This window comes from Misgurnus anguillicaudatus, chromosome 18 (genome assembly GCF_027580225.2).
Source record: "Misgurnus anguillicaudatus chromosome 18, ASM2758022v2, whole genome shotgun sequence".
NCBI lineage: Eukaryota > Metazoa > Chordata > Actinopteri > Cypriniformes > Cobitidae > Misgurnus > Misgurnus anguillicaudatus.
Window position 1 is genome coordinate 10,141,949 of NC_073354.2, and position 72,089 is coordinate 10,214,037.

A 72,089-nucleotide genomic window follows, 5' to 3' on the forward strand; every position below is an offset into this window, starting at 1 on the left:
AATTTTTTATTTGGTTAATTAATTTGAAACACTTAACAACACGCAGTTAACGGTAATTTACCTCACACGTTAGGACTGTTGTGACTAAACAGATAGGGAGAGAGCTTTGTGGTGAAAACTCTTTTTAAGACTCAACAAAACTTTCGGTGCAAGTTATCATATTTATTTCTTTTCCTTTTTAGAACATTTCACCATCTGCAAAGGTAAGTAATCTTCTTGTGATTTCTTACCATATTTAATATTTTTGGTTTAGTTCATTATTTGAAACACTTTTTTTAAACACTTAACAACACGCAGTTGACGGTAATTTACCTCACTGTTGTGAACAAGATAGTTAGAGAGCTTTGAGTTAGAAACTCGTTTAAGACTGAACAAAACGCAACTTTCTGTGCAAATAATCATATTTAATTATTTTCTTCCCCTTTTTAGAACATTTCACCATTGAAATATTAACATAAACGGTTCTCTTTTTCGTGTTTGACTGCGTTTGGTACAGGTGAGTCTGAAATGCTAGGCGACAAACTGAGCTTTTGTGTTTAACGCTATTTTGAAGTCAGTCTCTCAGTTTCTCTCTAACATGCACATCTAACAAGGAATAATTGACGATGGGTCGTTGAATTAAATTGATATAACTGCCAGTAACAAAAAGTGTGTGTGTGTGTGTGCGTGCGTGTGCGTGCGTGTGTGTGCGTGTGCGTGCGTGTGCAGGTCACAACAACGACGACAGATGTAGAGACCACGCTTTCCCTTGCTTCCACTCCACGGCTGATCATGCTTGGTAAGATTCTTTAACACATACTTTGGGAACATTAAAAAGATTAAAGGGATAGTTGGGCCAAAAAATGATATTAATCCCATGATTTACTTACCCCCAAGCTGTCCGAGATGCATATGTCCATCGTTTTTCAGACAAACACATTTTCAGATATTTAAGAAAATGTTTTAGATCTTTCAGTTAATTAAATGTGAAGTTACAGGGTCCACGTCCTTCAAGTCCAAAAAAAGTGCGTATGACTTTTTTTTTGGCCAAACTATCCCTTTAATGATTTGTTAATGTTAAGCATTATGCTTAAATTTTAGCATTCTTCTTGAGTTTTGAATATCAAGAGTAATGAAATGATGATTGGCCTTTTTAGGTAGGCCCCCACCCCAAAATTGTGTTCTGTACTCATTTCCTTATTCTTGTGTTGTTCTTAACCTGCATGAGTTAAATTTCTTGAGCGAAGATAATATTTTGATAAATGATGGTAATCTAATAGTTGACAATACCTCCACAGTATTTGTTTTTCTTACTATGGAAGTCAGTGGGTACACTCTAAAAACAAACGGTGCTATATAGCACCAAAAGTGGTTCTTTGCTCGTAATCATAGAAGAAACGTTTTTAGTGCCATATAGCACCGGTGAAGCACCTGTGAAGCACCTGTGTAGAACCATATAGTGCTATGTAGAACCAAATGTGGTGCTATAGTGGTTCTATATGGCCCCTATATGGTTCTACACAGGTGCTTCACAGGTGCTTCACCGGTGCTATATGGCACTAAAAACAGTTCTTCTATGGTTACGATTCAAATCAACAGTTTTGGTTCTATATAGCACCGTTTGTTTTTTTAGAGTGTACCATCAACTGTGCTTACCATCAATTATTAACATGTCTTCTTTTGTGTACTAATAAATACAACAGAATCAACTCATACAGGCTTAGAACAATACAAGGGTAAGTAAATAATGACAGAATTTTGGGGACATGAACTATCACTTTAAAATGATAGATTTCAAATTATTGAGAAAAGCTCTAACATCTAAATGTTGTTACTTACACCAAAATCAAATAACAAACGCTATTATTAATTAATTATTTTCAGAGGATCCAGATCTACAAAACAAAAAATGGATGCTGCCGATTGAAGGCTAAGTCCGATTTCCTGCGATTGACCTACCATTTCTTCAGCATTTGCTGTTCACTTTGGTTGCTACTACGTGCTCAACATCGAGTACCATGTGCAAGCAGCCACTACTTTGGAGTTTATTCAGAGGTAAGTACATCTTTCGGTATGCTATAACATTTGGTAAATATTGAAGAAAGACTCATCATTTACTTACTTTTATGTCCTTCCTCCCAACCTTTATGCTCTTTCTTCAGAGGAACACAAAAGAAGATATTTTGAAAAATGTTGTTTACCAGACATGTTTAGTTCCTTGACTTTCATTGGTTTGTTGACTCCCATCAACAAAGCTGTTTGGTAACAAACATTCTTCAAAATATCTTCTTTTGTTTTCCACTAAAGAAAGTGCATACAGGTTAGGAAGGACATAAGGGCTTTTATATATGATTTTAGATTTCAGGAAGTGGCAAAGTCTTGTCATCTATTAGCAACTGCTGGTCCTTTGTGGTAATTACAGTGGGCCTGAGCAATATGAGGATATTATCGTATAGCAACATTTAGGAATGGCACTATTTAAAAAAAAAAGTGGAGTGTCCCTCTCTTACACATCAAATTATCTAATTAATTCTTTTTTTTATGTAAAGATTTATTGTGAGGATCAGCCCCGACAACAGCAAGTGCTCCTCTAACTTCCAGGTGAGCAAAAGAAGTGGGAAGATGGTGCAAAGGAAGAACTCTGGCCTGAACCATCATGTATATATCCACCTTTATTAAGGACTTTATGAATTAAGCAAAACTATTATGCAACTAAAGCAAATACATTCTACTCAACTCACCAGAGGTTTGTGAAGTTCTTTTTTTTCTTAAAGGTTTCTTTTAGTTAATTTGTCCATGCACTGATTTATAATATTGTAATATGAAACTCCAGTGTATACATGTTACTACTGTTTCTTCTAAAATCAAAATAATTCTATGCAGGATAGGTTTTTTTACGTTTTTTTGTTTTTTTTTTAATTATTCTTATAGACGGTTTCATCGGACGCACATGACACACACGTCTGGATCCGATCCTTACTTCCGGTTTCGCTTTTTTAATGGTCTGACTAGTTGCTAAACTGATCTCTTGAACAAAAGCCTCGTTGAAAATAACAAATGTTTTGGTTTCCGAGCTAAACTATGTGTTGTTTTTTTGCTTGTTATATAAATAAAATGCGTTTAAAGAACTTTGTTGTTTTTTATTCTTAGTGGAGTTTATCGGAAGTTCATGCGGACCGCGACAGCCGCTTGTTTATGATGTTACTGCTGAAACCATCTATAGTTATAACTGAATTTGTACTAGTATTATTTGATAATACTGTGAAATGAAACAGTGAGTAAATGTTACATTGGCTTTGAAAAAGCTGTTGCTGCAAGAAATTACAATTTACTCAGAATAATATTTTGAATGTATAAGTTTTTGACATTGCTTATGACTGCATTTGAATGTATTGTTCATGAATTGATGCTGTGATATGTGTGTGTAAATGTTTTGTATTTTACTCAGGAAAGTATTTTGTATTTGAACATTGTTATTATGACTGAGTTAGTTCATGACTTGATTTAAAATTCTGTAATATGATATCTATGAGTAAATGTTATTGCAGGTTTAAGAAAAACAGTTTGTGATGCAAGCTGAAAGTTCAGTGTGCAAAAAATATGAAAATCTGATTTCATGTATTTGAAAAACTAAAAGAAATTTTAAAAACATGTTGTCATTGCTTATTTTTGTTATTTACTTAGAGCTGTTTTAACACCTCCATTTAAATTTTGTGCAGTTTTGTAGTAAATAGAAATGGGAAAATGAATCACAGGAAATTTTACGGTAAAATACACATTGTAATATATACATTGTAGTATAAAATTGTTGTATATTTTACAGTAGAAAATATAAAATACTGTAAATACAGATACAGCATGTTAAACAATACTGTAAAATGTATACAGTATTTTAAATAGTACTGTAAATTTGTATACAGTATTTTAAATAGTACTGTAAAACAATATACAGTATTTTAAATAGTACTGTAAAAATGCATACAGTACTTTAAATAGTACTGTAAAATTGTATACAGTATTTTTACTGTATGTTAATTTACAGTAAGTTGCTGGCAACCAGCTGCCAGTAAGTTACTGTAAATTCTACAGGAAATTTTTTACAGTGTAGGCTGCGGAAATATAGTGGGTTCACTTCAATCCACACCACAGACGTTCTTGGTTTGCTTCTTATTTATTAAATCGAGGCAATTGTTTGATCAAACATTGATTAATATTAAGATACAATTTATACAAAACGAAATTCACTTTAAAGAAAGTCTTTCTACAAAACAAACCTCGCAAAATCGCTTGCCCGACGTCCATTACGGGCTATGGCGAATTCCTGTCGGGCTAAAAAAAAATTATGCGCCTTGGCCGTCGGGCGGAGGAAAAAATATTGTAATGTGTTTGCATTCTCTCAGATTTAGTTAGGTAATTATGTTGTATGTAATTCGGCGTCATCTCGTTAGCCATTACTATCCTCACTAACAAGTGAAACTGTCAGGAAATGAAGTGAAAGCATTAAATCCATTATTCCTTTCGTTCACGTCTGATATGCGCGCTCCTCGGCTCCGCTCTTCACGAGTAGGCTTTCTCTTGTGCTCATCAAAAAGTATATTAAATGTTTATTTATTTGTCATTTCGTTTAACCCCAGAGTCTAACATTATTCTAGCAATTCCCTTTTTCTTTCTTTATTTAGTAAGTTAACTTAAATATGTGAGAACGAAAATATATTTTTAGTGATTTGCATGAAGAGAATATGATGTTAGAAGCTTCATTTTAAGCATTTAGTAGCCGTATTTATTTAAACACTTTAATAGGTTTTTTAAAAAAGTATAAGGTTTTTTTGGGTTCATTTATATTTCCTGTCACTGTGTGCAGGTTCTTTTTTGTAGGCAATGAGAGCCCAATATTTTTTTTACCAAAAAGGCTTAATAAATGTCACGTTGCATTACAGTTTAAAGTATCAATAATGTCAAAAATGTGACGTGCAGTTCGGGTGTGTGTGTATGCTGTTTAAATAAGTGTTCTGAAGTTTTGACGAATTTTATAGACTTGTTATAGTTTCTTATTCAAAAGTGACACCCATAGATTCAGGCCCACACGGACTTAATCCATGCCCACCCATATGTCACGTTCTGCATCCGCCACTGCTGTTAAACACAGTTATTCACTTATATCCTTCATGGAAACTTTCAGTAAGCCTGCACTGCTGTATCTTTTAAGTGTGTGCTGTAATATGATTCCATGTTTACATGCTTATTTACAAACGAGTACGCGTGACCTCCCATAATGGCGGATATCTGTTACATGTTGTACAGTGTTAAGACACAGTTATTCACTTTCGTATCTGTCATGGCAACTTTGAGTAAATGCTGCACTGCGGGATTTGCTGTAAAATGATTCCATATTGTTTACATGCAAGGTAATTCCATACATTGCGCTTTACACGCGACACCATTTTTATGAGCGCTGCGTTACATGGCGACGCAAGCTTGTGCACATGCGATGTGTTTTAAAAGTTCATACGCGCTTACAGAAACACGTTTAAAACAGAAGCTAGACGATAAGGGGATGGGCATCTAAAAACAGTCATCTGAAAACAGCTTTTTATATTAATTGCTGCAGATGTTTATCTGAGATTAGGTTTATGTACAAGATAGTATATGAATGTTACTTATATAACTGATGGGTAAATATCACTGATACTAAGTAAGGGTATTTCTGTGGACAATTTATGCTAACAGCTGTTTATAACTCTCTTAGAGGTCTGCATCTCTCTCATCAGTACAAAACTATGAAGTGGAAAAACCCTTTTTGGACATAAAGTTATATGGTAACATGAGCCACATGAAGTTTACAGCTCTGTTGTGTATCAGTTTCTTAGTTTATACATAGTTTTTGAATGGGGTTTGTTTCCAAATAAACTTAAAATGTCCTACTGACCATCTATTTTGATTATATTGTTAACTTAATAAACCTCAAACAAACATGTATACATTTGTCCTCACATTCTTTACTGTAGTTCATTCTCACATTCCTGCCTCATTATGCAGCTCATTATGCGAGCCTTTGTTTGCTTGCTGTCAATCAATCCTTCTCGCATATGGCCCCTCTAAACAAAAAGTGTCTTACAATTTCTAAATCAATACATTGTTTTATGTGAATAAGTAGGCATGTGATTGTCACATCATTGTAAAGAAAAAACTCTAGACTACTAGATTCTGTTTAGGAAAGTCTTGTTAAAACATGTTTAGTATGGGTTTTGTGGACTTATATCAGTGACTTAAAAATTTTGCTTTTTTAAAAACCACGCATAAACATTTTTCTCTCAAAAATACAAACATGTACATACATGTAGCTCATATAATTTTTTAGCCCAGTTTGTGCTGAACGCGGTGGTATGAGACACTTGCCATTATTATGTTTTAAAGCAACTGAAAAAAGACCAAATGTAAGAGCATGTCAGAACCTCTGAGAGTGTCCCAAAATGGTCGGACCCCAGAGGGTTAAACGTGCAGACTGGGACAATGCAAAGATCAAAGAGGCTTGTGTTTGTAGTGCTCACTTTATTTGAGGTAAGTCATCATTTTTCAGCCCTGTTAGATTAAACTAGAAAGCCTAAATTGTATGAAGAGTTTGACCCCATGCTGCGCGTGCACCCAATAGTCATTCAATGTTTACAAACCTTGAAGGGGTCTATAAAACTGCAAGAAACAAAATAAGCCCCTTAGGCTTGCTGCATGTTTGTGTGTTCATGGCTTTAAATAAGTACCAAATGGCACAAATCTGCTTAACAAAAACAAGCAGGTTTTAATTTACGTATGTGTCTGCTTCATAAAAAATTGGCATCAAATCAGAGTAAAACCAAACGACTCTAGTGGATATTCTATCAAAAGATGCAGCAATATGTACCTGAAACATCATATTTTAGGTTATGAAGAAATGTAGGCAGTGGGTCATTTGGTGAGTGAGGCTGGATTGGAATTTCTTCCGATGAACGCCCTCTATTCAGTTCCACTGGCCTCTATCTGTTTTTAGCTCAAGAATGTGTCTTGTGGGCTCTTAAAATATCTGTGCCCAGGCCATCTCAATGCCATAATCTATCATAATCTATCACAATCTATCACTGGTAAAAAAAAAAACAGGTTAAAAATGGCAACCAACAGACAACTGTTTTGTGGGTGTTGTTGACTAGCTTTCAAAGTTGTTCTCTTATAATAATTATTCTGATGTTTATTTTGCAGCTGTCATTTCCCTTCTAGATTCTATAGCAAACTAAAAAAAAGACACATTAAATACGTAAAATTACTGTAATGTAACATTCAACGTTATAGCTACATATTGTCACAGCTACACCAGGCTCTCACACCATTCAACGTTCCCAGTCACCGGACTTCTAATCACACACCTGATTTCCATTATGTGTACCTCATTATGCTGAGCACAATAGCACTCATTTCACACCGTCACAGCCTGGTCTCCCTTATGGATACAGAGTCGACTAAATCTCCTCAATCTCCATTATTCCATTATACCTACAATTCACCAGCTCTTGAAATCACCTTTATATTCTCCTCTCACGAACTCTCTCCAAGGAACCTGGTAAAAGAAAACTGATATAATTTCTCTCCACTATGTCATTAAGGACCTTTAAAGGGGCCATGGCATGAAAATCTGACTTTTTCCATGTTTAAGTGCTATGATTGGGTCCCCAGTGCTTCTATCAACCTAGAAAATGTGAAAAAGATCAACCCAGTAACTTAGTTTTGGTAAACCATTCTCTAGAAGCAAATGAAAAAATAGGTCGTGAAATTTGGCTCTCCTTATGATGTCATAAGGAGCTCTTATTATAATAATAACACCCCTTAACCCTGTAAGACCCAAATATAGAAATAAACTTTGAATGTAGGACAGGTGGACAAGTTTTGGTTTTGGAGCTGGACCATAAAACAATAAAAAACACATTCTGTGTCTATTTTTGAGAGACGTGTTGTCTCTCTCCACAGGGGTCACGGATACACAGGAACTGATCTGTATTTCACCCCCTCTCTCTTCTCCTTTAAGGTTTTGGTTACTGGAAATATACTAAACACATGTAACATTGGATATATCATATGTTGTGATGCTACAAAGGTTTCATCTTCATGTTTGGTGTTGTTTTGAAGGTCATGGTGCGATGGTTAAAAAGGTCTAATTTCTATAATGCTAAGAGAAAGTATATCAAAGTTTAAAACTTAAGACATAATCTGTACTCCTGTGATGGGTGTCAACTCATGAGGAGATCTAGATTACAGATGGTTAACAGTCCCATTTGGTGCTCCTTCAGGTCACGAGAACCGACCAACCAAATCCTGTTTTGAGATTTTATTATTCTTTGTCTCATTCTGTGTATATAAGGTGGCTTGGCAAGAGACTCTGGGAAGTATTCTTTAGCAAGAATCTTCCCCACACTTTGGGTGTGTGTATTCAGACATTATGGAAGTATTCTTTAGCAAGAATCTTCCCCACACTTTGGGTGTGTGTATTCAGACATTATGAAAGTATTCTTTAGCAAGAATCTTCCCCACACTTTGGGTGTGTGTATTCAGACATTATGGAAGCATTCTTTAGCAAGAATCTTTCTGAACCATTTTGGGTATATTATATTCATGATGGAAGTACTCTGTAGCCAGAGTGTCTATTGCCAGGTATGACTTTGTAACTTTTGCAACTGTTGATCATTTTAATTAATTGGACTTGAATCAAATTCTGTATGATATTGTTTAATTTATGTTTGAAGCTGAAACCTGCCTGGTATAATAAATTGTTACATTTGATTCATCTGAATTATTCAGAAATTGTATTGATTTATTTGAATTCTTTCAGAAATTGTTATGATCAGTAGATTAGAAGGAGTCTGGTATTACCACAAGATTATCGTGTCAGGATATTATCACACTGAGGTTTTGATGTTCGAATGGAGCATGGGGCACATTCATTAAAACTCTCAGATTTATGTTTATCACCTGCCTTAGCAAGTTGCATGAGTGCTAAACTAAAGTAACTATTTTTATGATCGGAGCAAGCATGGAGCGGCCAGACATAAAAATATTAGTTTACCCGGTAACCTCTGACTAAGATCAGACTGACAATTTTGTGTCCGTGAGATGTACGCAAACGGCCGGCGTATGCTCTGTGCGATACCGGGTCCCTAATGAACGAATAACTAAGACTATGGGAATTAATAAATAATCAAACATCTAAATTATGATCAACAGATAATTGGAATAATGCACTAAATTCTTAGTATATTAAATTGGAGTCAGATTATAATTTAAACACAGAGATCAAAGAAATGAGTTTAATCATGATTATGGAATTATTCTTCTAGAAGCGCTGAGGAAGGAACGAACACGAGTCCCCTTCACCCACTCCACTTGTATCTGTCGTTGGGCTTGTGGGTGGTACCTTACATTGAAAAAAATATTTAATCTTTTATATGTTGTTGTAGGAGTCCTCTAATACAAAAATTATTGGGTGTTTACATTTTTGACATTTTGGTAAGTTTTTATGGAAATGTTGTAATATTACAGCATTGGGCCTTTGGTGTAGTCATGGCTGGGAGAATTCTGAAATAAAAAAAACACTGATTATTTCAATGCTTATAAATCTTGATGCAAATCATTTCTACATTTCAAAGGATTCAAACATTCTACAGCAGGGGTCTTCAACGTTTTTTGGGGCAAGGACCCCTTAAGTGATAAAGACACAGAGCGGGGACCCCCGACATAAAATTAGCGAAACAGAGATGAATATTAAACATTACAGATAATAGAAGCAAACCGTATAATGACAGTACACTAGCACTATAAGCATATTTTTATTGTTCTGCACATGCATATTTTTTTATATCAGCTGCATTATATTGTTATGTAGAGTTGTGCATTAAAACAAGATGTTATAAACAATTTTGAAACCTTGAACATTGAAACCATTTGATTAATTATTTTAATGGATTTGCAGACTAACATTGCCTATTAAATGTTACTGTTAGATGTAGCCTACAATAAACATTCAACTGAAGTTTGTTAAGACTTCTTTAATGAGATGACTGACCCTGGTGAACGGCACAAAGTCTGTCTATTCTTGGTGAGATGGAGGTTAGGCAGAGCATCATATCAGACTCGGGCTGCAGTTTTGAACGGTATTTACTTTTCAGATAGGAAAGGGAGGAAAATGCACTTTCGCAAAGATATGTTGTTGCAAAAGGCAAAAGGCTCATCATGGCTTTTTTTGCCAACTGGGGAAAAGTTTTCTGACAAAAGATCCAGAACTGCGTGAGAGGTCTTGTTTCGTACATGTGTTTGTGTGTACTGTCCGTGCTTAAATCGATCAGCTGATCCTCCTCGGTCACTGTCAAGTTCGATCCATTCGATGCATTATCCTTAAATGGAAACTGTATCCATGTCTTGTCTCGCCGCCAGGATTCAGCTTCAGAAAAGTACTTTCCAAATTGCCTCTCGAGCGCCTCTAAATGTCCAATAATTAAACGCGTCACTTGAGGCGAAAGGTCCGCAGAATCACCCAGTTCGTCCACTGATGGAAACATGGAAAAAGTTCCCTCTCTGACTCGGTCTCTCCATCTTTTTATTTTTTTCTGTAAACTATCCATCTTGTCATAAAGCTGAATGGCGTGGGTATTGCAGCCCTGCATAGATTTGTTAAGTCTGTTCAGCTCAGAGAAAACATCTGCAAGATATGCCAATTGAGTGAGCCATGTTTTGTCATTGAATTTTGCAGCCAGATCTGTGCAATGCTGACGTAAAAACTCGTGAATACTTGCGCGTAACTCAAATACGCGCGACAATACTGATCCACGAGAAAGCCAGCGGACATCGGAATGATAAAGTAGCGTTGTGTGTTCTTCCCCCGCTGCCTCACATAAAGCAGCAAATAGCCGCGTTTGCAAAGCACTTCTTTTAATAAAATTAACTGCCTTCACAACAGATTCCATAACGTCGGCAAATTCAACACTCAGTTCTTTTGCAACCAGAGACTCTCTGTGCAGCATGCAATGAGTCCAAAGCACATCTGGAACAACTTGTCTGACAAGCGCTATTAGTCCAGATTTTAATCCGGCCATGGATCTTGCACCATCAGTACACAGCGCTATACATTTTGCCCAGGGAATGTCATTTTCTCTGAAAAACTCATCAATTGCTTTAAAAATTTCAGAACTTGTGGTGCGTTCAGGCAACGGTTTACAAAACAAAAATTCTTCCTGCATTTCATTTTGGTCTGCAAAACGAACAAATGCCAAAAGCTGTGCATCCTTTGAAATGTCTGTAGTCTCATCCAGCTGTAATGCAAAGGCCTCTGCCATCTTCAGCTTCTCCATTAGTTGCGCTCTCACATCAGATGCCATTTCATCAACGCGCCGAGCGATGGTTGTATCCGACAACGGAATGGTTTTCAGTTTATTTCCACAGTCGTCGTTGCCGAAAATTGTGTTGCACATATCAATGGCTGCAGGCAATATCAGATCTTCTGCGACTGTATATGGTTTTTTACTCTGAGCAATCCTAAGAGCAACTTTATAAGAGGCTTTCAACGCAAGCTCACCAATTTTAGCTGATTTTTTCATTATTGTCTGCTGGCCTCTTAAAGTTCTGAGGCTAGCCTGAAAGTATTCCAGTGGTTTGTCGCGCAGGTGCCCGTGGTTTGTCTCCAAACGCCGCTGCAGCTTTGATGGCTTCATACATTCGTTTGACAGTACATCTGAGCAAATAACACACATCGGCAACTCAATTCCATCTGTGTCCTTATAAGTAAATCCAAACTTTAAATATGTGTCTGAATACTTCCGTAACTTATCTCGTTTACGTTTGGCTGGAGCTGCGTCTGCAGTTGATTTATTGCCTTGCACATCTGGATTTGCACCAGTAGTTTTTGAAGAGGTGGATGAGCCGTGTGGTCGATCTTTATATACTACAAAACGATCCATTTTTTATTTTAATTGAATTATTAGACAGTAGTACATTGTTTGCAACGGCGCTCATATTATGCTGTAACGATCACACAATTTCAGACAACCACGTGACTGCACGCGATAACGTGTGGATGCATGGGATTAAAGCTGTTAATTTAATAATTACTTTAAATATTACATATTTTTAATTTAAATTTTTTTTTTGATTTTGTGATGTTTTTAGTAGATCTGTCTTAAATTAATATTTTATGATTAGCCACGTATTAATTGGCGGACCCCCTGCAGTTCCGCCACGGACCCCCTGGGGGCCGCGGACCCCCGGTTGAAGACCCATGTTCTACAGAATTCACCAATACTGTCTAGGAAGCTTTTTGTCCTCTATTTATAATGCTAATATCACCTATACCCCCCACCCCACATTCCAAAACATTATCACCTGACCGTCATGCAGAAAACAGATATTTGAGCAAACAAAGCTCAGACAAGATAACAGGACCAGCTAAGAATATTTTATAAACAATAAGATACAAATAGTTTCAAATATTGGCGCATAAATACTTTCAAATTCTCAAATAAATTATCGATTTCCTATAAACTTATTTAATAATCTTAAAACGTTGATTAAAACTCAAAATAGACATTTAACATCAATATTATATTTTGTTGCTACAAAAAATGATTAAAAAAGTAAATTTTTAACAGTTTAGAAGAACAGCAAATTCATGTAATGTGCAAGGTGCACAGGTACCTTTTGTTACCTTCAGACCCAACGTTGTAAAACAACATTGACATAACAAGCTTAAAATCGTATATAATCAAAACATTCAGCTGTATCTTAAAATCTGCATGATCTAAACATAACTAATAACAGAAAAAAACATTTCAGGCATTTTACTTATGTGATTGTTGATTTATTTAGTCCAGTAAAAAAGGTTATGTTCCTCAAGGCAGTTTTGCAGGTTTTGTAAGTTCACAGCCAGGAAAGCAAACCTATTAACAAAGTCTACCATTCAAAATTATTGCACGGTCAAACATTAGGACTTTTTAAGTTGTGTAAATGTGGTTCTAAAGAGAAAAAGACATGTACATGTATACTTTATTAGATTTTAAACTGATGTTGTAATATTGCAACCGAGGGTTTTACAGGGTTAATCTGCACTATCCAACCACAGCACTGCCATTTAGGGGTTGTGCACACCAAAACGCCAAATGCCAGTTGTTTTTCAGCTGAGTTCCAGCTTTTTTCAGCTAAGCGCTTTGGTAGCTCTGATACGTCAGCTGTGAGACGGTTGGTTGCTGTGATACTTGTCCCGCCCCTCCTCCACTGTGATTGGACGGCTGCGTGACGAGCGGAGCTTTTCATCCAAAGTTGAAAATTTTTCAACTCTCGGCGCTCAGCGCTGAGCATGGAAAAACCACCGGGCGCGAGTTTTAGCACGGAAGAAAACCGCTAGCTGCTGGCTTATTTGAAAAACGCAGAGCTTTCATTGGAAACAATTGAAAACATGCGCGGCGGCGGGCGTAAAATTTTGGTGTGCACAACCTCTTAGTGCAGAGAAAAGCACAATTGAGTTTAAAGAGCCAGTAAGATGACAATTTTAAGCATCCTATCACTATTTATAAGTCCCGGACAACAGGTTTAAATGCATGCAAGGTCAAAAAACACTGTAATTTTCTCAAAATATAAATTTAAAATTACCCCATTTCTCAGAGATCCCCAAACGATTCGTGTGAAGCCATTCAACGACTCAGCCTGCCTAAACCCCACCTTTCAGTAGCCTACTCTGCTCTGATTGGTCAACTGACAGAGTATCTTTGCACACAATGCACAGATCACAGATCAGTCTCACAGACCACAGATCGGTGGCACAGACCAACAACAGTGCAACATGTATTGACCTCGTGCTAACATGATTTACTGAGAAGACATTGTCAACATCAATACACATCATTCATCATTAATCCAAGCAATAAAAACGACGATTGAAACTAACATTTTACACTCATTTAAGCATTTATCTAAACTAACCGGGTCATAGCAAAACCGTAAATAAGCATGCATTAGCAGTTTGCTAACGTGACTCTCTGACAGTAAATTAACAGTTTAAACACACAACATCATTCATCATTAATCCAAACAATACAAACGACGATTGAAACTAACAATTTTACACTCATTTAAGCATTTATCTAACCGGGTCATAGCAAAACCGTAAATAAGCATGCGTTAGCCGTTTGCTAACGTGACTCTCTGACAGTAAATGAACAGTTTAAACACACAACATCATTCATCATTAACCCAAACAATACAAACGACGATTGAAACTAACAATTTTACACTCATTTAAGCATTTATCTAAGCTAACTGGGTCATAGCAAAACTGCTTGCTATCGTGGCTCTGACAGTATATAAGTTAGAGTTTAAACAACGATATCATTCATCATTAATCCAAGCAATAAAACGACTATAGACATTTTACACTCATTTAAGCAAGTATGTAGCTATAATCATACTTACAGGTTGTGGTTAGGAGACGCATGTTGTTCCAAATAAAGTGGGTACTGAACCATCTTGCATTGCCAAACGTCTAAATCCCTCCGTTAAAAAATAATTTTAACCACTGATTCTTCACAGCCAGACACGTTTAGAATATCCCTCCTTGAAAAAGTCTCATTTGGTCGTTAAAACAACAAAAGCTGAAAACAGTGTGAGCTGATGTTTCCACTCACACACTAGCTAGCTGTGGGCGGGTCATAGTTTTCGTTTCTCCCGCAGACAAGGCTGTAGGCGGAGATTAGTATCTCATGTGACGTGGATAAGTTCGTGTGACGTGGATAATATCAGGAAGAAGACTCACTCCCTATAACGACTCGTTTCAGCGATTCAGAGTCGACTCCCTGCTTTAGAAGCCAATAACTTTATTAATCGTGCACTTTTTGGTTCAACTACTTTACACGTTGTTTACATTGATGGACAGCTACACGACACACTGCAATAAAGGTTAGTTTCGATTTTGGATCTGTGTGGCTCTTTAAATTGCAACAAACCACCATTAATGTGATCAGTGTTTGAATTTCATCCGCTCATTTGCATTTTAAAGGACACACCCAAAAACGGCTCATTTTTGCACACACCTACAAAGTGGCAATTTCAATGTGTTATAATAAATTATTTATATGGTATTTTGAGCTAAAACTTCATATATGTGCTCTGGGGACACCAAAGATTTATTTGACATCTTAAAAAAGTCTTGTGTCATGGCCCCTTTAAGTTACAGTATACAGTATATCTCTGCTTGCCTGTGTTGTGCCTTAATAATTACACTTGTGTGGTAAACTTTCTCCTTTTCTCTGAGTCTGGATTATCAATACACATTTATAGATGCAGGGTTTTTTTGTGCTAATACTGCAATTTCACAGATGTTTAACATGTTTTAAAGGAGATATTTCACAAAAATCTGATGTTTAAGTGCTATAATTTGTTCCCCGGTGCTTTTATAAACCTAGAAAATGTATAAAAGAAGAACCCCAGTAACTTTTGGTAAACCATTCTCTGCATGTGAAAAAAATAGGTCATTGAAATTTGGCTCCCCTTGTGATGTCAGAAAAGGATAATACCACCCCTTAATCGGCACTATCCAACGACAGCAATGCCGTTTAGTGCATAGATCAACTCATTTGCATTTTAAAGGACACACCCAAAATGGGACACTTTTGCTCACACCTACAAAGCATGCTTTTAACATGCTATAATAAATTATCTATATGGTATTTTGAGTTAGAACTTCACATACATACTCTAGAGACACCAAATTAATGACATCTTTAAAAAGTCTTGTGAAATGTCCCCTTGTTTTGATTCTGACAGAATAACCACAGCCATAACCCCTAAATAAATTGTTGGAGCATGTGCCCCAAAATAAAATATTGATAAAAGCCTATTTATTCGACTTTTGCTTTAAAGGGACACTCCACTTTTTTGAAAATATGCTTATTTTCCAGCTCCTCTAGAGTTAAACATTTGATTTTTACCATTTTGGAATCCATTCAGCTGATCTCCGGGTCTTGCGCTAACACTTTTAGCTTAGCATAATTCATTGAATCTGATTAGACCATTAGCATTTCGCTAAAAAATAACCAAAGAGTTTCTATATTTTTCCTATTTAAAACTTGACTCTTACAGTATGTAGTTATGCAGCAGGTGCAATGATATTACTCAGTGCCTGAAAACAGTCCCCTGCTATCAAAAGTAACAAAGGGGACTATTTCAGGCGCTGCATAATATCATTGCACCTGCTGCAGCCATGTTACAGCAGCAAAGTCCTTGATTATTACGCCAGAATGAAAATATAGTTCCTAGCAATATCAGCCTAGAAAATTGCAACTTTTAATCCGTCTTTCTTAGTACACGATGTAACTACAAAAGAGTCAAGTTTTAAATAGGAAACATATTGAAACTCTTTGTTTATTGTTTAATGCAATGCTACTAGTCTAATCAGATTTAATGGATTGTGCTAAGCTATGCTAAAAGTGGTACCGCCAGACCCAGAGATCGGCTGAATGGATTGTAAAACAGTAAAAATCAAATGTTTAACTCTAGGGGAGCTGGAAAATCAGCATATTTTCAAAAAAATTGGAGTGTCCCTTTAAAATACTAGTCTAGACAATAAGTTGTTATTTCAGAAGATTTTTAAATTAACAGATTGTTAATTGCTACAAGCAAATAATGAGGATAACCTTAGTAATTATAGTACCAGTGTTTAGGATTTGAAGAGATGTGTAGCGTGCAAAAAAAGAGAGATCGCCAGTAGTTCCCTTAAAGATGCAAATGAAATGAATGATTATCAAACCCTTAACTATCCCTGTAAGTCTATTACTATTAGTGAATGTAATGCTTTCACAATGCTTTCAGCATTAATCATTTGTCTTGCATTTATTTCCAAGTAATTATGAAAAACATTTCCAGTACTGTAGAACCAATTAATGTAATGTCTGACACATCTTTACAAATTATCAAAAGGAAGCAAACCACTGTACACAAGAAGATCAACGGAGCATAAAATTGTGCTTCTGGTAATGGGGAATAATTTAAGTAAATCTTTATTGTACTCATTGTGCTTGTGTTGTAAATCCAACCAGAAAACCTTTTCACGCATACAGAAATGCTTACCACAACAAAGTTGTTTGATTGTCTACAAAGCAAATCATGTCAAGTGTGAAAGGCACTGAGGAGGAATGTTGGGACATACAGTACAGAAAGGCATTTTTGCATGCATTTCACATGTCTCATCCCTGCAGAAAAGGGCTTTTCTCCAGCTGGTGTATGAGAAGCATCATTTGTCATAACAACGCCTCTGTATTCTATCTCTCCATATGCTGTCCCCGTCCCTCTGGTACATAGGAGAAAGCAGTGTAAATATAATTACCCACAGACACTTCGAAAACAAGCTGTTATACATTACATGCCAGATACTTTGGGTACATTTTGGTCTGAGGATGACCACAGATTTCTTCAGGCACTTTGCTTTTTGTTTCCATTGTATGGAACACACTGCATGCCAGATTAAGGAAAATATATTTTTCATAATGATGTGCTGTCACATTATAAAAAGAGATTTTTGGATCATTGAAAAAGATTCTGTCTTGCTCTGAGTATCTCGTGCTGTTGTACTATACCTTATTTCTTCTTCCAAATTCTCATGTACGACACTCTACAACATGCTGGGTTTTTTTTAACCCATGGCTCGGTCGATATTGAAAATAGCACACAAATAAGTTTTTTTAACCCAAATGATAATCAGACATGGCTATATAACATTAAAAACATTAAACTGGGCAGCAACCCACGCATAGTGGCATAGATAGCCTTCTTCAGGGTATCAAATATATTCTTTTTGTATTGGCTTTCAGTTAAATTTAGACTTGGTTTAAAGATCCTGCTCCCTGCATAGGCCTTGCAAAGACTGGCAACAGAATACATCTTTGATCTTCTGCATCCTTATCCTGCCTCCAGAGTGCTTGAAGAGCATGTTATCAGTCTCCGAATCACAGTGCGGTTCTAAAACCATCATTATGTCCCAATTCGCCTACTATGCCCTAATAGTATGTACTGTTTTTGTGTTAGGAAAATACATCATTTTGTGTGCAAAAGAAAAGAGTATGTATACACTAGGACATTATAACGCGAAATGGAAGTGATGACTGTTGCATGGACAGCACTGTGATCCTTAAGAAACACAAACATTCAAATACAGCCCACTGCATTTAAGCATTTTTTATTCATCATTTAATGCTTACTCTGTAGCAGGCGCAGAGCTATGGGCGGGCCTGGGCCCGCACATATTGACAGCTGGCCCGCCCAATCAGAAATAAAAAAAATAAATAATTACTACTCTGTATAGTTAAACATGGATACTACTTTATGTGATGTATTTTATTTATAGCATGTTATGTTAAAAACAGTAAAAATATAAGTAAGCCTGATAACTATTTAAAAACTATTATAAAGCAGTTTGAATGTTGCGTTACAGTATAGTTCTAATGAGAAAAATATTCCCGAGCAGCTTTCAGCCATGATCACATTGACCACGTTTACATGCCCACCAATAATGCGATTATTTCCAATAATGCGAGTAAGGTCTTAATCGCAGTAAGATGTTTACATGACGGGAGCTATCCTCTTCACTCCGGTTTACATGCAGTTTTTATTTTCGGATTATTCACACAAAGTCCAATGCAGAGCACAAATGATGAACTCACATATATGGTCCACAGTTTTAATTTAATTAAGTTAAAATAAAAACACCTTGTTATAGATTTATTTAATTATACGGGGCCGTGATTAATATATAAATATTACAGTGCCTGTAAAGGGCGTTGACATGATATAAAATATAGTTTTAAAAATTGTTTTATATTAAAGATAATAGCAGAGCTCACACAACAACTATAACGATAGCGATTTTGGCACATGATGAACGGTAAACCATTGACAGCCAATCAAATCTATTTGAACTTGAAGTGCATGCAGCAAAAAGCTCATTTATTGCTGAGGTTATAACATAAAATTACCTCAGGTATCCAGAGCTGATGCAGTTGTTGCTGTGAAATTTTTCTACCACAATGACTACGCCAAAAGGTAAGATATTAAGCTACTACATTCATTGTTTAGTTACGCGAAACGCATCGAGTTGAGGACATCTGCTGGTTTCCCGCTGTGTAAATGCAACAAGAACAGCATACATTCAGTGACATGTAAACAATTGCAAAAAAGTTTTTATTTCAAGAAATATCCAATATTAGGTAATGCCGCGCTCGTTGAGCGAATTAGCATGAAGTTATCATTATGATGTGGTCACTAATATTTTTATTGTTATAATTATCGTTATAATGTCCCTTAAAGCTTTTATACACTGCTGTCGTGTTATTTGAGCTGTTTCTAAATGAAGGCAGACTGCTGACAGCGAGTCGTGTTGGCAGAATTCATGTAAAACTTCCTAATGTCAAGTTTAAAACGAATTTGTGCTTAAGGTGCGTGACTAAAACACACGTGCACTTAATTAGTGCGGTATAAATGCGATTAAAGCGTTTACATGGAGGCATCTGTCTCTCAAGTTGGCATTTTTACTGACCATTACCTCTCTGGTTGGTGACCTTAAAGCATTATACAGGAGCAGGAGCATTAGTACAAAAACATCCGAGCCCACTCTGCTAGACTTCTCAACAGCTTTTTTCCACAGGCTGTGAGAGCTCTCAATTCCAGCCACCTCACCCCTTCTCTTATCCACAATATAAACTGTTAAATAACTCAAAACTCTGTGCATTTCTGAGTGTGCTACACACAGGTGAGTGGGCTGTACAAACCACCTGTAGAAACACGCTCTCTCCCTTCAATATGCACCAGACACTTTATTATTAACACTCCAAGTCACAAGGACCTATTACAAACTGAACAAATGTTCACCTGTCAATGCAATATAAATCATTTGCACTATTTTGCTCCTCAACCATATATACATTTGCATAATATCATGCAGTTGTTATCATGTAAAGTACTTGCAAAGTCTGTCTTATGTGTATGTACAATCAATTATAGTATGTGTAGTTAGATAACCGCTTTTCAGTAAGCTAGCTAGATCAGTGGCGGCTCGTGACTGCTCATCCGAGGATGCGCTAATTCAAAATAAGTGTTCGGATTGTCACGTGTGTGGTTCCCTTTTCCAAAATATGTGTTCTGCGTGTCGAGAGATCCCTGTGTGCATCACGTGTTTTGTCAAAATAAGTGCCTGCTGCACACGCGTCAAAACCGTTTATGATAAAAACGCTCACGTTTCCAAACTACACACTAGACACTTCCTTAATTTTAAACTCTGATTACGCGTGAGTATCTGGCAAACGTGTCTCTTTTATCATAAACCCTTTAGACGCGTCTGCATTAGGCACTTATTTGGGCATGACACGTGATGCACACACTATCTCTCAAAGCACAGAACACATATTTTAAAATTATGAACAACACACATGACAAGCTACAAGCTACATATGTTGTGACGAACTTCGCATCGTGCGCTTCAAAAAAAGAAGTCACCAGCCGCCACTGAGCTAGATATAGGTTTAAAAATTGTTCAAACGTGTTATATGTTTACATTTATGTTTATTTATGTAGCGCGGTGGTCCTGGGAGACATGACATTTCATTCCAGTGTATGTTCACACATGTAGCGGAATAACAATAAAGCTCAACTTGACTTGACTTGATTATCTGCTTCACCTTCTTGCCTGGAATTTGCTCCAGGAAGAATTAAAATTCTTCATCCAAGACCGGGGGCATACCTAAGGTTTCCACTGATTTGGCTAGATCCTTAATAAATTACATTTATTGTGCCTTGCTAGGGCATTTATTAAGAAATCTTCTCTGTGGAGATGATCCAACCAACTATTGGTCTGCTCTGGATCCTTTAGTAGGGGGCAGCCTCTAAACAAACCATCAGTAAATGGATTGTAGATCTTATTAGCTTACAAGGTGCATGGAATTCCTTCACCTCCGCTATTTAGGGCACATTTAACAAGAAGTATGGCTTCCTCTCAGGCTCTGGTGGCTGGGGCCTTGATGCAGGATATATGTAGTGTACCCCGTATACTTTTTGGATCTCTCATCCTCATCTGGATCTCATGTTTTCATGTCCTGAGCTGTGCGTGACTCCTTCACACCTAAATAGAAAACTGTGGACATTTTGTTCCCCATAGTGTAATTTTATGACACAGTGCTGAGTTCCCTCAAAAGGGAATGTCTTGGTTAGGTCTGTAACCTCTGTTCCCTGAGAAAGCCAATGCCATAACTCATCATGTCTGTTGCGCTCACTTTATCAGAAGCTAGTATGCTCTGTTCTTTACAAAAATGGCTTGATACTTTAAATAATTTATATTTCATGCATACAGTCAAGATTTCCACTTCTTAGAACAGCAAATAACTCCTATAACAAGACTGGATCACCTCCATATTTGACCATTGAGATCTCTTTCTGCTCATAAGCTTTGCCTTTTTCCCAGCAGACATACCGTAAGGCCGATTCGTGGGTCCAGATCAGTGGTGTCAAACTCATTTTAGGCTGAGGGCCGGATGGTAAATAACGCCATGATGTGAGGGCCGGATAATTTTTTTAAACCTTAGTGTGCTGATAATTGTGTTAATATTAACTAAACAAACCAATTAATTAGTTTGTTCAGCAAGAAAACTAGAGAAACACACAGCTCTGTAAAAACTACATTTCATAAGGTCACAGTCATACTGTACATACTATACACACAAATTTACATCTGTACAAAACCCACTGGCCTTAGGTTGAAAAGACTTAATTTAACTTCTTTTGCATTATTCCTTAATGCCAAAATTATTTATAAACCATTCACTTTTCTTTGGAATATATTTGTAATGAGAACAGTCATTTAGAAAATTAAAATGCTAGATGGGGCAGTGGCCCAAACCAAAAAGGCCACTAAGGGGGATGGTACTATTATTATGGTTTTAATAAAAACTACAAAGTGGCAATTTTAACATGCTATAATAAATGATCTATATGGTATTTTGAGTTAGAACTTCACATACGTACTCCAGCGACACCAAAGACGTATTTGATATCTTAAAAAAGTCTTGTGAAATGTCCCCTTTTAAGCCAATCATCATCATTTATGTGGTTCCACCCCCAACACACACACCAAAGAAAAAACTTTGCAGGTCCCAGAGTCAGAGGCGTATATGTCACAGGTCGGAGAGGACCCAGATGCTATTGAGTCACGCCCCTTCCTAGTTTCCACCTCGAGGAGGTTCCCAAAGCCACCCCAATGACCAGACACACAAGGTACAGGTAAAATTAAAATAAGCTTTATTTAAATTATTTAAAATAGTATTCAGGGAAGGGGAAACGGGATTTAAAAACAGGGTTTCTTCTGGCCTCCAGGCAGAGGGGACGGGACTCTGGACTGTCCTTCTTGAACCCGTGGCGCCCTCCACTTCTCCGGGAGGCAGAGTTTAAGAGGGGAAAGACTGCAGTAGGTATTCCTCAAATAACTGACTCGTCGTCTCCTTGTTCACCAGGTACGTACTGTAACACAAGATCACACGTGCACTGTTAACTATGACTTTTCCTCTCTTACAGATGGCTAGTAGCAGTGGGTGTGGCAGGTATTTCTCCGGTATCTGTCTCGTGGTCTCCTTCTTCCCAGGGTACGTACTGTAACACAAGATCAGCACTTGCACCGTTAACTATGACTTTTCTTCTCTTACAGATGGCTGGTAGCAGTGGATACGGTAGGTATTCCTCAGGTAACTGACTCGTGATCTCCTTCTTTAGAAGGCTCGTAGCTAAAACACAGAATCAACACTTTCTCAACTCACTGTGGCTTTTCTCTCTTACAGGTGGCTGGTAGCAGTGGATACGGTAGATATTCCTCAGGTAACTGACTCGTGGTCTCCTTCTTCAGAAGGCTCGTAGCTGAAACACAGGATCAACACTTTCTCAACTCACTGTGGCTTTCCTCTCTTACAGGTGGCTGGTAGCAGTGGATACGGTAGGTATTTCTCAGGTAACTGACTCGTGGTCTCCTTCTTAGAAGGCTCATAGCTGGAACACAGAATCAACACTTTCACAACACACTGTGGCTTTTCTCTCTTACAGGTGGCTGGTAGCAGTGGATACGGTAGGTATTTCTCAGGTAACTGACTCGTGGTCTCCTTCTTAGAAGGCTCGTAGCTGGAACAGAGAATCAACACTTTCACAACTCACTGTGGCTTTTCTCTCTTACAGGTGGCTGGTAGCAGTGGATACGGTAGGTATTTCTCAGGTAACTGACTCGTGGTCTCCTTCTTAGAAGGCTCGTAGCTGGAACACAGAATCAACACTTTCACAACTCACTGTGGCTTTTCTCTCTTACAGGTGGCTGGTAGCAGTGGATACGGTAGGTATTTCTCAGGTCACTGACTCCTGGTCTCCTTCTTTAGAAGGCTTGTAGCTATATGTGGCTTTTGGTGGCCTAACTTGTACACAGTGGGTGGGTTTACTCACAGACCTCCCGTGGTAAGATGTTTACTCGTGGTCTTTACCTCCAAGGCCTCTGTTACGGCCGGGGGATTCAGTACTGTCACCGTCGAGCTGAACGCTGCCCTCTCCTCTCCGTACGTGTAGCTCCAGAGATCTGGACAGGGGCGCACCTTTGAAGAGGCTCCGCGACAGGCAAGTTACTACACACTGGGTTTCCACAACAATATACTTTTTCCTCACGTATGCACTAGCACTCTGAAATTCTACTCACGCAAAGTCTGGGTCTTCTGTGCAATCCACCACCGTCTCCACACTGTTTCGCTGCACAGCATATAATTTTAAAAGCACTTCACCCACCGCACGGCGTCTTCTCTCACGGCTGACTCTCTATAATGGGTCCTGACAACAGATACACAGCACTGCACTGCAAGTCATCAAGTGTACACACACACTCAGCAAAGTCAAGACTCACCCACGACACACTTCAAGTGACACAAAGTAAGGTCAGGCCATGATCTTCCCGGAGCCGGCTGAGAACCTGCGGGGCGCTGTAGTAGTGGAAAGCTGATGGTTGAAGGTAGCTGTCGCGAAGATCTCCTTCCTTGTAATGCTACGCTGCCGGCTCACCCACCCCTTTGCTCCGTGCTAGGGCCGCTATCCTAGTTCGCTGGGGGCTCACACACACATTGAACAATGCACTCTCAATAAACACATCCAGCTGTATATTCCTTGTACTCACGGTAAGTTAACACACTTCTCTTTGTCTCCGCGATATCAACACTGGCTGGTTTCCTTCACGCTGCACGTAATCCAGTCGTATTCATCCGACTATCGCACTGAAGATATGCATGTCAATACTCTCACAATGTCAAAGAACTTCCAATATACTCAGCCAAGCTATTATCCTCTTCCTCCGTTTCCAACCAGCGTCTCATTTAGTCCTCCGTTTCCACGGCACAACAGCACAGTATCCACTTCACCACCGGAACTCACGTACCGACTGCACCACCACCATATACGGCCGAAACACCGCCGACTGCAACAAACGACAACAACCAACAACACTAACCTTTGGTTTTCCTGTCCTCTTTATACTCCTTCGCTTCCTTACATTCTCCAATCCTTGATCGCTGCGTTTATTTGCCACACCTGTGTTCAATCGGCTTGATTTTGCTCGCTGCGTTTTCCCGGAAGTTCTGGTGTTTCTGCTTATCCCGCCGGGTGGAACTCAACTCCGGGCGGAACCAATCTTCTAGAGAGTTCATGGGGTTCCACCCCATGTAATCGTCACCGTGTGACAGATACCCGCATAAAAGTGTCTCAAACGGGTGGATTGTTACATTCCTAAAATTCACGGGCGTGGCCGCCGGCGGATAATTAACTCCGTGCGGGCGGGTAGTAGCGCAAATGAAAATATGTGCAAAATTTGTATGTGTATAAGGGGCTGGACACATCAAAACTTTTAAACGCGGCTGAAAACACCTTGAGGACGTCAAATGCCAGCTGTTTTTCAGCTGAACGCTTTGGTAGCTGTGATACTTCAGCTGTGAGCCGGTTGGTTGCTGTGGTAATGTCCCACCCCTCCTCCACTGTAATTGGATGGCCGTGTGAGAAATGACATTGACGAGCGAAGCTTGAATATTTTTTAACTAAAAAAAACCCAGAGTGCCGGTTTTCAGCGCGGAAAAACTCGCTAGCTGCTTGCTTATTTGAAAAACGCAGAGTTTCCATTGGAATCAATTATATAGATCAATTATAGTATCACGCAGCATTTTATTGTCAGTAACAGCAACAGTGTTATACTGATGGAAACATAAATTTATTTGATTACTGGTTATGGAAAAAGCAACAGCATTAGTTATGCAGTTTATTTATAACGTCGTTATTCCCATCACTGATTGAGACAGATGCAGATCCACTTGCATGGTGAAAGCTGCATGAGAGCAAATATCCTCATGTTGCTAAACTTGCAAAACAATACCTTTTGTGTCTGTGCAACATAAGTGCCAAGCGAGAGTGTTCTCCAATGCAGGAGACTTGGAACTGAAAATGTTAACAAACTGATTTTCCTGCAAAAAAACATTTGAAGATAGTTGCATAAAATCTAAAGAGTGACTAAAATATTTTATGTTCATTTTGAAGTGCACTGTATGTTGGTAGGTACATGTAGTTTAATAATGCAAGCACTCTTAAGTTTAAATGTTGATTTTGGCAGAAGTTAAAAACTTCTTAGAACTTCTTAAAAACTCCCAATATTTTTTTATCTTTTAATTTGACAGTAGTCTACCGAAACTGTGACCGTCACTGAACCGCTTTTGTTTAACATTCTTTACAGTTTTTCTGGTATAACAAATGATTAACTTATAAATAAGGCCACCAGCTGTGTCTCTAGCAACTCTAATTGTGAGGAACTCTGTGTCTTCCTGTAGCCATAGACTTTCTAATGGAAAAAAAATGTTCTGTTCTGCTAAGCCTTAGTTTAATGAGGAAATATAACTAGTTTTAACAAACATGCCTTACTAAAAACATTACTTGTGTGGATTTTGAGGCAAAACAAAGGACACCGATGTATTTTAAGATGTCAGTACAAGTTGTTTTTTGTTATTTTAGTCTAGGACTAGTCTAATCCCTCTCCGGGAAACCGCCCCTCAAAGTTTAATTGTCAGAATCAATTGATTATTCAGTATTATCATTTCATATGTTATTACTCTTCTCTAAAGCAGGTTGTAGGTTTAATACTCAGGGATCATGCAAAATAGTAAAACGTCTTAAATCAACTTTGAATTTGACAAATATGTGCAAATGTCATGCAATGCTGCAGATTTCAATCATCTTTTATATACAAAATCTTTGCGAGCTTGTGGCCCAAAGAACATATGTGTGTTTATAGCAGCTGATATCCCTTTAGGAAGAACACCCTTTGTGTCAGTCCCAAAGGAACATCTTCAAAGTGAGGAGAACACCATTCAATGCATCTGTTGTTTTAGCCCTAAAGTACATGATTTGTTTTACACCCATTAGACTGGCAGTACAGTTTTACATGTGGAGCAATCAAGATAAACCAGTTCACCCTTATTCAATATCATGGATCATACACTAAATTCCATGTGGGTTACTAGAATATCTAAGCAAAGTGCTTAATGTTTGGCAGATAATGCCTGATTATTTGTGTACCACAACCACATTAGAATTACTGAGTGACATCATGTGGACCTTGAGCCTTTGAATGGTATATTAATATTGTTAGGAGCACTGCACATACAGTAAAAACATAAAAATTGTTTAACATAGCTATACATAGCCTACATTTACAAGATCAATGGATTTCATGGGATTTGCAGATTACTTTCATGTCTGTGTAATAGTTGTTCATTTGGTTGCCTTATACATATTGATTAGCATTTTGCAGGTCAAGTTGAAGAAAATGAGATTGTAAATGGAGTGGGTTCATCTCCCAGGCGTACTTGCAGGGTACCGGTCTCAGATGAGTGCTCAGGGTCCTGACTAACATTTACTGCAGTCAATAAGATACAATGTCTGAACTAGAGTTGAGAAAAAAATCTATAACTCCATGGAAACAGAGATGTGTGGATTCTGGGACAGCACATTTAGTGTGTTTTCCCTAAACCAACACTGAGTGTGTTTACATGCACAGAAAAAGCTGATAATTAGCAAAAATCTGCTTATTATAGAAAACTGTTTCATGTGTTTACATGCAAATCAATAAGCCGTCTATGCTATTTTCACAGTTTCTCTGCCAACTGCTATCGAGCAGAGACTTTTGTGTTACTTTGCGCTTACTTCCGCGTGTGACGTTTATATTTCACACACGGAGAAATGCGCACATGGACAAAACCATGAGAAAGCCGGTTAGGTGTTTACATGCCACGCGAAATCTGGGTAATGAGCAAAAAAAACTACCTGTGCCGATTGGGTTTTGCTTACGCAACGTTTACGGGCTTTACCAGATAAAAACAACCGTTTTACCCGTTTACATGACCCCACATGTTATCAGTTTATTAAGCATAATCGGTGTAAGACTGTGCATGTAAACGCACTCACTGATGTGTTGTTTTAAACACATCCGTTCTAAGAGTGTAGGAATGGTTGCGAATAATCTTAAATTCATATTTTTTTATTAATTATTCATTGATTTAAACAACACTGTTCCAGACATCCACATATAATGCCTGCCATGTAAACTAAGTGTCAGGATTCTGCCTGTACCTTGTCTTGTTGAATATCTAGTTCTAGTATGGCAGAGTCCTGACAGTACAATGTTTTATGTGGGAGATACGTGGTTTTGGGATTGTTTTATAAGACCATGTATTTCCTGTGTCTCGTCACTTTTTACACGATCCCTTACCTGTTATTATTTTCAGCTGTTCCCCTCATTAATTCTCTCTATTAAATGTCCCTGTGCTCTTTGTTCTGTGCTGGTGCGTTTGTCTTTCTATCGTGTCCTGATTATATCCAGTCAAGTTTATTGTCATCTAGTAAAGACTGTTTTAGTGTCGTCTTAGTTTAGTCAGTGTTTTTGTTATCTTGTAGTTTTGATGTTTTGCCCCCTCGTGGGTTTTGTTTTACTGTTTTTGTACCTTCTAAATTAAAGTCATCAGTGTTTTTTTGTATACATCTGTCTGCGTCTGGGTTCTTGCCTTGCCATTCCTGACACTAAGATGGTCTCTTTGGGTGTCGTGCAGGGATATCTGATCTACATTAGAACTAGAACTATTCATTTTATAAATTGTTTCAGTTGAAATTATTTCTTGTATTTTTTGTTGCATTCGCAAAGAGCATCAGTAGAGTTTATCTTAGAAGTTTCACAACCTGTTATAATGAAAACCATTGCTGGAAAAATACCAAAAATGTCATATTTAATAAACATATAAAATAATCTGAAAAAAAAGTAAAAATTGCTTTTTTGATTGGTTCATAACCTGGAAAGTTTCTACATCGTTTAGAGTTAATTAATTTTAATGTATTCACTTTAATCACATTCCACTGGCCTAAAAAGCTAATTTACCATTATGATGTAAAGACCCTGAGCCAGAATTCTGACACAGTTTTCCACCCCCAGGCCAAAAGCATTAATAATCTGGGATGAAACAGAAGAGCTGTCTTTCCTTAGCAACACAATGGAGAGTCGACTCATCTTTTTGGCATCTGCTAGAAACTCTTACCCATAAATTCATGTGAAAATGGCTGATTTCTTTGGTTTAGTTTCACACAGCACACCTGTGGATGGCACTAATGTAAATCATATTTTATTGATTTTACAGCCAATCTCATTATCTAATTATTCTAATAGCCTTTTAGCAATAAACAGCTGGCCATAAATGGATAAAACCGACACATTCATTCTAATTCATAGCTGTAAACAAATAAATTAGTTGAACCCTAGATTGATTTACTGATTGTTTCTATTAAGTCAGTGGTAAATGTCATGTTGGTTCGAGATTTTATATCAATAAGCAATAGATTATTTTAAGATCAGTAATATTTAAAATTTTATGTTCAAATTAAATGAAAAATGCTCTTGAGCATCTGAACACAGGTTTTATTTTTAATTTTATGTGCTATTATGCTATTTGCAAAACCGTAAGTTTCCCAGATGTAATGACTTTACACATATTCCTTATGCAGTGCATTTTTTTTTTTTAATCTTCAGACCTGTTTTTAACCTAGTGCTCCTGAATGGGATCCAGGAATGGATCAAATCAGCAGATTTGCAAAGGTTTATCTCCCCATATATCATAAATATAAATTAGCAGGATAACTTGCTAAAAATGTAGGTGACATGCAGGGTTACGTTTTTGCAGTATACCACAGATATAATACCATAGTGTTATAGATTTCCTATGTATATATGATTAGAATATTATAGATGAGAGTATTCATATAATGGCAGTGAACGTCTCATATGCAGTGTTGGGGGTAAGGCATTACAAGTAATGTGCATTCTGTAATAATATTACTTTTCTGAAGTAACGAGAAAAGTAACGCATTACTTTATAAATGTACACATTAATATTTGAGTTACTTTTTAAAAAATGTAATGCAAGTTACTTTTCAGTTTAATTTGATTTTTAAAAAATTACTAAATTAAACTGAACGTGTTAACAGAGAATTACGCAATTTATGCGTGCGTGGCTTGAGTCAGAAACAGAGATGGCAGGCCAGAGCTCAACATTTTTGCTTTTGTCACAGAGTGACTCAAGAGCGGAACCAAAAGCGGAAACGAATGGTTCCGCCCGGACGATGATCCGTGATGCACCCCGACGCTTCCTGTAGCTCTGGGCAACCAAATTTGGGGCTTTATCGCGTGCAGGTGCGGAAACGAACGTGGCGATCGACGATTGGACGATTTGACGAAGAGGTGGAGTATAAAAAAAGCATTGGAGGAACAGGGAAGGGTGGTTGTTATTCCGGTCGAGACTGGAGGTAAGACGGAGTGACGAGTGGACTGAGAGAGAGAGAGATGTAGTGAAGATATTGTGGATTTGGCAGCACACACGGAAGATTGGAATTAATAGAGGATTGAGTTGAGTATCGAAGAAGTTTCTGTTGTGGTCTTGTGTTTACATTTACTGCTTGCTCTGCAGTCTCCGTATTCGTCAACAGCGTCATTGAGGCACTGTGGCCGTGCTAGGCCCTATTTGCAGTAGCCTGCCCTTTATTTCCACCCGCTCCTTCGTGCTGAGTCCAGTGGTGAAGTATCTTGTCCTTACTGCTCACTGAAGTACCCGATTGTTAAAAAACTCTGTGTGTGTGTTTACTGCCAACCTGTAGCTTCGAGCCAAGGGCTCTGTGTCGACGTGGGATTTTGTCACGACGCGTTGGGAGTCCCCGTCTAAATGTGTTTGCCAGGAATCCGTCCCAGTGAGGAGGATTAGCCGTGTGTGTGTGAACCTACGTTCTCTCTCGGCTTGAAGGTCTGTGAAGCTAAAGCTATCCCCCGCTGCCTCCGAGCTGGTGAGTCGCGTTCGTAAGGTTACAGTTACTTTTCCTGTGCACTCACCTGTACATCCAAAGCTACGAAGATATTGTGGATCTGGCAGCACACACGGAAGATTGGAATTAATAGAGGATTGAGTTGAGTATCGAAGAAGTTTCTGTTGTGGTCTTGTGTTTACATTTACTGCTTGCTCTGGAGGGAATAAAGGAGAGTGTTTCGACTGCCTTGTGTGCATTGAACATCGGGAGGAAGAAGGAAACCGCCGTGTGACAACAAATCAGTGAGTACGCATAGTTACTGCTTTGTGAGTACCTCTGTATGAACGGTGTGTGTCAGTACGTCATGAAAGGAGACGAGCAGTGTGGATTACTGTCGCGGGGTGACGTCCATTTAGCCATCCTTCGCGTCAGCCCTTCTGTCTAGCATTCAGGACCTACCCATAGCCAACGTGGTGGTGTGGCCCTAAGTCACAGTGAGTGTGTGGATTTCTGTGGGTAAGTCTTGTTGTTGCTGTGTCTACACATGAAGATTTGAGTGCGGTGTTGTGTAAATGTTGTCAGCACTCGCTCCCTAGGCTGAAGAGGAGAAACCTGGATGAAGGAGAGTGAGCTGGTGTCAGTGGACGACTGATATTCTCATACATACCCGGAAGGCGACCTGTAATTCCTTCCTCTATTTGATGGTGATAAGAACTCTGTAAGGAGAGAAGATTTGCTGTGAGTATTGTGTGAAATACTGAAGGCGCAGAAATTCAGATCAGCTACTGTGTGGAAAAGTGGATGTGCTGTGTATGATTATACGCTGTCAGTGTTTTCAGATGCCCGCCCCTGTCTAGATCTCTGATGGTTTGGGGTTGCATGATTGCGTGTGGGATGGGCAACTTACACATCTGGAAAGGCACCATCAATGCTGAAAGGTTTATCCAAGTTCTAGATACATATGATCCCATTCAGACGTCGTCTCTTTCAGGGAAGACCTTGCATTTTCCAACATGACAATGCCAGACCACATACTGCATCAATTACAACATCATGGCTGTGTAGAAGAAGGATCTGAGTACTGAAATGGCCAGCCTGCAGTCCAGATCTTTCACCCATAGAAAACATTTGGTGCATCATAAAGAGAAAGATGTGACAAAGTCCCTAAGGAAACTTACCCGCTGGGAATTGATTAACCTCAGGTACTTGCTCCCTCCCCCACTTACCTTCGTACTTACCTGTGTGCATCTCTTCTGTTCAGGAACAGGAAGTGGAGGAATTCGGCTGCAATAGCTGCGAACATAGAAGAAAGCTTGATCAGGAATACCCACTGTCAAGTCACGGACGGACATAATTTGAAGAAGGCAAAGTGACTTACCTCCCTGCCCCCGTGAGAGTCCAGGGCGACTCTGTGATCCCGCTCTCCTTGGCACGGAGAGCCATAGTTTTAGTGTACCCTTTCCCTGTCCCTTCTTTTTTAAATAATTTAAATAAAGTTTGTTTTATATTATACTTACTCTCTCGTGTGTCTGGTCATTAGGGTACTTTTGGGACCTCCCCGAGGTGGAAATTGGGACGGGGCGTGACTCCGATCCGACCAGTGACACTTTGGAAATATGCAACTTCTCAGTCATAAAAAACACCTGCAATGCTTAAAAGAGATCAAGCATCAGCCAAGTAAGAAGTAACTTAAAAGTAACTTAAAAGTAACGTAAGTATTACTTTTTTATTTAAAAAGTAACTAAGTAATGCAATTAGTAACTTTTTTAAGAAGTAACTTAATACTGTAATGCATTACTTTTAAAAGTAACTTTCCCCAGCACTGCTCATATGGCAATAAATATCCTCACATAACTCAACAGCATAATGACATGAATAAAGAAAGCAGGATTGACATGCAAATTGTATTGTTATTATTGGAAAAACAGCAATATTACTAAAATAAACTCTGAGGTAAATGCAGAAAACAAGCTTTTAACCCCAGTAACAATAAGTCTAAATAAGCTCAATAACAGTGGAGGCATTAAAAACGTCACCTATATCAATCCTACAGTAAATGCAGTAAAATATTTTTTTTAAAGCAAATCTGCAGCTGATTTGTTGGCAATCCAAGTGTCATGGAAAGTAAAATAAAAACTATGGCAACATTTTATTTCAGAAAATACTCTGTAATAAATATACTCATTGAGTCTAGGTAGTTACAGTTGGCAGAGAGTCACATTAGCAGAAAAAAAGATCACAGGTTCGATCGCAGAGAACACACATGCAAACAAAAAGTATACTTTGAAAACATTATAAGCCACTTGGAGTGCTTTTTCATTGCTTGTACCCCACAAGTCGGGTCGGCTTACTTTTGTGGGGTTTTCCATTGGGTACAGAAGGTAGTACCCGATACTTTTTTAGTACCACCTTGGTTCCAAGTGAGCTGAGCTGGTACTAAAATGTGACGTGAAAACACTGTTGATCACTGATTAAATATTTGCACTGCACTGCATTTTCTTTCATTTTACATAGTTAAAATTTAAATCCATGCAACAATACCTGTCAAACACAGACTGAAGATACAGTAAATTATCTCAGTTGATGCAGTTTAAATACAGATGCTTTTTTAAATGGACCAAGCAGATATGAATAAAAGAACAACCAGACTGCAGATGATGATGATGACTGTACAAATGGGTAATCTGCACCATAAACACACACACACACACGCGCGCGCGCGCAATGGCAGTCACTGTGAATATAATCAGCATTCTGATGAGGGAGTAAGAGAACAGGAAGTCAATAGATCCAGAAGACAGGCAGATAACCAGAAATAATGAACAGGTAAGTATAACTCGGCTTAGTGGGTGCATAGATTTACAAGATAGTTTAAGAAAAACTGCATAAACAAAACAAACGTGAAACGCATGCAAAGTACAGTGACAATGGAGCCCATAGATGAGAGATTTTGGAAAGAGGTTAGGAAGTACCCTCATTTATACAACAGTACCACGAAAGAGTACAAAGGTGTTTACATGGGCACAAACACTGGCATATTTCGACAAGACATACTGTCGAAATATTTGGTGGAAAATCTTCACAACAGATATGTAAGAGGTATTGCAATTTGTCACAATGCCTCGAACACCTGTACAGCTTGCAGATACAATTTACTGTTTTTTGCTCTTTTGTATACTATTTTTTATGCAGACAGAAGATTATGCATTCATCTAGAACATCTGAAGCAGATTTTGATCACTTATAATAATTCAAAAAATACAGAAACATATTACTTTAGTACTGTAAAAATAAAGAAAAGGTGCACACGTTTATATTGTAGTAAACAATGATTTAATTCCTGTAGTTTACTTGTTCTCCCAGATTAATTAGTAAGCCAACCTTCAGGGAAATTAAAGATAAAATTGCTCTTCACTTTAGTCTTCAGTTAATGACATGATTCCTAACTTCATTGTTCTGATGTCGTGAAAATAAACAAGGTCCCTGCGGTTGGAAAATCCATCAGCCTCAGCTCTTGAGTGATGTAATCATTTCATAAGTGCAATTATGTCTGTGATGAAGTGTAGGATTGGCGTCTAGGGAAATAAAGCGTCCTTAACAAACATTTCTATGAGGATGAGAGGCTTATGAGATGAATTCATCACTTTCACACAGACCTTGACAGATACACTATTTCGACAACGCACAAACCCACACAACTAAAGGTGATTTAAAACTATTGGCTTGTCGTCAGTGATTGACTAGGAGGACAAGTCAGTGCTGCGCCAAGGTCCAGTTTGGCTTTTTTACACAATGTGAGGATGATGAATAGAGGTATGAGACGGTGATAAACTAACCCAAGTATACAAAGAGCTGTTTGGTCTTTCAACACAAGGTCTCTTTGCCACAAAACACATTTTTATTTCATTTTAAATTTGTTCAACAATCAGCAAAGGCATACAGTATAAGTTTTGTGTATCCTGATAAGGAGGCAAGTACAACCTCATGAACAGGCCCAGGCCTATCAACAAGGGGGGATTAAGGGATTAAAATACGCATTAAAGGGGACATACCATGAAAATATGACTTTTTTCATGTTTAAGTGCAATAATTGGGTCCCCAGTGCTTTTATTAACCTAGAAAATGTGAATAACATCAACACAGTAACTTAAGTTTTGGTAAACCATTCTCCACAAGCATTTGAAAAAAATAGGTAATTGAAGTTTGGCTCCCCTGGTGATGTCAGAAGGGGATAATACCGCCCCTTAATCTGTACTATCCAGCCACACCACTCCCATTTAGTACAGAGATCAGCTCTTTTGCATTTTAAAGGACACTTTTTTGCATTTTTGCACACATTTACAAACTTAATAAAATATAATAATAAATTATTTATATGGTATTTTGAGCTAAAACTTCACATGTGTACTATGGGGACACCAAAGATTTATTTTACATCTTAAAAAAGTCTTGTGAAATGTTCCCTTTAAATAGCAAGATACCGTGCCCCCAATGAAAACAAAATGCCTCCCCATTCTGTATGTTCTGGCAATGGCCCTGAATAGGATACACTATACTGTATATGTCATATTATGATGTATAAGCTTGAGTTTTGTGTGACAAAATTTGTAGCTAGTGGTTTTGGCTTGCAACCATTACAATAGTGTTCTAAAATTGCCCATTATCCATTAATCCAGTGTGATTTACATTGTACTGCTTATAGGGCAATACAATAATAACCTGAGTAAGATTACACCCAGCTTCTCCAACCAAATGCAAATCAGACATGTGCGTGCACTAATCCTTTTAGGAGGAAAGTCAAAAACTGGCTTTTCATCAAAGGAAGAAAACAAAGAAAATACAATCCTCATCAAATTCCTTCTAATTCATTTGTAATCACAAACAAAAGTGTTTTTATTGGTTTTATGAAACAGTGGGTCACAATGTAAAAAAATCCAGAAATCCTTGCTGTCTTCACACACATGCAAAACACAAAAGCAAAATAACCAAAAATGCACAAAAGATATCCGACTCGGGAGTGAGAATATACAGTCTGTATATACAGTTTGTATAACTATGTTACATCAAAAATCTCACAATCAGCAAACATGTGACAGGTTTAAAAAGATCACAACATACATTGATGTCCTAACCAGTGGTTCAAGCAATGGCTGTATCTGAATGGATTTTAAACCTGTGAGCTGGTCTGAGAACAGTTTCTCACTCCTAAACCTAAACTAGAACATTGGGAAAACAAAAGGCATGTCTGGCACGTAATGGTTTAGCTGCCTGCTGGAGAGAAGCAATAAAAGCTTATTTCCCCTCATCTTCTTACTGGGACATATTATGCCATATCTGTCTAATCTCTCTATACCCCATTTGGCAGAGCCACTAGAAATAAAATTACCTTAGTATACTCAGGGAAACCGGATAAAGAAATGGACATATATTTTTAGATTTTAGCTCAATATAACAGAATAATTATAAATAATTACATATCTACAGTAAGGACAAACTGTTGCTTAAATACTAAAATAGTATTTGTTTATCATCATACTTCTACCATTCTCTCTTTTCATCAGATATGGATGTTTTAGCAGTTAAGCTATGTATTAATGTTACGTTATGTATTAATTTACATAAGCTAATGTTTATTATGACCAAGAAATGTGTGGAGAACAGTCATTATTAGCCAATTTTAGCCTCACTGTAATGTATTATTACTTTGTATAATTATATATTTTTTTGTTACTTTCTGTATAGTCAATGCCTTTATTAACCATTATATAATGCTAGTTTGTTGTAAATTGTGTCCTGTATTGAAAGTGATACCATAAATGCAGGTTGTTTTGCAGAGTAAATATTAAATGGATATAAATATTATAAATTGAGGGGGTTTGTCATCTCTGTGCCCTTCATATTTATTTCAAGCTGGTTTGCAGTTCAGGTGACCTCATCTGGATATTCTTTTTTTGGCCATTCGCATATAATTTGTTTTCCTATTTAACATGTTTTTATGTGACATGAATTTACTGTGGCTGTGTGGATCACTGATCTGTTGCACAAAAAAGTATATGTTTAAACAAAAACTTCTTAAAGCAGGGGTCTCAAACTCAAACTTGCTTGGGGCCATTTCTAAGACAGACATTTCATCGGGGGGCCGCAGAGCTATTTTAACGTTCAGAAAAGTACAATATTTCTGTAAATGTCATGTTTAATTTCTATTATTTAATTAAGCAATATCGCTCGAGTAGGAGTGTGAAATAGCTCTATATCATCACGGCTGTGGTTAGGCCGGAGGCAATCACAGCCGTGATGATATAGAGCTATATCACACGACTCAGAGAGCGATATTGCTTTTATACAACAGTTCGACGGCACACGTTTAAAAAACGAAAACTAGAAAACAACAACGGAGTTATTTTAAAAGCCTCTTTGTTTGAGAACTACTACTTCCACCACGGATTTGAGGGCTGCCAGAATGACAGGTAAAACTTTCGGCTGCTTTGAATCTCATAATAACTCAATGGACGGCTAGGCGTTTCTTTATATTAATGTTTCTTGGTCACAGAGTGTAGCTTTAAGATTAGTTCAGTCGAGAATATATATGTATTATATTTAAATCTACAGTCAATTAGTAAAGATAGCACCTGTTTGAACGTTTGCTTAGTGAGATTCGGTACGTATGAGAACCAAAGCATGAGCGGACGTCAGTGTTCACTCGCCCCGCTGACCACCGCCCTCTCTGGGCTACATCTCTGACAGGGATTCCCTGGCTCTGATATTCGCCTTGTTTGTTTTTGATGGTCAAAATGAGATCAAATCAGCAGTATTTGGTGTCATGATCAAACTATTACTTGTTTTCTTATTCATATTTAGTGTCTTTTGTGTTGTTATTGTTTTGGCGCGAGGTAAAAGTTAATAAAACTATACTTATATAATGTTACTATTGGTTTCCCATTTACTCTTAACGCGATACGAGCACTCGATTATTATTAAACTTTGTTCTTGTCAGTACAATATAAAACTGTTTTTTATAAGTGTCAGAGAGATGTTTTTGCATGCTGCTTATAAATATACCAGTGGCGATATCTCATAACATGTTTTAATAGTCACGTCGCAATTAAATAAATGATCAATGTCCACATTTAAAAGCTGCGGTGCTTACCTGCAGTTCCACGGTGTTTTCGCGTTCTGATAACAGATATAGCTCCAGAAGAAAAAACGAGTGTTTACATTCCTCTTTCCAAGTGTCCACACGATGTGACAAGACATTAATCCCATTAAGTTTAACGTAACATCCAAGAGCGCTGATCTTTGACGTAATAATAACTTCCGATTGGGGATTCACAGACTGATTTATGAGCTAGTGAACTAATAAGACACACGGAGAGTGTTTAAAAACAGCGCGTCTGTGTTTTTCCATTCAGAGATGAGCCTGTTTAGGACCTCCATTCACTAGGTGGCGGAATGATACGAAAGGTGAAGTGGTTACAGTGCCGTTATCAGGACAATATCTTAGCTCTTAGCCAATCAGATTCGAGAACCAGAAAGAACTGTTGTATAATGTATAATAATACTTAAAAATATAAGCAGTGGTTTTATCTTTTTAATATACATTATTTTATAAAAGTAGCCTAAGTAAATGTTTTCTTAACCTTATCTTAACTAAGACCTATTAAAACCTTGCACTAAACTAACACATTTAATTCCTGTATACATTTACAAACTATTATAAAAAATGACCACTAGTAAAGTTAAGTGTTTCTTTTTTTATTTATTTTGGATTGTTTTCAGTTATAGTATTGATTTCATTATGTTCTTTGTTATTTCAGTTTTAATTAATTTTCTATTATATGTGGGAAAATATTAATAAGTGAAAGTGATCCCATAACCTTATATAAGCTAGTTGGACAGAAAAAATAATAATACTGCTCTATGTGTAATTGCATAGCAAGCTAAATAATAATATATTATACTTCATTATATACTTCATTATATATAGCAGTATACATACTTTTATCCTCTGTACGTTTCTCCTCCTCTTTTCTCTTTTCTTATCCTGGGCACTTTGATGGCTCTTTTTCTTATCTGTAGTTTAAAATGTGTTGCATTACTACCTCCATATGCGGTGTCTCCATTAGATGCTGTAACTTTATGTGAACTAACCCCACCGCAGCTCGGTCTTCTCTGAGTAACAGCTGAGTATCCACCCGGAAGTAACAAATCTTCTCTGGACAAACACTACAAAGTCCCGACCGGATTAACTGATCGCATCGTGACAATGGTATGATTGACGCGAGGTTCAGTTGAGGAATTAAAATCCGATCACGCATTCCGTTTCCTCGACATCACGGAACGCGCGGTTAACGGCTGCGTAGCAACGGGTGACGCGACCCACAACACGGAGCGCAACTTCCGCTCCAGAGCACTTTGGAAAGTAATGCTTTGACTCGTTTTAATGCGTTGTTAGACGCGACATGTGAACGAACACTTGAACGTTTAAATCAAAAATCAAATGAATATAAAACAAAGTGAATAAAAATCTTTCTGCGGGCCAGATTATGTTATATTTTTGAAAGGTGACGCGGGCCACAGAGAGAGGGAGGGCGGGCCGCAAATGGCCCGCGGGCCGGAAGTTTGAGACCACTGCCTTAAAGGATTACATTTTCTTTAAATTATCGGGATTTTTTTCACCCCTATGTTATAAAAAATGTTGATGTCTTTCTTTCTTCAGTCGAGAATTTTTTTATTTTTTTATTTCCAACATTGTGAAATGGTAGCACTTTATTTTACAGTACGTGTACTTACCTTGTACATATATGGTAAATAAGTTGTACTTACCGACAAATGTGTGGTACTTACTTTTAGGTAACTACATGGTAAATAACTGGTATCATTACTGTACTTACCAGTGGTAAATGCTTGGTAGTTATTATGTAACTCTAGATAAGTACTGGGTAATAACAGATACATACTTATAGTGTAGGTATACTGTAACGAAAAACATTACTGTACTTACAAATAAATGTACAATATAAGTATTTACAGGCAAGTTAGGGAAACTGACAGGGATTTATAGTGTACATATATGAAAACTTATATCAAACACATTTGTACTTACAAATTGTATATACACAATAAGTGTGTACTAGTGAATGTACCCAGTAGTTAATGTGTATGATAGTCAATAGTTGGGTTTGCCTCACAGTGACATGTATATGATGCTATATCTTAGGTGGTAGGTCCTTTGTAATAACTGTGTAAAAAGCAACACTTTATTTTACAGTCCTGTTTCCATGCAGTTATCATGGATGTACTAGTGAATGTACCCAGTAGTTAATGCGTGGTTTGCCTCACAGTGACATGTACATGATGCTATAGCCCAGGGGTCTTCAACTAAAATTGGTGGAGGTCCAGTAAATGAACCCTCCGCACCAGCCGAGGTCCGGACATATATTGCACGTAAAAACATAAATTGACAGCTTTCGCCAGACTAAAGAAATTAGTGTAAATATTTGTTTTTTTAATAAAAAACTATAGTGTTATCAAGTATATTGAATAATGTTTCTTCATATGTATAAGCATAAATAATCCTTCACAAAATGGATTTCATGTTAATGCTGTTCTGTTACTGTATGTCCTTTCAGTTGCTTGGTACAAAATATCTAAATTTATCCAGTAACAATGTCTGACAAAATATAAAGGGAACAGTGCAAAATGCAGTCATCTCTAAATCTTCAAAACACACATTCATTTCCACATAACAACTTAAAAGGAAAACGAAAGTGCTCTTTTCTGCTAAACTGAGATTAACAATCATAATCAATGAAGACAAACCTCTCTGGCTTAATCAAATCATATCACATGTTACCTTTAACTCTCATTTATTGTCTGTACTTAACTAAATGTAATGTTGAACACCCTCTTCTGTGCTTTAAGTTGCACTGGTAAAAGATCATCATCAATATCAGTCAGAAACACAAACAGACAAAAGTAAACTGCCAGTGTTGGAAAAATGAAAAAGTGCAGAAAAACATTTCTCTCTTAATTTGTACTGTTCCTTCAAGTCTATAGAAATGTAAATAAGTTAAAATGAAAAATAAATAAAATAGGCTGAACTAAGTTGAACTTAAAGACAAAAGCATAAAAAGTCCTAGTTAAAAAAAACAATGTTCATTGATCGTTCTTGACATGTATTTACTTTTGATAATGTTAAGTGTTGAGAATGCTGACTCGCAACTATACGTTGAGCCAAAAACGAAGCATTCACGCACTCCTTTACTATTTTCCCATCTGTAAAGGGCTTGTTACTGCTTTCCTAAAATCCACTGTATTTTCAGTGAACACTCATAGATGACTCGTCATAGCAGTGAGTGAGTGGGAAAGGACCCGTGTGGGTCGCTCATACTGGGCTTTTAGTTCATTTACTTTTTTCGCACCCTTACCTCGGACCTGAGCGTAAGTTTCTTCAAAGTGTCTATGTTTAGTTTCGTAATGGTGTTTAATGTCCCCACTTTTGACAACTGCAACAGACTCGCGAGCAGACGAGGCTCTCTGCTTTCGGCCCTGGACACCTGTCTGTGACTGTTCGCGGCTCGCGCTGGCGCCGCCCTCGAAACCTGTGTCAATGTAGGACCCAAATAGCGCTACTGGGCTGACCATATATGTGCCTGATATAAATTGGATTTTATAATAACGTTAAATAGCTTTTGCTATTTATGCATTTTATTGTGTCAAAAGTCTTTGCGGTCCGGATGGACGCATCTCGCGGTCCGGATTCGGACCGGGGTCCGCCAGTTGGGGACCCCTGCTATAGCCTATCATAGGTGTTAGGTCCTATGTAATAACTGTGTAAAAAGCAACACTTTATTTTACAGTCCTGTTTTCATGCAGTTACCATGGACGTACTAGTGAATGTACACAGTAGTTAATGCGTGGTTTGCCTGACAGTGACATGTATATGATGCTATATCTTAGGTGTTAGGTCTTATGTAATAACTGTGTAAAAAGCAACACTTTATTTTACAGTCCTGTTTCCATGCAGTTATCATGGATGTACTAGTGAATGTACCCAGTAGTTAATGCATACGGTTATTTAATGCTTGGTTTAAAGAACAAAGATACTGAGTACCAAAATGGCACATCAGTAATGTTTGTTCTTAGTTATCATATACATATAGTATAAGTATAACTTACACTTGCCTGCAGGTACCACACACTTATCGTGTATATACAATTTGTACGTACAGTAGTGTTTCTTGTTAATTACAGTATACATACACCATATGTGCCAGTCATTAACTTACACTGGCCTACAGGTACCACACACTTGTCGTGTATGTACAATTTGTAAGTACAGAAGTGTTTGATATTAGTTATCATATATGTACACCATTAATAACTGTTATTTACCCTAACTTGCATGTAAATACTAAATACTTATACTGTACATTCATTTGTAAGTACAGTAATGTTTCTCGTTAGTTACAGTATACCTACACTATAAGTATGTATCTGTTATTACCCAGTACCTACCTAGAGTTACATAATAACTACCAAGTATGTACCACTGGTAAGTACAGTAATGATACCAATTAATTACCATGTAGATACCTAAAAGTAAGTACCACACATTTGTCGGTAAGTACAACTTATTTACCATATATGTACAAGGTAAGTACACGTACTGTAAAATAAAGTGCGACCCAAATGATATTAATTAATATGTCTTCGTGTCAGTTTATTGTTTAAAATGGTCTGCAAATGTGCGTTTGTTAACATATGTAATGCCTGATCTTTTGACGTGCTTATGCAATTACGTGAGGTCACATGGCTAGTGCAAGACAAGAGTTTGGGTTTAAAAGTGCTTTTTTCTTGCCAAAAATGACAATAATTTTGCTAGATTTGTATGCCTCATTTGGGATTGTTCAACTGCATTTAAACTGTAAACTGTTGGGGTCCAATAAAGTCTATTACATTGAGAAAAATCCTGGAATGTTTTACTTAAAACTTAATTTGACATGGGGGTGAGTAAATGATCTGGATTTTTTTAAGAAAGTGGAGTAATCCTTTAAGTCTTTTTAAGTGTTATCAAACATTATTATTTGTTAATGATACACTGATTTGTTGCAGTCGTGTAATACAAAGGACACCAGTTGGAGTCTCACAGCCTGCAGCAGGTTGCTACTGAGTTGCCCTTGAGCAAGGCATCTTTCCCCCAATTGCTCCCCGGGTGCTGCAAATTGGCTGAATGCGTACAAGACATAAAACACTGGATGACAAGTTAATCCAGATAAGACAGAGATATTACTCATAGAAACAAAGAGCCATAAGCAATTTGGAGTAAAAGACTTATATTAGACAGAAATCTTTCTTTTGAAAATCATATCTCCCTTCACAAAAACAGACTTTTTCCACATTAGAAATATATGCCATGACCAACACATATGGAAAGATGATATCGGCCATTGCAAGGAATTCAGACGATGCCAGTTCTGGGCTATAAACTGATTTATAGTTTTTAATTTTATGAATTATTGTGTTTTATGTGTATTCTACATTGTGTCCTTTTGTAACGCTGCTTTGTAACAGTGTAAACTCTAAAAAGCGTTATTCAAATACTGTAAATGTGAAATGAATTACATTAATACCTGTCCACAGCTGACCAGGGCAGCATTTCCCGATAACCTTGTTACAGGTGCTGTCGGTGGAGCTGAACTGGATGGAGTGAATGGTCTTTATGAAATTATAATATTATTTACTCAATGCGGGGACAATACATTATTACTGTATTTTTATGACCTCCTTAATAAAGCACATAAACCGAAACATAATCATCTGTTACTATGGCAGTTAAAAACAGTTACAGGACAAAGATCATGGGCGATCCCAGTGAATGTAGCTGATCGTTATTGTTTACTTATTTTTACTGAAAACAAGACAAAAATACTATCTAAAAAGAATTAAGATGTATTTTCTTGATGAGCAAAATGACCTAGGAAGATAAGTCTAGTTTTCAGAAAAAAAATATAAAATGTAAGCGAATTTGTGTTTAAAACAAGCAAAAGAAATCTATCAATGGAATAAGATTTTTTTCTTGAATTAACTCTTTCCCCGCAAGGGTTTTTTAAAGGGACACAAGGCAGCATTTTTATGTTAATAAATCATCTTCGTAAGTCAGTATATGGTTAAATGACTCATTACCGGACGAATGAAGACTCTCTCGCCCGCCCCTACCGTCTGTAGGAAGAATACCCCACTTGCAAGTTCGCTGTATCTGACCCGGTGTCCTTCAGTCTCGCAAATTCTCAGATATCGCGAGAAGCAGTATCACTTTACGGCAAACAACACAGAGGCAGGCGAGCTAAACACGGCTAGGGATTGTTGCAAATGGCAGAGCCGGGGAAGAAGCATCGAAAACCCTTGACGGAAGGAAAACATAACTGGATTGGAAATAATCTGATAAACTTGGTTCCGAGGGGGGAGGGACAACAGTTCGTTTTTACGACAGTGTGTTTGAAAGCATTTACTTTCAGACACTAGGGGGAGCTCGTAGAGAAATATTACGCAGACTTGCCTGGTTTCCCTTTAAAAAAAGTTGCCAGCCAGTGCCAGCATTTTTCATGATTTTCACAAAAGTTTAATGCCTTCCCGAAAATGTTCTTCTTTAAATATATAAACAAACAATATATCAGTTGAAAAACAGACCCTCTGCTTTCAAACAAAAAAAAAAACGTTTCATCCTACCTTCATTACTTCTCTTGTAATCACCTCTCAAACATGGGTAGGTTTCTTCAAAAACACCCAATTTTGTGCAAAAAGCTGAGATAATTCCATTTTTGCGAAGGACTTTTGATAGAGATCATATGCAGAGCGATCTTTAAAACATACACTGAGTTCTCTATCACGAGAGGCGCTACTTCCGGGTTATATAAGCTGCGGAAGTGCGCCACCTGGTGGATAATAGCGGGGAAGCGTTTTCTCTTAATTGACGAGATATCGAGATATCGAGATATCTCGTCAATGGCGGCAAAAGAGTTAAGTGCTTATAAAAAAAGTAAACTTATTTCACAAAAAAATTATTTTTCCATTGGCAATTTTTTTGCTTGTTCACTTTAATTTATTTAAAGTTTTAGATTTTTTACAATTTTTAAATAATTAAGATATTTTTACTGAAAACAAGACAAAAATTTATTTTTAAGTAAGAAAGTCATTTTTGCAGTGTAATGTAAAAGATTTAACTTAACACAACAAACAATACATCATTAGAAAGGTCCAAGGCTCCAGAATGAATTTGATGTTTATTTTATTTAGAAAATCTTATAGTGACAGTAATGCTTTGATTTGTGTCACGAGTTATGAAAAGGAAAATCGGAGTTCATAACTGTTAAATAAAATATGACCCTCAGTCGCATTCATTGAGAAAAATCTAATACCTAGTCTGCATGAAAGCACTTCACAAAACAATATCCCTCAGGGCTTTTGGTTCAAAGGCATGCATGTTTGGAGAGATATTGATTGATTTTATATGTTTACTTCAAATTTCTAAAGAGAGGAATAATATTTATTCTATTTTTAGTCCAAACACGGCGATATCAGCCACTGATGTTGTTTTACTGACATTTCCAATAGTCTGTTTATTCATACAGTACATGAAGCCTAAGGACGCCCTTGTGCAGAGACAGTCCAGATTTGACACACGAACGAGAGGTTGGGTCAGTGTCAACATCAGTGTTGGGGTTAGTTACTCAAAAAAGTAATATATTACTTATTACATATTACTCTCAAAAATAGTAATGCCTTACTTTACTTTATTACTCCCTGGAGCAAGTAACTAGTTATATTACGAAAATTATTAAGAAAACATCCAAACACAAAACTCCCAAATCAATAAAAAGTTACAATTTTATTAGATTAAATTTGATAACAATTTACTCATTCAAAATACAGGGATGACAACAGGTTGCAATTATTTTTAGATGGACACCTTTAAATGGACAGCTGATGAAATAATGACGGTTCACAATAAATTATTTCCTGATTAAGACTTCCAAGAGTTCTGTATTCTTAGCAGGGGGATACCATGATGTTAGTGCACATTATTTACCCACCCACTATACACAGCAATGCACAGCAAATTTATCCAACACCCAAACATATAAATATATCAATTTAACACCGCAAAGTAATAAATACACAATCAATTCAATAAATATCATTAATATCACTCAAGCTAAAGACACAGCCTTCGTCAATTACTGTAAAATTGATATACAAAATTGATGGGATAAACAACCTGCACGCAACCCCTGTTTACATACAAACAAACAATGAAATGAGCGCCGGGAGACCGTGGCATAACCTCACATTCATCAAGGTCTCCACGGCGAGAAAACCCACCGTAAATACACCACATTTTAATACAACATAAAAATTACTGCTGGCTTCCTTACCCGCTACCGGACGTGGGGCACAGCGTTCGGAGAAACATTAAAGAGTGTGCACTTCACCGTCAAGTTATTTTCCTTCCGTTGAACATAATAAAATAATGACTGAATCTCCTCCCGTCGAAACTAGCGAACCTTCCTCTGAAAAAAAGCTTGCCGTTGTTGACGCTTCCATTTTCCCGATCTGTCTTTGAGTGTGCCGCTCTGCTGCCGGCTGCCGGGTGTCGACCAATCGGTGATGGTAAATGATACCTCGTGCCAAACTTAGACCAATCACTGTTCCATTCACGCCCTCCTCCACTTCCCTTTTGTTCTCTGTGTTGTGTGCCTTTGTGTGATGAAGGTGCTACTGGCGAATGTAACGCAAGTAACTAGCTCGGGAAAACTGTAATAATATTACCATTTTCAGACGGGTAATGCGTTACACTACTAGTTACTGAAAAAAGTAATATTATTACAGTAACGCGTTACTTTGTAACGCGTTACACCCAACACTGGTCAACATACACCCATATTAGGGCATAGCCCCCATGTTGCTAAAAACATGCACATAAAGACGTTTTGACTGATAAAACAAGAAGACAATAAACTCAGTTGGGATTATATATGATGTATCTGTGTTCTTCCAGTCATGTCAGGTATTTTAATAACCAATACAGTATATTTATTATAACCCAACGCTTATAAACATAGCATTAGCACTGTAGAATACAATAAAGCTTTTTATTTAGTTTCATTTTGGGATCCAAAGCCACATCAGCTCACATATGGTTATTTAAAACACTCGACTTTTGTTATAAAATGAGTTTGTAGCAAAAACATGGTTTTAATCCCACTATTTGTTGTGGTTTTATGGTGTGCTAAGCTAAGCTAACGTGCACATGCATCATGTTATAGATACTGTATGAAAAATAGGTTTTAGGAATGATTTCAAATGGTAAAGCTCATTGAAATGTTTTGTTTGGGAAGAAAGGCATTTGAAACAAAGTCATCGAAGGTAAGTGAGACATTTAATCAAAGAAAAGAGGCATTTAAACACTGTGAATAGATTGTTGTCAGTAATTATAATAATTACAAAAGAATGATTTAGATGACCATAATTTGTCTGAAGAGGTGTGAATGTTTATTTCCCTTGACATTCTTACTAAATGGTAAGTCAGTCTGAAACACTTAATAATGGAATAATACATTCAAAGAATGCAATGCAAAGATGTGAGTAATACATGTTAGCATTTCTAAGATTTTTCTTAAAAATACCTAATGACATTTCATAAAATTCAGAGTTTCAAAGATATCATCTTCAGATTTGAAACACAACAAGGTCAAACCTGTGGCTTTAGCTGCAGTGCATTTCTAAATTCTTTTAGGAACAATTTCAATTAGTTTTTGATAAAGATGTATCAAATGTATTTTGCAAAGTTATTAGAAATTTATTTTTTAGCCTTTCATAACTAGTGTTTTCATTCTCACAAAAAAATAATTCAGTCTTTACAATAAACTTCCAAGTGTCTGCTTTGAAATGAAACCAAACTTATGCTTTTAGGGCCTGTCCACACGGAGACGTGTATCACTGTATACGTATACATTTGTTATCGTATTGGCGTTTTATCCACACGGATCCAGCGTTTTGGGAGACTGAAACCGCAATTTTTTGAAACCGGGTCCTAAAGTGGATAAATCTGAAATCGACACCCTTGCGGTTTCGTGTGTACAGCCAATCCGTATATTTTGTGAAGCGAAAATGTCATCACATCACGTGTCGGAAGCGTCACACGTAACAGCAACAACAATAACGGCGGACTACGTGATTGTGTTCGTGCTACAGAAGCTACTAAGCCTACTAGCTTTATTACAGCAACATCTATTGCTTCTATGCAATTGTGGTGAGCAACAAGCGATAATGGACAACACCATACGTTGGTTATGCGCATGCTCAAAGTCTTCTTCTCCGTGTATAGTGTATATCTGTGGCAGAATTACAGCGCCCCATACTGGTCCGGCATATATATAGGGAATGTGTGGACAAAGCCTTAGTGCAAAGGCTTTATGAACTGTATCTAATTTTAGTTTGGGTATGTTTTCAAAAGAGGGGGTTGACGTTTAACTGTAGAGCTCCCAGCTTTACTTCAGCTAAAAACAATATACTTTTGAAGGAGATAGCACAAAATAAAAGTATTCTTTTTCGGGTTTTCCAAAAACAGTGTCCAACAACAAAAAAATCTAGGAAAGTATTGCCAGAAAAATTGCAGCGTCAATCTCCAATGCACAGAGAGACTGGCTTAAAAGTGTCTGTAAAAAGTGGCACGATTTTGCCAGTGCAGCCAAAGCGAGAGGTGCCGCAAGACAGGGCACGAACAAGTGGTGGCCCCAGCTCTGTACCTGCACTTAGTCCCGGCGAGGAAAAGGCCATGACAATCCTTGTGGAAGCGGCATCAGTAGGTATCTCGGGGGTCTCGATCTGATAGCCGGTGTATATACTATTCCATGCTCCCCTCTTCTCTCACCAGTAGCAGCAGAGCTTCTGTGGCACCGGTGGCACCGCAGTTGTGTACATCTCCATCTGCCTCCTTTGAGATTACACCGCACCAACAACCCAACAGGCGCTCCAGAAGTCGTTCTTCTATTAGATGTGACTGTAGAGAAGAGTTGGTGAAGCTCGAACAAGAGAAGCTGGGGATGTTGCAGGAGATCGAACAGGGGTTACAAAAGGCCAACAACCTCGCCCGGGTCAATCTGGAGGTGAAGACTGTAAAGCTCCAGATTTCTATCCGAAGCACAATTTCACAGGCCAACCATATCTGTTTCCATTATAATGTCAGGTCAAGGTAAGTGACATTATGATATGATGGTCAGTGGAATTAAGTGTTGTGTAAATGTTTTTATTCTAACATTTTATTACATAACAGATGACCAAACATCAACCCAGTGACTGCAGACTGTGGAGAAGATCTTTTTTTAATTTAAATTTTGTCAATTTTTAGTTTGTTTTAATGAACACAAATTTGATTGTTGGGTCTGCGGTCAATGTAGTAAACAATAGTAAATGATTGTGATGCTTTATTTGTCTCATTGAACGTGTCCAATGCGCTTCATTGTTTAATACTAAAGGGTTTAGGAAATGTGACATTGTCACGTTAATGAAGCATTGGTTTACAAAATGTGACCTTGAATGTGAAACCCAGAGAAAATAATTTACTGGATCTTACATCAACATTGTTATTGAGCAGACCCTTTTGCAATGACTGCAATGTTGTGTAGCATGACTGTAACTGCACAATCTTTGCTTCAGATGCAATCCTTGGCCTGCGTGGTGTTTCTTTACTGTGTTTTAAAGATAAGTTCTAATGGGGTAGCCGTTGTCTTCCAAACACTTCTCTTTCAGCTTCTTGACCCAATTCCTAATTGGTCAACACAAAGCTGTCATGTGTCCCACCAAGCCACTTTGCAACCACGTTTGAAAACATCCCCCTGTGGTCCAACACCACTTGGACATTGATAGCTGTGTACCCCTTACGACAAATGAAGGCCCGATCAAGCGTTGATGGATTGGCGATGGTGACAAGTGTCCCGTTGGCAAGGCCTATTATTAGCGGGATACCGGCAATGGCATGGAAACTTTGATGCGCCTCCATTACTTTGTGCCTGGCGGATGACATGCAGATATAATCCGTGGCGTGTTAGTGAATACACCACCACACTGATGTTTTACTCACATCATTTCCATCCCCAACCACCTCCAGAAAACTCCCCACTGTATAAAAATGGAGAGCCACTAGAAGCTGAATTTTGGTGCCAAAGGGGGTAGCTCCGGCAAATTTGTCTCGACAAAGTCTGACCAACCATTTCTAAAATATGCTAAATTTTCTGCCGTGGTAGCTGAATTATTATTATTTTTTAATAGCAGCGTCTGGCATTGTAGCCAGGGGACTGAAGTTCTCACCCATAAAGTCCCAGACAGCACGTTCAGTCTTACCGACGTCGGCAATTGGAGGGCACCAGCGGCAAAGTGTCGGTTGGGGTTTTTCCCCTGCACACAGAATAAAAGTAGGTGGGTAAACGATCGGCGCGATGAGTCTGCAGCCGGAGATCGGCAGAGGAACCGCGAGCAACCTTTATGCCGACCGCGCCTCTTTTTTTCTTCACTAGATCTACGCAGTTGTTGGTCCACATCAAGCCGGCAGTGTAAGCGCGAAGGTATGTTGATTAAATATGATTGTGGAAATGTTTTCGATAAACGGATGACAGAAATTGGCGTCGGAGGCAACGTTACATGTTTTTAGACTTGGTTTGTTGTTATAACTGTTGACTCGGGGTGCGTTTCCCAAAACCATAGTTGCTAACCTGTTGTGTTAGCAACTAGTTGGTTGGCAATGGAAAATAAGCAACATGGTTTTGGGAAACGCACCCCTGGTTAGTTATTATTAATATGTTCGCGTATTAAATATTTTTCAGTGAGTTGTTTTAGACAGTATTTTTGACGTGAGGGGATCGTTCGGTAAACAGTTAGGTAAACGGTAATAAATTGACGGACTGTCTTTTGTCTACACAAAAATGACATCTGTCATTTTATAATATGGACCCCTTACACTCTAAATGCATTTTTAAGGATTTTGTCTAAGTGACATGCTTAAAATTAAAGGCAGCTCTTGTTGTGCGTTTTTATGGTAACGTTAAAAGTAGACCTTTCAATCAAAGAGCTAGTTTAGTACAAGTGCACAGCCACTGTAGACAGTCAGACAAAGTGGTTATTAAGTAATAAAGTGATATGAAGTAAGTGTTTTTGGACACACACCTATTCATAAAATAGAGCCTTTATTTAACCTTTGTAATTTAGGCAAAATAAAATGTCTTTTCTGTTTTTTTCACTCAGGTAAATACGATGAAGGCATGGCTTGGTGGCCTCCAGAACCTTTTACAGCCCACGTGATCAAATAGCTTGCGCGCGCATTTCGGCCACGGAAGTGTTGTTGTTCCCCAGTGGTTCTCTAACCTGTTAGCAACTCAGAAAGTTTATTAAAACGGTTTCCCAGCATCAAAATGTCTGGTTGTTGCGTTTGGTTGCACTAATATAATATACGTATATATGTATCTGGCCACTTTATATTTGGCCATCTGCTAATGTCTTCTATCCACTCCACTATAGTCCACGGATCTGGTAGATGTGTTGAAAAAGTTGATAAGTCAACTTTTTAAAATAACTTTGTCTGTGTTACTTCACTGCTGATTCTTACCATACTTCCGTTGCCAAACTGCGTGCACCTACGTTGCCACATCATCATTGTGTACAAAGAGTAAGTATGTTTTTTCAAGAGGACATCACCCAACCCATCTAAAGGATGAAAACAATACTCTTGTTGAATACTACATGAGACAAGTGAGAGTGGGGGGCTATGTTGTTCTGATGTTACTCATTGTACTTTCTATGTTCGATGTGATCAATATGAAAACTAATCTTTGTAAAAACTTCATTTACAGACCATCCTGACTTAGATCACCATCACCACCATCATCCCCTGCATCGTGCCCTTCATCAGACACCCAAAATGCACCACAAACATCACAGGCGAAAAAGAAGAAAACGCACAACAAACCTTCCAAAAAACCCTCCTCCCCCTTCCCTCCTACCTATGGCTGGAAACAACATAACAGTTGGCAAGTTGAATTAACTATTTTGACCTTTAAGGCTTATTTTTTTATCTTATTCACTGTATCCCCATAGTTAGATAAGTGCATACATACTCCTTTCATCTCTGTGCGTGCCGTAACTCTGTCTGATGCACCCACCGCTAGCTTAGCTTTGCACAATGACTTGAAGTAAATGGCTCCAGCTAGCATGCTGCTCCCAATAAGTGACAAAATAATGCCAACTTTTTCCTATTTATATGTTGTGATTTGTATAGTCACAACATGTACAAATAACAAGGTCATGTGAGACACAGCCATCTATTAATCATATACATACAGGGAACTATATTCTCAGAAGGCAAAGCCCGGCTACTTGGGTGCAGTGATTTGCTAGCAGCACCTGAGAAACCCCCGGTGAGGAGCAGAGAGTTCGGTCAGAGTTGTGCAGTTACTCCCCCCGGGTGGCAAGTGCTTCGCCTTCTGATAGTGTGGTTCCCAGTGTGTATGCTGTTAGAAGATGGCTGTGTCGTGGCCTTGTTGTTTGTGCACGGTGTGACTAATCAAATCACAACACATAAATAGGAAAATGTTGCTGTTGTTTTGTCGCTTATTGGGAGCAGCGTGCTGGCTGGAGCCATTTACTTCAGGTCTTTGTGCTCAGATGGGCTGGCGGTGGGTGCGTCGGACGGGGTTGCGGCACGCACAGAGATGGGGGGGTGTGTATGCGTTTATCTAACTCTGGGGGTTACTGTGAATGAGCTAAAATCCCAAAAAGTCAGCGTGTTCCTTTAAGTTTCCATATGTCCATTAGAAAATTGAAGGGATAGTTCACCCAAAAATGAAAAATAATGTCATTAAGGACTCACCCTCATGTCGTTCCAAACTTGTAAGACCTCCGATGTTTTATGTTTGGTCCGAGAGCTTTCTGACCCTACATTGAGGGTCTATGCACGGTGTGCTGTCCATGTCCAGAGAGATGATAAGAAACATGATCGGGGTTGCCGTTTGACATCAATGGGTCAGTTGGAATGTGTTGAAGCATCCAAGGTGCATCTTGGTCCAAAAATGACAAATTTATTCAGCATTCTCTTCCATGTCTATTGTGTAGCGCATGTGTCTGACTAAAGTCTTGTGACGCAGATGGCGTGTTATCCTCAGATATGTTTGTGAATTTTTTTCACATTTACAGCATTCGTCTCCCTCCGACTGTAAACGAAGCTCGGGCGCACAAAAAAAAGCGGGGACGCACCTAATAACACATCAGCCACGTTGTACGTCAGCTGCGTCACTGCAGTCATGTGACTTTAGTCTCGTGCGCGTTCAAAACAGAACCGGAAGAGAAGACAATGCTGAATGATGTCGTAATTTTGTTATTTTTGGACCAAGGTGTATTTTCGATGCTTCAACACATTTTGGCTGACCCACTGATGTCAGGTGGCTGCTTTGATGGTGTTTTTTTATTGCCTCTCTGTTCCTGGGCAGTGTGCTGTGCATGGATTTTCAATGGAGGGTCAGAAAGCTCTCGGACTAAATCTAAAATATCTTAAACTGTGTTTCGAAGATGAACGGAGGTCTTACCCTCATGTCGTTCCAAACTCGTGAGTCATTAATTACATTATTTTCATTTTTGGGTGAACTCTCCCTTTAATTACATGCTCATACTTTAATTATGCCTGATAAGAATTTGTAATATTTGTGTTTAAACATTTTTCGAATTTTAATCCTTGTTTTTAAATGGCCATGACAGTGACAAAAAGGAAGCAGCCTTCTCTAGCCCACCCAAGTTTCCATCAAAGGAGCAAGCCTAGTAAGACATTTTATGTGTATAATGCTGCACTTCTCATATAGTGAATATCAGATGTAGATATCTAAGGTGCAAATCTTATGGTTGATGTGCCTTTTTGATCATCTTTCTGTTGTAACCTTTTTTAATCTTCTTGAAGTGTCAGTAAGAAGAAAGCTGGCTAACCCTCCCACCCCTTGTTTAACTCCTCCAGCCCATCCCACATCATTGTAGAGTGAAGGTAAGTGTACCCTATATAGTAAAATGCATCAGGTCCCTAAATTCAAGCAGACACAATGTACTCCACAGGTCCACAGCACATACCATAGTTTGATGTTCCAGAGATATGATTTTTGAGTTTATATTAGTAGTGTGATCAGTAAACCAAGGTTTTCTGTCTTTCCAAGAGACTGCGGTTAATATTCAGAAAGAGGCGCAGAGAACTGAAGGCTTTCCTGACTGTAAGCCATTTAAAACGCAGACAATGAAAACACTGACACGTGTGTGTGTGTAGAAATGTGTGGCAATTACTCAGCCCACTGACATTAGTTTATCTAATTGTGATAAACTTGACTTACTGTTCACTCCAATAATTTCGTTTTTCTGTATTTTCTAGTGACACCGAATAATAACGAAGGCCTGTGTGCTTTGCAGCAGCCTCCACGTCACCCTCTTCCAGTGCTCCGTCAGAGGACTAACGATAGTAAGATATTTTACATGTAATGTATGAATCTGCACTTTTTACTCAGAACATCATACTGAGGTAGTAAAACAATACATTTCAGAATAATTCAATAGCAAATGAATTAGGGCCAGATTTTAAAATCAAGCTGGATCTGGGCCATTTGTGTTTTTACCATTTAAGTGATTACATCAGTGAATGAGGACCTTCTTCGTACTGAATGTAAGTTTCCGTTAAATATGTGATGCATAGACCCTTTTACAGCCCACGTGATCAAATAGTTTGTGCGCGCATTTCGGCAACGGAAGTGTTGTTGTTCGCCAGTTGTTCTAACGTGTTAGCAACTCAGAAAGTTTATTAAAACGGTTTCCCAGCATCAAAATGTCTGGTTGTTGCGTTTGGTTGTACTAATATAATATACTAATATACGTATATATAAAGAGTTTGGTCCCAAATAAACGCCATTTTTGAAAAAAATGAGTTGCTGCCAGAATCAGTATTATATCAGGTCAATATTAAAAAGTAAATTCTTAATTTTAAGCAAAATCCAATATACGCCGTTTTATTCTGTCATCTTTTCTCCCTTTTTTCCCAAAATGCAATGAACGCCACTCCTCCTTTTCTACAGAATGCCATAAATCCGCTCCACAGTTTGCAGCGCACCATTGCAATGTAAACAAACAATGGCGGCGCGTTGAGTACACGGAATACTAGTTTTCCTCATCTACTTTGTACTTCGTGATCAACAAACAAACAAAAACAAAATAATACTTTAATAGCATTGATAAACCTGTGATGGTTTTCTGTGACGGGAAAGAAACGTAAGCCATCAACATCTAATAATATACGCAAGAGACACTCGGGAGACGGGTGCTTGTTTGCCCGGGCCGACAACATCAAGTTTCTGTCATGCTAACACATTGACCCCAGGGGATCTTATGAAAAACTTTCCATAATTTTACTCAAAGTCAACGAAAATCGAGCAGGACCAAAACATTTTACAGATGATCGCTGTGAAACACGTTAAGCGACGACGTCAAGTATAACCGCATCAATGACAGTGTTCTTAATATCACAAAGTAAGTGTTTTGATTAATGCCATTAATGTTTATATTTTTAATTGGTGTATACCACTAGTCAACTAAATGAATAACATGGCAAAGATGAATGCACATTTATAAAGGCTATTGATTCAATAGATTTATAGCATTTTAAATAAAAACTTGTCATGAATTTATTGCATTTTGTGGAAAAAATAATCTGTTTTTATAATAAATCTTTGAAAATCAAGTTATGGATTTGAACATTTTTTATGTTTTTATAACCTAAAGATGCTATGTGAAAGTTTGTAACAGAAAATAGTGGTTTTCATCTTGTCACTTTCTTGGTATAGAAAACACGTTTTTAACAAAATTTGTCAAAATGGATTTATTGGGTTTTGGAACCAAACTCTTCATATGTATCTGGCCACTTTATATTTGGCCATCTGCTAACGTCTTCTATCCACTCCACTATAGTACACGGATCTGGTAGATGTGTTGAAAAAGTTGATAAGTCAACTTTTTAAAATAACTTTCTCTGTCTGTGTTACTTCACTGCTGATTCTTGCCATACTTCCGTTGCCAAACTGCTCGTGCATACGTTGCCACGTCACCATTGTGTACAAACAGTAAAAGGGTCCATTGGGTCTTTAAACTTGTGGCTGTAAGCGCACTTGAAAAGTTTGAGAGCAAAAAGCCTACATATTGTTTAGCAGTTTCACAATCTAATTTTATCATTTCATAGTGACAACCGTTAATTGGCAGCAGGAAGATGAATATGAAGGGCTGGGCTCTCCTGAACATAAGCTGTTTAGCATGCAGATCAAGAACACACTGAGACAGGCACACACACACAATACACAGCGCACACACAGCACAGTCCTACATAAAATGGGGAATGACAAAAATGACAGAAAAAGTTTTAGAACCACTGCTGTGGGGTCACTTATTTAGCTCTGTTAGTTGGACCTGGGTGATGCTGTTCTTTGTGTAACGGGACTTTTTCTGTATTTCCTAGTGCCACAAGATGATTGGCAGCAAGACACACCCAGTGATGAAGGGATGTGCTCTCCTTAAATCACAGCCTATTCATCAGGTACTCCTGAGTAAGTCCTACAATGTGTTGAAACAACATGATTTTATTTTTTGCAAAATGCTCTGACTTTTCTGAATTGTCTTTTTAGAAACCATCCACGAAGATATATAGACTTTTGTGCTGTCTTATTTTTTTCTGTTGCTTATTACATTATTACATTTTTTTAGGTGCTGTGTTAAGAAATCCTGCCTACAAAGTTCCACTGAGGCTGATATAAAGATGACTGTGAGAAACTGGCTGCGGCTGTCTGAGCAGAGACAGGAATGGGGGCGGCAAAGGCGGGACAAGCAAGCATCTTAAGTGAAATAATTGATTGGACTGATTCTGGAGTATGACTTATTCTGGAGGGAATTTCTTATTTTTGTTGCAGTTTGCTATGGGACGGTTTCAAGGACAGGGATTAGACTAGTTCTAGACTAAAATAAATGTAAGAGCTGTCCAAACTGAAAACAACTTGCACTGACATATCATAAAATACATCAGTGTCTTTTGTGATGCTTCAAAATGCACACAAGTAATGTTTTTATTAAGACATGTTATTAAAACTAGTTATATTTCAGAATTAAACTAAGGCCTAGTCCCGGTTTAAGATAATCCCTGTTCGGGAAACCACCCCAAAGTGTAATTTGTGGAGTGTTAAAATAAATGAAACTGCCTTTGCAAAAACAAAGTAAAAAAAAATTTCCAGATGCCCTTCTGTTTTGTTATTTCTCCTGGAAAACTCACTGATCCATTTTTTTCTGTTAGACTGACATTTACCAGGTTGTCATATTGTGTATGAAATACACCCTACACATAACAATCACTTACTTTCAATTTAAACTTTTTTTGTCATAAAACCTGGCAACTCAAAAGGAAGCGGCTGCAGACTGCGCAGCCACGGACGGAGTCTTGCATGCAAGTGGGCTAGTTGCCTACTTCTCCACTAGCTCTTGTCAAATTGTTAGGGAAGAAATTTTATGATTAACACAACATAAACTGTTATTGAGGGTTGATTGTTGTTGATACACAATATGAAATGAGTTAGCCTGCAGGGGTCTCCAACATTGTGAGCAAGGGCTACAACAATATGTATAAAACAATCTGGAGGGCTACTTTTTTATTTATTCTACTCAAAACTTTTTTGTTTTACTTACTGATTTTATTTTATTCTACTTTTTGATATGTTTTAGTATTGTTTAATATGTTAACATACGTAAACCAAGCCAAGTTAATATAAAACATATGTATGTAATAAATAAATATTACAATTGAGACTAATAGAATGTGCTGGCACCATGGAGACCCCTGGCCTAAACAAATCAATTATATAACGGTGGGATCCTGACGCCTCGCTCCCTTTAACACTGGAACAGCTGCTTTATAAACATGCTGTGACGTTTACAGCGATGCAGCCGACAATCAGCTGTGTTCAATGGGAGGGCGAAGCGGATCGCGCCGCATATAGGTCATAATAATTAGGGCGGGTTTACGTTGGCTCACGGTCGGCGATCATTCTAATGCCACCATCTTCCCGATGTCTTGCCTATTAGCTACCGATCTCCATAAGACATCTCACCGAGGCACTTTATGTCGGGCAAGTACATGCGCCCCAACGTCGGTAAGAGCTAAATTGCTGTCTGGGAGTGGTTTACATACACCAAATGGCTCCGTGGATGGCGTCGTCTTTGATTTAGCACAACTATTCGCTGTATAGCAGCCATACTCCTCCACCAATGAATCCCTTTAATTAGTCTCTTAAGTTTGTAGCATCTAATAGTTTGCAGCTGATATAAATCTGGAAAATATAATTAAAAAGCTAACAACCCTCAGTGTAATTATGTGAATGTTTTATTCTTTAAATAAAAAAGATTTGCATAATTGAACACAATCAACATACAACAAAAATACGTTTTTCAAGTTCTAATAGTTTTCAGCCGATCTCCTCTTTCTTTGTTTATCTCTGTAAGTCACTTTGGATAAAAACATCTGCTTAAAGCCTTAAAGTATAGTTAAATGTAATTAAAAAGCCAACAACCAACAGTGTAATGATAAAAAAATGTATTCTTTAAATAAAATAAAGATTTGGCTTAATTGAACACTGAATGTATTGCAAATTTGTTTTGTTTTTTTACATATATTTTATTATATAGACTGCTACGTACACAAGCGTTTGTCACAGCGGAGTCAAGATGGATAAGGTATAGCTAAGAGTGGTCCAGACCAACCTTTTGATATGACTTACAGAAGGTATACTTACTTAAAGGGTTGGTTCAATGGTATTTCATGCCTTCTAACTTATTAACACAGTTATAAAGTTGTTTCCTCATGCTAAACGTAGGCAATGTGTCAAAAAAGCAGTGGGGCGTGTTACAGAGTATTTCTCTGCGGAATGCACTTTGTCAGGGTGCGTACAAGTTTCGGAAAGTTTTTTTCGATTACAGGTCCAGCTGACATTTCAGGGGTTTCTATACGTATCACTTTTTATATGGGCACTTCCCCCGGAAAACCCCGCCCACCCGTCAATCAGCGGGAGACGCTAGAACTTGCAAACATCACATCACGCGACACAGCTTTGTTTAATTTCAAAACTCAACAATGGCACAAAAGAAGAAGTGTGTTTTTGGATGTAAGGAGAAGAAAGCCAGCCTTAAGGAAACAATTGATATAATTTGTTTATCCGGGGTAGCAGCAGAGTTTTGCGTGTGTTTGATGCGCTGTTTTTTCCCAACCGGGTCATGAGTTGCATGCGGTAAGTAAGACTTCTGTCTTATGTTGGAAGTAGGCGCGTGCATATTATATAAATGACACGAACATGTAGTGAATCATAAGTTAAACAGTGTTGTATAGAGTGTTGCATGACTCGTACTTGCTGCGCCCGCCGTTCGTAAATCCTCCTCCTTCATTTTTTCGTACATTATCAGAAAGATTCGGTAAAGCTAATCTTTCTTTCATAAATCCGATTAAACTAAAGTCTCTTCGGAGATATAAAGGATGTAATACTACTCTATAGGTACTCCAGATTAACATCAGAAATGCAGAAACAGGTGTGTTATGTGAGCTTTAAGAACGTTTTGGGAAACACGTATTAACGATTAGGTACAGTTTAAAGTACAACTTAAGAACAACGTAGAACTAATAAGGTTTCAAGAAAAACAGCCCAGAGCTTTCTTATGTCCCATAATTAGTCCATAAGGTTATTAAATCTAATAATATACTTCTAATTTGTGACCTTACACAAAACCTCCTTACGGTGGAGGAAATCTCTCTCTCCATGCTTTCTGCATCTTTTTCTCCTGCATTCAGGATATTCTTTAATTATCTCCCCTGCTGTCTGAGCATTTCATTGACATTATAATTTAAAAACAGTTCCACTTGGATAACATCAGACATGCCCCAGTCAATAGAACCATCATGAAATCTCCCATTTGGTTCTGCAAAATAAATGAATTGTCACAGAACTGTCAATATTTTCCAAAGGAAAACAAGACTATAAATGCAACTATGAATTTTTAAATAAGTTTGCATTTTGAATCTTAGAAAGGACCAAATGAAAAGATGTAAAATGAAGAAAAATGTTAAATGTGCAAAAGAAATTAAAGCAATAAAATAAAAATGCTCATAAGGAATAAAAAAGTGAAACATTTTAGATCAAAATTACACTTTTACAAGGCATCCTACGTCTCAGATTTTTGAGCAACATCGGATCAATAAAGTTTTCCTCTGGGTGTTTTTGACTAAACTGGTGTCAGAGAATGGAATTAAAAGGAGTTGACAAAGAGTCCTACATATAGCTGAACCATTGAAATGACTGAAGACATTGAACACAGCATGACATACCTATAGCAAGGGTCTGAACATCAGATGACATGGCACCAGCTGACTGGGTAATATGTGAGCAGTGGATAGGATGACATGTGACAAGGACCAACCAGATTACTGTATAAGAGAACTCTTAAATAATAAAAGATGACATGGCATGACTTACATGATGTTAGAGGTGATCAATGCTTCTATTGGTTTTATGAACTGCCTTATATTCACTAGCCACTTTTGCTAATTTAAAAGATGGGAAAAATGGTTTGTGTGCCGAGTGCACGGTCTAAAAGGGTTCCTATTCTCCTAATGAGTAATAGGTGAGTTTTGGGCGTAAACAAAACACATTTATATGTTGCTAAATGTGTCAATTTACAATGAAGCTATTAGCATAAAATGTTTATGTACTTGAAATGTACATTAAACTTGACATTGCTAATATGATATTCATTTACCTCAAGACTTCAGCCTGAGCCCAAATGAGACAGCTCAAGCATTTGTACTCGCACATGGGCGACCTGCACATTTTTTCTAGTTGTTTTTTCAATTTGAAAGACAAGTAGATTGAAAGTTATGAAACTTAACTTTAGCATCAGTTAAAAGGATAACAAATAACACTTCATATTAATAATAAAGAGAAAAAAGTTGATGAGACAAAAAATGCCAGTTAGATCCAAAGGGAATATTTTATGTTTGACCATCAGACACTGGAGGGCAGAGCAGCTGAACTGAGATCGCGGCAAATTTCAGAAGGACCTCGTCGGTGTATACTACTAAAGCAAAAAACCCCAAGAAGCAGTGGGTTACCAGTGCATTTTATAACAGCTAAGGGGCGTTGTTAGGCATGACGCGAAGCGGAACCCCACTTAGCTGTTATAAAATGCACTGTAACCCCACTGCTTCGCGGGGGTTTATTGCGTTTATAAAACGGTTACTTCATATGCAAAGCAGGGTTTCACAAAATGAAACACAAATAAGTTGTAATTATATTAGTACAAATATTGCTCCTCCGCCAAACAAAGTAGTTCCTCAGAATCAAGTGTGGCTGAAACAGAGCGCAGTTCCCAACCAACACAGACGCAGCAAAGACACAATGAAAATATAATTAAAGACTGTAGTGTTTATTTTTATAAATCAACATTCATCTAAAATATACATTAACATTTATATCGTGCAACTGTTGTAGTGATAATCAAATATGGAAGCATGCTTAACTCTTTCACCGTCAGTGTTTTTTTTTTTTAAGTTGCCCGACCCAGTTTTAGTTTAATGCCTAACAGAAAAACTATCTTCTTTAAATAATCATAAAATATCAAATGAAAGAAGAGACCATCCACTTTCCAACAAACAAAAAAAAAAAAAAACGTTTCATCCTACCTTCATTTGTTCTCTTATCAGTTATCACCTCTCAAATTTTCAAAAGCGGAGATAATTTCATTTTTGTGAAGAACTTTAGAAAGAGATCAGATTCAGAGCCATAAAATCTCACACGTTACGCTAAATCCACCACAACGCTGTTGTGTTGAGTAAATGCGTCAGTGTTTAAGTTGGGTAAGATTGCCATCTAGTGGACAATAGCAGAAATATCCATTTTAGACAAAAACAACCCAGAGAACGTTTTCTCTTTATTGACAAAATGACTCAACAATATCTATGACATTTATCTGGATATCGCCATAATTGTGCAAATGTAGAAAAATTAAAAATATGATTAAAGACTGTGGTGTTTATTTTCATAAACCAGTACGCAGCAACAGTGGCGCAGTGATACTTGTGATGCGGTCTGAACCGTGGGTTTACCGGTGTATTTTATCACGGCTTTGAACGCGTTTCAACCAATCAGAATGAAGAACCAGAACGAGTAATTTTATAATTCAGAATATATCATTCTGGGATGCTGTTTTACAGTGTTTTGATGAAGTTTCCAATAATTCCTAGCTCTTATTCGATTCTTTATTCGTTATTTAGTCCCCTTTCAAAAAAATAATTTAAAATAAATTGTGTTTCGTAGTGAAACAAAATCGAATAGAATTTCATCTAGAATGTTTCTTTTGTGTTCCATAGAAGCAAAGAAGTAAGGAAAACATGAGGGTGCGAATTTTTAAATTCTGAGATAACTCTCTTAAATTAACTTATACTGATCATCCTTTACACATCTATTACACAAGAGTTGCTATTCCAGAGCTCTCCACTTTAACCTCAATTTTACTGTAGACCCTGCTGTACTCCCTGATTACAGGAAGGACACAGCTTGTGCTCAGATAATGGATAAAACAGCAGGTGGGGGCATTCTATGTGAGCACTTAGACCCAGGACAGAAACCTTCCCATCTTCAATCTCCATCTGTCAGGCAAGACGAGAGAAAAAATATCACTTTGCCTGAAGAGCACAATGATACCGCAAGCTTTCCTGGTAGTAGCGAAACCAGCTAACAGTCAAACCTATTTGCTATAACACTATAATACACCATGTCCTGTTTAAGGATGAGAAATGATGCACAGAGATAACACAAAAATAGTGCTCAAATTACTCTAGACAAGATATGCCTCTATTTTGCATTCCTACTATGTCTATATTAAAGTGACACCATGTTGTTTTTCAACCTTCATAATACATTTTCAAGACCCTTGTGATAGTACATCGACTTTAAATAGATTGAATGACATGTCTACCATAGCCTGACGGGGTCTGTATCACTTTTACTCGTATTTTAAAACTTAGGGTTTCTGGTAGTAACCAGAGCACAAAAAAACTACAAAATTCGACTGCTTTACGGCATACGTCACTTCCTCCACGCAATTTATTTTTAACGTGAATTTTGCTGGAGGCTACTTAAGGAATGTAGAGAGCAGCTTCTATTATGTGACTCTGTGGCACAGTCTTTAGTGTCACGGACCTATTACACGGGCGACCCAGGTTCGATTCCCCTTTAAGGCAATTTTTTATATAAACTCTTGATTCATACATAAATGCGATGTTCTTTATAAATGACGGTGATTATCTTGCATATAGTTCCCTGTATTCAGATGCGGTGTTCACGTATTTACCTTTCTTTTACTGTGTCTATGGTATTTACATTACAATCCAGGATGCTATAGCAGTCAAACATGCTCAAACTCACACAGTGTAAAACCAAACCCTATTCATTCACCAATCAGATCCGAGCGTTTCTCTCTTCTCTCTTCCTCATTTGCTGCGTTCCGCTGTCACTCGCGTGACGTATTACAAAGCGGCAGCCTTTAGGTCTGCTTGGACCACATCGGTTTACTTGGATTTGGAGCGACAATTTTCACACAAAAGAGAGGAAAAACGAGCGCCATTGCGGAAAATCCTGGTGGCGAGGGAGAGAGAGACGATGCAACAATATTTGTTTGGAAAAAGGCAAGGAAATGCTTCTGGTCGTTTCTCAATTGGAAGGCTGCAGCCTCCGGAGGTCAAATATGCAGGCTGCATACGTCATCAAGCCTGGTTTATTAAGGTAAACTGAGCATTACATTCGCAAGTCATAAGCATACTGCAACAATTTACGATTAACTAAGTATAATAGTCAACTTTGTAATTGTTAATATTGTGAAATAAGACAGTCTTGATGATGTATACAGCTTAGAAATATGACATCCGGAGGCTGCAACCTTCAGATTGAGAAATGGCTTCTGCCACGACGAGTTCCTCATCAGAAAGTTTTAACATGACTGCGTTTCTCCCTGTTGTCTCAAAATGTTGATCCTTTAGCGTTTTAAATGTTTAGTTTTTAGTTTAGTTTTAAGGTTGGCCAGTTCCTTTCCTTTGCGACAGTGCTGCGGCGCTTGTGGCCTCTAGGGGCGCTAGGAGTGAAAAATACATGTCTAGCACCCCCTAGTGGCCAAAAAGTTCCATGGTGTGCCTTTAAAATACATGGCAATACTTTATCATAGCATGAATTTAGAATGTTCCAAAATGCATTCTGTGTTCTTTACGAAGAAGGTAATGGTCAATATCAAAAATTAGGTTAGGAAACTACAAAATATTGCAAGGCCATTTTCACATTTCTACATATTATAGTCCGTCAAGTGCATCTATCTTAAATTTGAATGCTTTTCAAAATCTGAAACTTTAGTAAACAATGAGATTACTGTAAGATACTTTTAAAGTAAATACTTATTGGGTCAGTTTCCCATACAGGGTTTAGATTAATCCAAGACTAGTCCTTAGTTAAATTAGGACATTTAAGTCGTTTTTAAAACTTACTTTACACAAAACAATACAGGTGTGCATCTTGAGTCAAAACAATGACACTGTTATACTGTAGGCTATCTTAAGATATGTCAGTGCAAGATATTTTTAAATTAAGGCAGCTCAAACAAGCATTTTAGTCTAGGACGAGGATAAGCCCTGTCAGGGAAGTGACTTCTAGTATTTAGGTGTAAACATGTTACAAGGTTGCCATTGTCTTTTCCTGGCAATGTAGCGGTGCATCTGATGTAAACAATTGCTTAAATTTAGTGCTGGGCAAAGATTAATCATGATTAATCGTATACAGAATAAAAGTGCATTTTTGCCTAATATGTGTCTGTACCGTGTGTAATTATGATGTATATTTAAACACACACACACACATACATATATTCATTTCAGAAATGTTTTATTATTGTTCATATATAATAAAGAATACATAAAAATATAAATTATATATATATAATTATGCAACAGTTCTTCCTGGTTCTCGAATCTGATTGGCTAAGAGGCGTGCAATATTCTACTGATAACGGCACAGTAACCGCTTCACCTTTCGTATCATTCCGCCACCTAGTGAATGGAGGTCCTCTAAACAGGCTCATCTCTGAATGGCAAAACTGCAGACACACAACCGCGCTGTTTTGAATCACTCTCCATGTGTCTCATTAGTTCACTAGCTCATAAATCAGTCTGTGAATCCCCAATCGGAAGTTATTATTCCGTCAAAGATCAGCGCTCTTGGATGTTACGTTAAAGTTAATGGGAGTAATATCTTGTCACATCGTGTGGACGATTAACACTTGGAAAGAGGAATGTAAACACTCATTTTTTTCTAGAGCTATATCTCTTATCAGAATGCGAAAACACCATGGAACTGCAGGTAAGCACCGCAGCTTTTAAATGTGGACATTGATCATTTATTTAATCGCGACGTGACTATTAAAACATGTTATGAGATATCGCCACTGGTATATTTATAAGCAGCATGCAAAAACATCTCTCTGACACTTATAAAAAAAACAGTTTTATATAGTACTGACAAGAACGAAGTCTAATAATAACCGAGTGCTCGTATCGCGTTAAGATGAAATGGTAAACCAATAGTAACATTATAAAAGTATAGTTTTATTAACTTTTACCTCGCGCCAAAACAATAACAACACAAAAGACACTAAATATGAATAAGAAAACAAGTAATAGTTTCATCATGACACCAAATACTGCTGATTTGATCTATTTTTTGACCATCAGGCCAACATGAGAGCCAGGGAATCCCTGTCAGAGATGTAGCCCAGAGAGGGCGATGGTCAGCGGGGCGAGTGAACACTGACGTCCGCTCATTCTTTGGTTCTCATACGTACCGAATCTCACTAAGCAAACGTTCAAACAGGCGCTATCTTTACTAATCGACTGTAGATTTAAATATAATACATATATATTCTCGACTGAACAAATCTTAAAACTACACTTTGTGACCAAGAAATTGTAATATTTAAAAACGGCGAATCCGTTCATTGAGTTAATATGAGATTCAAAGCAGCCGAAAGTGTTACCTGTCATTCCGGCCGCCCTCAAATCCGTGGCGGAAGAAGTAGTTCTCAAACAAAGAGGCTTTTAAAATTACTCCGTTGTTGTTTTCTAGTTTTCGTTTTTCAAACGTGTGCCGTCGAACTGTTGTATAAAAGCAATATCGCTCTCGGAGTCGTGTGATATAGCTCTATATCATCACGGTTGTGATTGCCTCTGGCACTCAGCCTACGGCCTCGTGCCTCTGGCCTAATCACAGCCGTGATGATATAGAGCTATATCACACTCCTACTCGAGCGATATTGCTTATATATATATATATATAAGCAATATCGCTCGAGTAGGAGTGTGATATAGCTCTATATACACACACACATGTAAATGTTTCTTAAATACATACATGACTGTGTGTGTGTGTATTTATATATACATAATAATTACACACAGTGCACACTTATATATTATTTTATTTTGTATGTGATTAATCCGAATTAATCTTTGCCCAGCACTACTTAAATTGCTTACAATTCCAAGTAAAACTTACCTAAAAATTGCAATTGCTTAAATTGCTTAAAATTCCATGTAAAACTTACTTTAAAAAGTGGATACAAAAATGATGCACTGTATTAACATTTTTTAGTGAATCCAGCGTATTATTTTGTCAGTGTTCTGTTTAACCTACTGGATTGATGTTGTGACACTCCCAGCTTACTTAAAATCACCATTTGTTATTGTTTACCCCTTGACCTAAATAAAGGCTGAGCCACTGGTGGAACTAATGCGAATCTATCTGTTACAGCATTACAATACATAACATAGTTTGACAACATGTTTTATGACAATTAACAATTTACATGAATGCAATGTTTTGTTAAAACCAGATTAGTTCCCCACTTCCTGTTTGGTGATTGGGATTAGTGTTGTTATGCTGGGCAGGTAACCAATTCTGTGGTCCAGTGTTCCTAATCAAAGTGGAACAGGCTAAGTCTGCACAGACTTCCTTCATAGGCCATGTGTTAAAATAATTGGTTTAATGTTGACTTTTATTAATTGGATGGAAAAATTCATATTTACTCTGGATTGTTCACCAAACTCTGGCTTCTAAAGATTTGGGTTGCTGCTCAGACTATATGCAAAAAAAGCCTGATTTGAAAATAAATTTACACTGATGTCAGGGTGTAGGACTGACAACTCATCTGTTCAAATAAGCCTAAAAATGTTCTTTATAGCCGATGTCTAATCTAATATTTATCCTATGCACTCCTTCATTTGAATTACTGAAACAGCACACTGTATGGTTGCATAAAGGTCCAAAGGCCACAAAAATCAAATAAAAAAATGTAGTGGTAAAACAAAAAAGTGGGATTATTTATTAGGAAAATTTGAATAAATATTTGTTTTTATCTTGCTATCCGCCATTTTGCACTTATACTATTCTGCAAAATATATGCAAATTTGTGACATTAACCATATTACCGTCTTTGTATGAAAGGTCAGATTTCAATGCTTCTATTAAAATACACAATTTGCTTCTTGGAGGAAATAATGCTAGACTCATGACAGCTCGAGTGCAAGCATTAGACAACATAATAAATGCTAAATCTTGCTTAACAAGCTCATAACAATCTTGCTCATGACAAACACGAGATTTTATGTTTACGGTCGATGCTGAGAACTGGAATTAAGATTGCTGAATAAAGGGCTGAATTTGTTCCTCGCAAATTTCTTCTCGATTGAACAAAGAAAGACACCAACAGTTTGGATGACATGGTGGTGAGTAAATTATCTGGATTATCAAATAGAACATATTTGAAAAAAAAAACTTAAATCTATCACTACAAACTGGCAGTAGTGTAGATAGTTCTGATATCTTAGCTCACCCACTTAACTGCTTTCTGTCAAGTAGTAGAGACAGTTTGTTATTTCAAATGAGTTCTTATGTGAAGGTCATGCGAATAAGGACATGACATCGCAAGTCTCCAAATCATTAGATGCACTTATACATTTGTTTCAAGTCACGTATTTCATGCCAAGCATACAATCATAGTAAGAATGTTATATATTATCCTGTGTCTGGTTGATGAATACAGCGCTCTTTCTCGTGAGCACAGGCCAGCATTCATCATCCCTATGGTGATAATGAGAAAGCACTTTTCACAATTACCTGATGATCATTAAGCTGTTAAATAGACTTTGCCCTGCAGTGGATCTCGGTGGCCATCACAGTGCACTTCATCTCTATATTGGAATAGTTCAACAAGATTACATTCTGAAATAAAGCAATCTGTGAGTTCTTAGGTTATAAATCTAATCTGGATCACACTGTAAGGTTAAGTGATACGCTTTTGAGTAATGCAGGATGCCAACGATCAGTTAACGTATCTAAACACTGTGTAATGCGTTCACAAAGATGCGAATGAAGGGTTAAGCGCGAGTAATTTAAATGTAAAATTAATGCATAGACATCCTGCGGCGTGATTTGCACGAATGGCATACCACGATAACAAATCAGGAGCTTGATTATGAAGTATTGAGCTGAGGCAGAAATATGAAACAACAATGAAGGCTAAAATCCTTCGCAAATGATGCGAGTTAACCCTTGTTCAAGAGTCCAACTACGGGCGAATAGCACAATTTATTCACTGTATGCGTGTCTGGTGTGAACGCACAGTAAAGGCTATATGTGTGGTCACACAGTTCACAGTAAAGGCTATATGTGCACAGTAAAGTCTATGGGCACTATTTTAACGATCTAAGCACATTGTCTAAATGGGCGTGTCCGATGCCACTTTTGCTAATTTAACGACGGGAAAAATGGTTTGTGCGCCGAGCACATGGTCGAAAAGGGTTGTTCCTATTTCCTAATGAGTAATTGGTGTGTTTTGGGCGTAACATGCAATAAACCAATGAGAGTCTTATCTCTAATCCCCTTTAAAAGCCAGTTGCGCTGGCGCTATGTCTAATCCCTATTTAGATGATGGACTTTGTAAACTGAAAAACTAAGTGGAGGAAGAAAACCACCAGTTTAAGAATAATGTTAAAAATGTTTTGTTTTCATTTTTATTGAAATGTTAATTTTTTGGAATAAAACCTTTAAAAGCCGTTTTCTTTAACAAATAGCAGGCTTTTAATTGCTGTAAATGTATTGAAATCCTACATAATCATTGTAATCTCATAAGATAATTAGCAAATATGCAAGAAAAGGTGTGTACTCTAAAAATACAAACAAGAGAAAGAATTTACAAACGTGCGGAGAGCCGAAGCGTTTCAACACTAGAACAGCGCCATGGGATTTTTACAAAGCATTACTTAAAATGTTTCTCATCTCTCCATATCCACAGGTACAGTGTCATCATGTACAATAAATCTGTGGGGTAGCATTTAAAAACATTTAAAATAGATGCATTTGTTTAAAGCAAAGCATTTATTTACTTACCAGACTACAGGTGAAGCAGCATTTTACGCCTTCTAACGTCTCATAATCAGTCCTCATTTATGTCCAAGAGACTCAATAATAATCTTTTACATTCAATCCTTTAACCTTTCATATTTAAAAGTGTTTTTGTGCTGCTGCGCATTCATGTGTGTGATAAGCAAACCCGCAATGTCGTCCCGTTTATAGGCGCATAATTTACTGCGCTCTTTAAATAACCAAAAAACATATTGCGTCATTGACTTTGGACTTTAGACCAGGTTTTTGTTGGTCAAATAGCGTAGTCTATTTTAGTTGCCTCAAAATAGCAATGCGCCAACAATGCGCCTGAACACACCTCGTTTTCAGACCAGAACGCCCATGGGCGCAAAAGTGGGCGCAAATGCATTTGCTATTTAAACAACGTGGCGCTAAACGTGAATATGATAATTACGCCGGGTTAAAAATAACAAAAAACACTTGCATCACACATTGAGCTGCATTGCGCAAGGTGTATGATAGAGCCCTATATGTGCTACATGTGAGTCTTATTTTAATGAAAGAAATAAGAGAATAACAAGAACTATATAGGCTGAAGCCTGTCCCAACTACTATAAGAAACAAAGCCTTAAAATGATGATGTTTTAATTTAGCAGGAACTAACCTGCCAAATAATGTGAAAATTAATTTTTAAATATTTTGAAAAAGTACATAAAAATCTTGTTCAAATCTGTCTCATATTACCTCAATTTGAACTGGAAGGATAATCATTATGATCTATACAGTAAATTGAGCTGTCAGGTATGTTTTCTTAGAAAATGTCAGTTTGACTTCATTTAACACTCTATTTAGCGAAATGATGCTTTTTAAGCACATAAATGGTGGGCAAAGTTACCAAACTCAAAGTCAACTGCAAATGAAGATATTCTATCTATCACTTTTCCAGAACAAACTAGTTTTTAAAAGTACAATAAATGTCTTTTAGGTCAAACATCACAGTTTCCCTCATTTAAAAAATTCCAGTCCAAGGCATATGCATAAAGGAGGTGAAGCCACTTTAGTAGTGTGTTATCAGTCGTCATATCAAAGAGACAGTTACTTTTCCACCCTGATTCTAAACCCAATTTGTCCTTCAAAAAGATATAATGTTGTTGTAATTTTTAACTGTGGGTTCATTTTTAAACTTGTAAGCCTCTAGTTTACCCAAAATTGAAATGTATCATAATGCATTGCATTGACAACACAAAGGTCATGGGTTAAATCCTAAAAGAACCCACATACTGATTTCAATTTTTTTTTTTGATAGAATGCACTGTATGTCACTTTGAATAAAAGTAACAGAGCCTAAACCTGCTGAAATTACAGTAAATACCCTTCGTGTAATGGACCTTCCCAGATTCCATTTAGACATCAAAGTGTTCACTGTAAAATGTAACATTCTGGGCAAATGGAATAATGGAACATTTTGAGTCATTTAAATCTGCAAGCATCCATTAGTCAGCTGTGTCATGCTTCTTTTAAACTTTCTGCCTTGCTAAAATGAAATCCCAAGCAATCATCATTTAAAGAAAAGCAATGATGTGTTTATTTTTCAGCTTGTCAAGAGGAAAATGTGTATTATACACAATACACTGTAAACATTTAAATCGGATCAACTTAAAATATTACTTCAATTGGTAACACATAAAAAAGTTGCTTTAGTTTCCCTTTAGGTGAAAAACTTATATTTTTTTAAGTGTTATTAATTCATGTAATATTTTAAGTTGATCCAATGTTTTACAGTGTACAAGGTCTTAATGGATTTCATTCTGGCATGAGATTAGTTTTGGATTTCAAATGGGCTTCCGATAAAGACTTTATTGTATTTCCTATTGCGCATTTGCAATGACTTTATTTCCTTGTGGCACATTAGCATTAACACATAAAAGAGAAAGTACAAGTTATTAGATTATCTGAATTTGGCTGAGCAGTCTTTGGAGGGGCTTGCCAATGTATAACAATGCTTCTAATATATAAAAACTAAGTGCTTTAAAAAGAGTTTTAATGAAGGTGTCTGTCATTTTCATTTATATCATAAACATTGTGCCATCCCAAGACACAATTTTGAATTTACAATGTGTTAAAGCTTAACACCATACCCAATAAATTATTATTAACTAGTCGAATTACAACAATCACAATTTGACCTTTGTGGCAGTGGCGGATAGTGACTGCTCTTCCGAGAGGCGCAAATTAAACATATGTGTTTGGAGTGTCATGAGTGTTGCTTGTGTTTTCAAAATATGTGTTTGTTGCGTCATGTGAACCATGTGCATCATGTGTTTTGTCAAAATAAGTGCCTGCTGCACACGCATCAAAACTGTTCATGATACATGAGACGCTCACATTCACAAAAAAAAAACACGCCGGACACTCCCTTAACACTAAACTCTGATTACGCATGAGATTATGCGAGTATCTGGCAAACCATTAGACGCGTCTGCAGCAGGCACTTTTTTTGACTAGACATGTGTTGGACATCACTCGACGCGCAGAACACATATTTTGAATTTACAAACCACACACATGACGGGCTACATACATATTGTGACGAACTTCGCATTGTGCGCCCTCGAAAAAAGAAGTCACCGGCCACCACTGCTTTGTAGCTCATATGAAATCCATTTCCATCATTACAGTTTCTATCTTTGCAGTTAAAAATAGATGAGAAATTTCTTTAACGCTCAGTGAAGCACAATATTTTTTTGTTCTGGACCCCTCCCAGAACCGCATCGTTATACAATCCCCACTGACGGCTGTGATTGGAAGAATACTGAAAGATTGTGACAGTGATAAAGAAGATGAGGTTTTGTTCCGATGAACAGCATAAGGTTCCTCCTGAGTTGTGAGGTGATGGTCTTTTGTCAGTTTTGTCTCAGGCTGAGCTGTACCCTGGAGTTTCTGTCCTGTATTTGAACAGGATACAGCAGCAGGTCTGTGAGAAGATGAATTGCAGTCTCCTTTGTGGGTCTCCGTTTCTTTCCTAATGATCCCCAGCTGTATCCGCACACCAGCGTTTTCCACATACAAGCCCGGCTTGTAGTT

The 72,089-nt window shown here is 37.6% G+C and overlaps 1 protein-coding gene and 2 long non-coding RNA genes across 7 annotated transcripts in view; 2 read left to right on the forward strand and 1 right to left on the reverse strand.

Annotated features, from left to right (window-relative positions):
• LOC141350543 (uncharacterized) overlaps positions 1-3,628 on the forward strand; it is a 4,007-nt gene extending 379 nt beyond the window's left edge. Inside the window, exons 1-5 of one of the 2 annotated variants that reach the window (XR_012358584.1) lie at positions 1-203; positions 430-496; positions 709-778; positions 1,864-2,034; positions 2,529-3,628. The exon at positions 1-203 is cut by the window's left edge and continues 379 nt beyond it. This is a non-coding gene — a long non-coding RNA (uncharacterized lncRNA). The remainder of the gene's footprint in view (positions 204-429; positions 497-708; positions 779-1,863; positions 2,035-2,528) is intronic. The other variant, XR_012358585.1, reaches the window with a different exon arrangement.
• Positions 3,629-10,040: 6,412 nt separating this feature from the next.
• Positions 10,041-11,945, reverse strand: LOC141350374 (zinc finger MYM-type protein 6-like). Its single transcript, XM_073855452.1, has one exon. It carries the CDS (start codon positions 11,943-11,945, stop codon positions 10,041-10,043), a length of 1,905 nt encoding a protein of 634 aa, XP_073711553.1.
• Positions 11,946-49,772: 37,827 nt separating this feature from the next.
• Positions 49,773-57,196, forward strand: LOC129430826 (uncharacterized). Of its 4 annotated transcripts, XR_012358589.1 has the most exons (10): positions 49,773-50,024; positions 50,701-51,204; positions 51,306-51,482; positions 53,203-53,262; positions 53,399-53,479; positions 53,646-53,699; positions 53,855-53,941; positions 54,104-54,142; positions 55,979-56,066; positions 56,224-57,196. It is a non-coding gene; the product is annotated as an uncharacterized lncRNA (long non-coding RNA). The 4 variants fall into 4 exon arrangements; XR_012358586.1 differs by lacking the exon at positions 54,104-54,142 and having other exon boundaries at positions 56,224-57,192; XR_012358587.1 differs by lacking the exon at positions 54,104-54,142 and having other exon boundaries at positions 50,701-51,121; positions 56,224-57,192.
• The last annotated feature ends 14,893 nt before the right edge of the window (positions 57,197-72,089 follow it).

Coding starts and splice junctions, on each gene's coding strand:
- LOC141350374 (XM_073855452.1), bottom strand. CDS start 11,945: ATGGATCGTTTTGTAGTATATAAAGATCGACCACACGGCTCATCCACC.